Source organism: Lynx rufus, unplaced genomic scaffold, assembly GCF_022079265.1.
Source record: "Lynx rufus isolate CCGP_SWC_20201006 ecotype Redwood Valley unplaced genomic scaffold, mLynRuf1.p SCAF_9, whole genome shotgun sequence".
In the NCBI taxonomy this organism is placed as follows: Eukaryota; Metazoa; Chordata; class Mammalia; order Carnivora; family Felidae; genus Lynx; species Lynx rufus.
The window spans coordinates 69,642,635-69,714,723 of record NW_025814897.1 but is presented as its reverse complement, the minus strand read 5'-3'; positions in this window follow the sequence as shown (position 1 = coordinate 69,714,723).

Below are 72,089 nucleotides of genomic sequence, written 5' to 3'. Positions count from 1 at the left end.
CCCATTTACTAAGAGAAATATAAATATATGGAACAGAGATATCTGCCCCACCACTGTGATGCTTTCTCTTCCTAGAGGCAAGGAGCCGAGTGAGCCAAAGCAGAAGCAGAAGCCGTGATACAGTCTTAAATCACAGGGGGCGTTAAGCCCCAAAGAGACACACAACCCAAATGCCCATCGATGGATGAACGAACACACAAGATGTGGTATAGACATGCAGTGGAGTACTGTCCTGCCTTAAAAAGGAATGGAATTCTGATTCATGCTACAGCAGGGATGAACCTTGAAAACATTATGCAAAGTGAAACAAAGCAGACAAAAGGATAAACAAACATTGTAGTATTCCACTTCGATGAGGTACTTAGAATAGGCAAATTCACGGAAACACAGAGCAGAATAGAGGATACCAGGGGCTGCGGGGGAGAGAACAGGGAGTTACTGTTTCACAGGTACACAGTTTCCATTTGGGATGATGGGAGAGTTCTGGAGATAGAAGGTGGAGACAGTTGCATAACAGTGTGAATGAATTTAATGCCACTGAATTGTACACGGAAACGGGTTAAGATGGTAAATTTTGTGTACATTTAATCACTAAAAACAAACGAAGAAAACCCCCAAATCTAATGAGGGAGGTAATATATATATAGCATAGTGGTTAAGAGCGTGGGCTCTGAAGCTTGGCTGTCTGGGCCCACATTCTGCCTCTGCCTCCTTACTTGCCATGTGTCATTGGGCAAATTACTTACACTCTCTCTTACCCATCTGCAAAATGGGTTATACCTACTCCCTAGAGTTGACATGAAGATTATTAATATGAGTAGGCCTAGATAAACTTCTTAGTCTTGGAACAATGCTGTGCACACAGTGAGTCCTTTGTAATTGCTAGCCAAAAAACAACAACCAAAAAATGGACTTTCTTGGTTTCTTTTGAGAGCTTGTTACCATGAAGATCAGAAATACACTCAAGTCAGTGGGATCGGAACACTATCTTTGTGTGGCTGATCTACAGGGAATCAGTCCTAAGGTTGCTTCAGAAACATGGAACCAGAAGAAAAAATCAGAGAAATTATGTATCGAATAGTATCCAGCTAAGATATCCTGTCTTTATCCTAGAGATTGTTTCACCAGCAGAACTGGGAACACGCAAAACCCATTAACTAAAGGGTGGCCGGGGCTTGCTTTTGCTATTGTCCTCGGTTGGCACTTCCCAGGCTGACCAGCTCCTCCCCAGAGCAGGCGGACACCTTGTGTCCTTTGGGTGACCTGCCTCTCTCTGCCCTTCGTGTGACATGTATCATCTTTATGCCGTAAAGAGAGATGTCTACTGTTCTGGAAGGAAACGTGGAAAAATGACAGCAGCCTGGTTGCAGAATTGTGGGTGAAATCCTTCAGTTCTGTAACTGGAGCTATAATGGCTGTAAAATCTTAAAAACAGATTTTAAATAAGCCCTTGTTGCCCAGTATTTTCCCATTTGTAAGTGATTTTCAGTTGGATGTGTCTGCTTGCCCAGAGCACTGCGTGCAGCGTGAATAATGCATGTGAAAGGGATGCCGGTTTACGCCACTGGGTCCCATATTCATTCCAGCCCGTTACCCATCTCTGGGTTGTCCTCAAACACTAAGTGAGCATAATGAGGGGCTTGATGTGGTGTCTGCATGTATGATGAGCCCCATTCATTTGCTTTTACACTCCGGTAAACAGCTGCTGAACTTCTCCCTTATCTAAGTGGTCTATTCTTCGTCTTCTACGGCTTGAAATAACTTAAAAGCCGGCAATGCTGTGCACGCGTGTGTGACTGTATGTCCGCCCCCTGCCCCCAACCCCGGGCCAGGAGCTCCCGCCGCTGCTCCTAGGGTGTGATTCCCACATGTGGCTCCATCCGAATGAATGGTGCCATTAAATCTTACCTCACCCGGAACAGAGGCTGGATCCCCCGGGCTGTGCTGGAGTCTAAGACCACCTCTACTTCTTGTGCTTGGCTGGTAAGGAGAGGAAGGCATCGGCCAAGGCTGGGCTCCCTTAAAGCTTGGAGTAGCAGACATGGTCAGTCTGCGATTTATATCTACATCCCTCCAAACTGTCTGAGCCACGGTGTGCTGGCCAACCTATCTGTGCCTGTAAATCTCAAGGCTTTTTTTCCAGCAGAGCAGCCCGGTGGAATTAACACTCCTGGAAGCAGCTGTCAAGCAAGGATTCTTGGTAACTGGGGCATAAATATCCCAGCTCCCTCACCCCTTTGGTGGGATAACTATGAGGCCTGTATTTTCTATCGTTTCTCAGATTTTTTCCTGTGGCATTAAGCTCCAGTTGCCCGAGGTGGTCACTGGCTCCAAATGCACCCCCTGTGGGCTGCCCTTGTCCCTGCTGGGCCACTTTCTTTTTTTTTTTTTTTAATTTTTTTTTCAACGTTTTTATTTATTTTTTTGGGACAGAGAGAGACAGAGCATTAACGGGGGAGGGGCAGAGAGAGAGGGAGACACAGAATCGGAAACAGGCTCCAGGCTCTGAGCCATCAGCCCAGAGCCTGACGCGGGGCTCGAACTCCCGGACCACGAGATCGTGACCTGGCTGAAGTCGGACGCTTAACTGACTGCGTCACCCAGGCGCCCCGCTGCTGGGCCACTTTCTCACTCCCCCACTACTGGTCCCCAAACTTCCCCAATACACCCACTGTACTCGAATCCCTGTCTGAACGTCCACTTGGGGAGAGCCCACAGTAAGATACACGAGATTGAAAAAAGAGCACAAGATTTAAAAGTAGAAGCCCTGGGCTTTGCCCTGGCTCTGTCCCATGTCCCCTGTCACGTGACTTTAGGAAACTGACTTCAGTATCTCTCAGTTATAGTTTCCTTAACTATAAAAACTGGAGCATGATAATGCCTACTTCATTCACTGGGCCATTTGTAAAGCCTAAGTGAGAATATATAAGGGGAGGAGTTGAATAGGATAAAGTTCTTTAAAGATGTTCATCCTATTGTTTTATGTGCCTTCTCTACTTCCCCCACTGTCTGCAGAGTGCCCCCCCCAAATATTTCTCTACACTCTTCTTATCCGTATTCTTGGTAATAACTTGTGCAAAAATCAAGATGAATCAGTGTTGTTGTAAGATTCCAGCTTTTTAGTATTTTTGCAGCTCATTATTTATGATTCTTTTTACCCCTATTTCTTTTTTTTTTAAGTTTGTGTATTTTAAGAGAGAGAGAGAATGCACACACGTGCACACACGTGCACACAAGTGGGGGAGCGGCAGAGAGACGGTGGGCGGGGGGCGGGGGGGGGGTGGAGAGAGAATCTCAAGCAGGCTCTGTGCCGTCAGCACAGAGTCTGGTGCGGGACTCGATCTCATGAACCATGAGATCATGACCTGAGCGGAAATCAAGAGTCAGACGCTCAACCAACTGAGCCACCCGAGCGTCCCACCCCTATTTCTTATTAGGAAAATTTTCAAACATAAAGAAAAGTTGAAAGAATAGACCGATAAACCTGGACTTGGATTCAATAACTGTAAACATTATGCCATATTTGCCTCATCTGTTGTTTTATGTCTGCTTGTTTATCTACCTGTATCTGTAACCTATCGCCTATCTATCTTGCTGTAGTTTTTGAAATTAATTTCTAGATTCCATGACACTTTAGCTCTGAGTACTTTAGTCTACATTTCCCAATAAGGCCAATTTCCCACAATACCCTTCGTGCATGTAAGCAGGTTAGCCTTAAATTTTTAATATCATCTAACATCTTACCTATATTCAAATGTTCCAATGGTCAATTGTACCAGGAATGCTTTTTATAGGATCTTTGGGGTTTTTTAAAATTTTTTATATGTTTATTTATTTTTGAGACACACACACACACACACACACACACACACAGTGTGAATGGGGGAGGCACAGAGAGGGAGACGCAGAATCTGAAGCAGGCTCCAGGCTCTGAACTGTCAGCACAGAGCTGGATGCGGGGCTCGAACCCACAAATAGTGAAATCATGACTTGAGCTGAAGTTGGATGCTTGACTGACTGAGCCGCCCTGGCGCCCTTGGGTTTTGTTTTTTTTTTTAAGCCAGCTAGGTTCATTGCAGAATGTCTGTGCTTGGAAAAACCCATGCTGGCTCTCATTGTGTGTGAGCGTGTGTGCATGGGCGTGTGTGGGCGCAAACCTGAAGTGTGCGTATGGTTGTCCCTGAGCATCCTTTGTCAATGAAGCCAGATCAGCACTGTGGCTCTCTGGGCCCTGGGGGACAATGGGACACACCTGACTCTTGTCTGGGCGTTTGATTTTGCCTGGCCTGGTGGCCTCGGCCAGCAATAGAGGGTTCCAAGCAGGTAGTACCTGCCAAGGGGGCCTGGCGGTTCATGTCAGGGCTGTGTTAACCACTTGCTGTGGCCACCTTGGGTGGTCACCTGCTAGCCACTCCCACAGAACCACTGCCAGTGACATTGGCTGTCAGTTGAGGAAGAAGGCATCCTGCCCAATGATTAATGAGAGATTTTTTCTTCCTTTGTGGGGGGAAAATCACAATTATTTGGCAGGTAGAAGGCCGGTTGAGACAAGTCAGTATATACATGCTGTTATTCCAAATTGCCAGTGTTCTTCCGTCCTTTCCTGTCCTCAAGGAGATGTTGAAATAACAGAGACGAACGATGATGGAATTTCGAGAGCAAGCAAGAATACGGACCAGAACACCGGGAGAAAGTAGAAAGTCCTCGATAAATATTTATCAAATGAAAAATGAATGAGTAACAGAAGCAAGCATTTGTGGCAGGCTTCCTCTGTGCTATCCCCTTGCTTAGGCTTCATGTCTTAGCGACATGCTGAGATAAGCGTTACCATTTCTATTTTACCAGCGAGGAACCTGGGATTGCCAGCTGGCTCACAACCATACAGCCAGGAAGTAGCAGATCCATGATTTGAACCTGTATCCATCAGACTGCATCATCTGCGTTCTTTCAGCAGAAAGTACTGTGCTCAGCCTGTCTGTTAAGCATCTCCCGTCACAGATGTCACAGCTGGCACAGCCCCTAGCATGCTGCAGGTGTGCGGGTGACGTTTATTGAATGAATGTCTAACCCAAGACACGCATACAAAATGTGGGTATCCGCTAGATTCTCAGGGCCCCCATTAATTTCAGTGACTCATAAGCCTCCCCATTCCTTTTGGTTTGCCCTCCGTGTCATTGTCTCAATGTACCCTCCTACTTCCCCCGATTCTTCCTCAACTATCCTCCCCAGCCCAAAGCAGCATCTGCTTTGTTGCTATTTTCTACTAAAGATGTAATGAGCACCCAAATGCACTAAGGTACTGGCGTCTTTAGGTCCCCTGTGCCTCTTTTCTCAACAAACCTTTCTTAGTGAAATGCCTCCCTGCAGATATCAGAGAGAGATGTTCTCTGTAGGGTTCAGGAACTGTTCTTGATTTTCTATTTGCCCAGTAGGCACCCTTAGAGACCCACCTGGGAAGAATGAAATGGAAGATGCTGTCATTTCAGATCTGGAAAGGCCACCTTAGGAAACAAATCTCTCCCAAGGACTGAATCAGCACCCAAACACTGCTTTATACTTTAGATCCTACGAATTCTGCTCTACCAGCGGGTAGAAGATTAACCCAATTTATGCAAATAACATCTGAGAGCCCTAACAGCTGCCCCTCCACTCCCATTCCCCTTGGGAGGTGGAGAGGTACCTCTGAGCGTCAGCCCTCTTCCATTGGGTGACTCAGAGGCCATTTGGGACCCTCTCCCACCTCCCCATCCTCATTTTCTTCCACCTTAACCCAGGCTGAGGCATGAGGGACAAAGGATGCCTAGTGGGGAGGCAGGCAGATGGGGACACGCCTGCAGCTACATATGGGGACGTGGCCCTAGGTTTCAAGGTTGGGCTTAGCACTTGCTTAGGAATGTGAGGAAGAAACCACAGGTATGGAGAGGTGACTACTCTGTTAACCAGAAGCATGAGATGCAGGGCCTCTGCCTTCGTGGGCTTACCAGCTATTAGAGGCTATTGGAGGAGACAGACAGATCACCAGGCAACCGCTACGCCACGGGTTGGAGCAGTGCTAAGATGCGAAAGTCAGGAGTGCCATAGGAGGGCATCAGGGAAGGCTTCCCAGAGGAAGCAACATCTAAGTTGGCACTTGAGAGATGAATAAGTGTTAACCAGGCAGAGCTGGAGGAGTGGAGAAAGAATGTTCCAGAATGTTCGGGGTGGGGGGGGGGAGGTGTAATAACATGATGGAGAGGGGCTGGAACATAAACTGAGAGGCAGTAAAGAACACATGAAGAAGCTAGAGAGGAGAGAAGGATCCCAAACAGGAGTGGCCTGCGGGCCAGAGGCTGGAGGCTTGGAGGACTGTTGGGAGGGTGACAAGTATGTGCTCTTGGGCCTCACATTGGAGGACAACAGAGATAAGGAAGGAGATGCGGGGCAGTGGAGTTCGTTATGTGTGCAGGAGGTATTTAGCTCTTTGGACTGCCTACCACCAGGCTGATGGTCTCCATCTAGACCACCACCCCCATCATAGCCACTGGGTCAAATCTAACTGAAGTCTTGCCTGCCAAAGCCTTCTCCTTCCATCCTTTCTATTTCAATTCACAACAGCATCACAGAGTCACTCACACCAGAAATCTGACATAAGGAATGACAGCAAACAGATTTACGCTTGACTATCAACTCCAAACATTTTGCAATGGCCTCTTGGTCCACTGTGTTGAGGAGAATTCTGAGGCCAAGTCGTGTCCTTCCTCCCTTAGGTAAATATTCCAGGTACACCCAGCTACCGAAAGTTTCCAACAGGCCATGCTTTTCCAATGTCCCCCAGGCTTTAGTTCACAGAATGTCCCCTGCCAGATAGGCCCTTCTCCTCAGCTGTGGTGGTAGGGTCTCATCCTTTCACATGCTGGTATTGTGTATCGACTTCTCTGGAAGCTTTTCTTACCTGGCCAGTTTCTCTCCTTCACCTTCCCAAATCGGATTTAGTGGCTGCTTCTTTCATGTGTGTCTGTAGCCTTCTGTAGACGAAGCCACTATATTACTTCACTGAATCTGCACTTTGCACAGTTCATGCATTTATTCATTCAGCCAACGTTTAATGCGCTTCTCTACATGGGGCACTATGCTGGGGGCTGGAGATAGAATGATGAACCTACCAAGGTCTGTCAAGGAGCTCACATTCTGTTGTGTGTGTGTGTGTGTGTGTGTGTGCCCGCGCACGGGCCCAATATACAAATAATCACATTATTTAATGTCAGAGGAAAGAGAAAATAAAGGTTGAGACGAAGCGGGGTCCTGTTTGAGCTACGTTGGTCATGAAAGACATTTTTGATCAAGTGACCTTTGAGCAGAGATTTGAATGAAGGGGAGGAGTAAGCCAGGCTGACATCTGGGGGAGGAGTGTTGTAGGCAGAGGACATGGTATGCAAATGCCCTGTGGCATTTATGAGGGATATATGGGGAACAGCAGGAAGTGAACGAGGCTGACGAGGAGTGAATGTGAAAAGGAATATGTCAGAGTCAAGGTCAGAGAAGGCGCAGAGATAGGGGCATAGCATGTTGGTTTTTCAGGAAGAGAGTAAGGTTTTTGGAGTTAATCTGCATGGTCAGGGAAGCGTCTGATGCATTTTGTGCAGAGGAGTGACATAATCTGCTTTGTTCTTTAAAAGCATCAGGCTGGCTTCCGTGTTAAGAATAGGCGGTAGGGACGAGGGGCAAAGCGATCCTGCAGGCAGACTTGATGTCAGGGACCAGGGTGTTAGCAATGACAGTGGTAAGGAGAGGACAAATTTGTGACATCGTTTCAAGGTAGAGCCAGAAGGATTTCCCACCAGATTGGATGTAGGGAGAGAGAGAATCAGTCAAAGCTCTTCCTAAATTCTGGATACATTTGAGAATCTGGTAAGGCTATATAGATTTGCCCCCTGAAAAATTTACCATGTGCATATACATAAACAATTTTGTCAATAATTTCAGACGGTCACGGACACTATGAACCCCCCCCCTCAATTCCCTGAATCCAGGGGTCTGAGTCCCTGCCTTAACCTTTGAGCTCCTTGGAGCTGGCCCTGCCACATTCATCTTCCTTCCCTGAGCAGAGTCACCTGAAGACACATAGCTCGGTAAACGCGCCAGAACAAACGAGTGAAAAACAAGTTTCTTCTTTATTTGTCCTGGTAGCAAGGGAGCATGTCTCATTCACACCCCTTCTAGTAACTGGGACTATTATTGCACCATAATCATAACCAAACTAAACCAACCAACCAACCAACAAAAAAGCTGGGGAGAGGGGAGAAGGAAAAACAAGGCAAGGGAATTACAGCAGAAGAGCATTGTTTAAAATGTTCCTTTCAAAGAGCGTTGGTGGAGAGACACAAGGGAAGAAAACATGTGAGTAAAAATGTAATCATTCTACTGGTAACGTTGGGTCGCTTCCCACCTCAGCTGCAGGCAGAGGGAGTGGCCTGGTTCAGAATTTCTGCACAAGAAGAGAGAGATTCTGGGGGTCCTAGTTGGAGCTGAGCTCCAGGCCAGGCACTGGGGGAAGGGGAGGGGAGGGGGAAGGGGAGGGGGGAGGGGAGGAGGATTTTCGGAGCCTATCTGGGGTGGGGGTGAAGGGCCGACAGCGAAAGGCCTAAAGGGATCCTTTAACAAAGGAGTGAGAAACCATAAAACGAGGGTGAAATAAACACAGCTCTGAATTGTGCAAATTGGGTTTGTTAATCCTGATTCTGCCCATTGAACATAACTGATGATTCCAATTTAGCGGACCTGTGTGGAGCCTGGCTCTCTTCTGTGCTGTGATTCCTTTAATCCTGATAATGGCTGGTTAAATGGGCATTATTCCCCTTCCCCGTACAGGTGGAAGATGCGAAGCTTGGAGGCGTGAACACTACAAACTGCTAGAGCAAGAATCAAGACGCAGACGTTGCCGACTCCAAGTTCCAATTCTTCCCTTCATGCACAAGGTGGCTTTTTGAGGCGCCTGCATGCTCATCTAGCAGAAAAACAATTAGCCTTCTTTTGTCCTGTGAGTCAGAGGGAGGTTGGAAAGGGCGGTCTGCTGCCCCTTCCTCCGGGGGGGGGGGGGGGGCTGACACATCTCACAGAAGAATGCCATGGGAGCCCCAGCCCTGGGGGAGAGCCTGGCTGGGGTGGGAGGCTCCAGCAGAATTTAGCTCTGGCCGCCTGGGCTCCGCCTGAGAGGTGATGGTCTCTGGGCACCCTGTTTGATAGCTCCTGCTTGGGAAGCCAGCCTAGAACACTGCTGTCCTTCGGGGAGAAAGAATGTTCTCGTCTTGCCCTTTTCTGGGATGAGGTGCCTGGCCCAGTGGAGACATAGCAATCTGAACAGATTAAATTCAGATCTTGTTCAGTTTATCACCTGTGTCCAGGGGCCCAGAATGGTTATAATTTTGGTCTTCATTTTCCAGACATTTTTGGTTTTTCCTCTAAGTGTAAAAAGGCAACATGGACTTTTTAAATGATGTGAGGCAAAGAGCCGGAGAAGGAGGAGAAGGGGAAGGAGGAGGAGGAGGAGGAGGAGGAGGAGGGGACACTCTGGAGAGAAAACTACCGAAGTCTCTAATGTGTCTCTTCTGAGCTTCTTACAGTAAAGAGAGCAGAGCTCCCAGACAGGGAAAAAAATCTTAAGAGGCTCTTGATAGGAAATATGCTGGCACTTGTCATTTACCCAATGGCTCCTAATCCTCTTTAATGAGCTGAAATCCCCTCGAATTGGATTATAAAATTCCTCTTGGTAGAAGGCACTTCACTTAAAAACACCAAGCCCTTGATTGAGAAAGAAAGCAAACACTAATTTGAAATTTTTTTTTGCCTTAGGAAATATGTGAGCAGAAGCATTGAAGGAGACTGGCTCCCTCCCACCTTTTGACCTCTCGGTTCCGGAGGGGTGATGAGCCCCGCAGTCTCAGGACAGAAGGCGTCCCTCCCTCCGCCCTCTGCAACCCAGTGGGAGCTGCTACTCTGACTTGTTTAAAAAAAATTATTCAAAGCATTCAGCATTGGGAGAAGAAAACCTTGTTTCAAAGCCAAAGAGCCCTTTTTTGAATGACCCGTTAATTGGATCAAAGCGACCCTCAATGCAGGGATAATTGCTTGTAACTGGCTGAAGTCTGTGACCTGGGATCAGACTGAACAAATGTCAGATGGCAACTCCGGGAGGAGGCGAGATAAACCAGCAACTGCAAACAGACTGGGGGCAGAGCAGAGTACTGTTGCCAGAGGAACATTTTCTCGCTGGTTGCAGCTCAGATCACTCTCTACGGACCTTATGATCTTTTCCTAGACCTGTGTCCCGCCTCTGACCTGTTTCTGTCCTCTCCATTTAACTCGATCCCGCACTCTCCTTTGCCTCTTGCTTGTAGACTTTGAACACTGCTCCAGGGTGAGAGATGAGCCTGGGGCTTTGCTGTGGCTGAAGGTGGGAAGCTGGGTCTGGGAAGAGCCAGGCCTCAGTTAGGAGCAGAAGGGGGTCCCTTACCTCCTATGCCAGGGTGCTGCCTGGGGGGGTGCCGGTAAGCATCCAGGCACTCTGCTCTCAGCATGGGGATGCACCAGTGTGTACTCCCTGTGAGCTTAGGATCATGCAGGCTTTATAAAGGGCTAGCAATACGTCCCTGCTTTAGTCAGTGTATTACAATCTGCAAAATTGTGGCTGCCTCTTGGGAGCCTTTTGATTATAAAGAAACAGAAACCGTAAATATCAAGGAGCAGATGGCTCAAAGGGCCTCATGCTCTGTTTCTTAGGAAAATCCATGCCAACTACTCCCCAGTCTCACCCATGGCTTCCTACCCTCAGCTTGGACCCCACACCTGACAGGGCTTCCTTGGTCAAGAGCGGGAATCACAAACTCATAGTGACACCGTTTTCTCTTGCCTCATCGGAACCGGGATGGAGAAGTTTCTTCCTATTTTTCAAAAACTTTAAAGTCAAGGGGCGCCTGGGTGGCTCAGTCGGTTAAGCGGCCGACTTCCGCTCAGGTCATGATTTCGCGGTCCGTGAGTTCGAGCCCCGCGTCGGGCTCTGTGCTGACAGCTTGGAGGCTGGAGCCTGTTTCAGATTCTGTGTCTCCCTCTCTCTTACCCTCCCCCGTTCATGCTCTCTCTCTGTCTCAAAAATAAATAAACGTTAAAAAAAAATAAAGTCAAGCAAATGGGAATTCTAAAGAAAGAAGGACTTTCTACAGAGGGTTTGCTGTCATTACTGGCTGTCTTCTTTCAAAACATATCTGTAGTTCTTCTCTGGGGAGAGCATGTAGACCCACTTGAGATGGCTAAGAAGCCGCCTTGCTTGTGCCCTGTAAGACGGAAAACATTATAGGGCAGAGCCAGGAGACTCTGGACCCCAGGTTAGGGGACTCCCAAGAGTTGCCAACTCAACGGGGACAAAAGGGATGAGGAATATAGGTTTAATTTCAATGTATTCATTTGTTTTAAAATTTCTTTCTTTCTTTCTTTCTTTCTTTCTTTCTTTCTTTCTTTTTTTTAATGAATAGATCATCTGTGCTCATGGTGCAACCTTTGAGAGAGCTGAAGAGCCGACAGTGAAAATTAGGGCTTTCCCCCCTTTCCTGGGCCCCCATGAGTCTCCGTAGAGGCGAAAGTGTGCAGGAGAGACTGGGGAGTAGGAGCCAGGAGTCAGGCACTCAGCTCAGAGGCCCATGGAAGAGCTTGGAAGGGTGTGAAGAGGGAGGGCTGGGCTTTGGGGAGGAACAGAGAAGCAGCCCATGTGATGTCACTGGGGAGGAGGAATGGGTGGGACCTGGGGATCGACTGAAACTGAGGAGTAGGACTGGGTGTAACGTGTCAGAAATGGGGATCCCGTGAATAGTCAGTTGTGGAAGGCAGATAAGGAGCCTGGTGAAAAACACAGTGGAGGGATGGGGCAAAGCCAAGGTCGGGGCTCTGAAAAGTGCAAAGCAGGCAGAGGAAGAACACACCAATGTGGAGCTTGGTTTTCAACGCGCAGGTGGAGTTTCGCTGGGTTTTGAAAGTCAAGTAGGGTTTATACATAGGTGGACATGAGAGGGAGGGCATTCTAAAAATGGGAACTTCAGGGTCAAAGGTCAGAAAGTCAGATGGAGGGACGGGGGATGTTCAACTGTAAGGTGGGCTGACATATCAGAGTATGCAAAACAAGAGAGTTGGACCAGATTACAGACAACCTGGAAAACCGTCCAGAGATACTTGGACTTGAGATGAGACCAATGAATAAATTTGAGAAGACGAGGAAAGGAAAGGAAGTGGTTCCTAAAGAGGTTGGACATGGGTCCTCTTAACTTCTGGTTGGGGCACCTCCTCAGCGAAGTTTCTGTATCCTGTCACCAAAAGTTACACCTCAGTCCCATGCTATGTACGAACTTCTGCTTTTTTCCTAACCCCGCCATGTTGTCGTTATTCATTTATTTGCCTGGCTTTTCTGCCAGAGTGTTTTTCTTATTTCTCATTTTCATAGTTCTGGAAGCACCAATAATAGTGGCAACAACAACATTAATTAACATTATATTATTGAGTACACTGTTTTATGTACCTTATAAATATGATCTCAAGAAATCTTTTCACGGGTGCCTGGGTGGCTCAGTCAGTTAAGGGTCTGACTTTTGATTTCGGCTCAGATCATGATTTCACGGTTGGTGAACTGAGCCCCTCATCAGGCTCTGCACTGGTAGCGTGGATCCTGCTTGGGATTCTCTCTGTCTCCCTCTCTGTCTGTCCCACCCCAGCTTGTGCTCTCTCTCTCTCTCTCTCTCTCAAAATAAATAAACATTAAAAAAGAAGTCTTTTCAAAGCCCTATGAAGCAGGCATATCTACTCTTAGCCTCATTTTAGAGATGAGGAGACTAAGGCACAGGGAAGTCAATTGCCCAGCGTCACAGCGCTGGAAGCTAGGGGCCAGGATTCGAGTCTGAGCAGTTGAACTACACAGTCTACATTCTGTATTATTTTACTAATAATGATAATATTTGGGGGACATTTGGGAAGAACCAGGCATGGGGCAAAGTGTTTTACACATAATAGGTCATATAATCCCTTAACAATGAGGTAGGTCTCATTACTGTTACCCTTTGACTGACGAGGAAACTGAGTTTTAAGCCATGTCTAAGTCACGGAGGAAGAAAGCAAAGGGCCTAGACCCACGTCCCCAGACTCGGCGATACAGTTCCCTACTCCCTTCTAGCACATGGTGTGCGCTCATTAGATATTTATGGAATAAATAAATGGCTGAAATAGAGGAAGAAGGGAGGGAGGGATGGAAGAAGAAAGGAGGAGAAAGCAAAGAAGGCGTGAAGGAAACAGAGGAAAATAAATCCAACAAGATATTGTAATCTGCTATCTCTTAAGCTCGGCTGGTGCTGGTGAGGCAAACATGACATCATGTAAATATTTCGAAAGAGGACTCTGAGAGTAAAACCTTTAAATCAAAGGAAGCTTCACGAACGTGAAAACTCCAAAACGGCATGAGCTGATGGGGAAATCCTTGAGAGTGGAAAGGGCTTCCTGGAGCCCAGGTATATAAGCCAGTGACGGCTTCACTCCCCAAAGTCCCGTCCATTTCCTTGGAGTCGCAAATTATCACGAGTGTGGGTTACTAACAATCATCCACACCCAAGAGGTACCTTCCTTTGAAATATTTCCTGGCGTTTGGTTGTTTGTAAGGGACACCATTAATCTCTATTATTCTATGACCCAAATTGCCCCAACAAGATGAACGAAAACTCAGAAGGACTCCTTTTTATTCAGAAGAATGGCATTTGGTTTTATAGGAAGTGTGTGCGTGTGTGTGTGTGTGTGTGTGTGTGTTCTGGGTTTCTCTGGGGCCGTCTGCCTCAGGAAGGGGCAGAATTTCTGGAATTTCTGCAGGGTAGGCAGGCCTGTTGAAGGTACTTTTCTTAGGTTAATCATGCCACGCCTGGTGGATTTTTCTCCCACAGACAGGAAGACCTCAGTTTAGCATACTGATAGTAACCGTATTTTCCAACCCCCAAATAGGGTCACGGTGTCTGACGGAGCACTGGGTTTTGCTTTATGAATGTAGTTACATGAACTTTTCACCACAGCACAAAAATGACATCATCTGTCATTAGCCATTTTATGAACTGTCTTTACGGAAGGCAACATGGCAGGATGTCAGGACCACCCAGGGATTCAGGGACAAGTGGTCCTTGGCCCTCCCCCCCCCCCCACCACAGGGCCAGTGGTCTTTAAGGAGAGCAAGGTGCAGTCTCGGGGATGGGGCCTCCCTGCCCCACAGACACAGTGGGTCTTGGTGCCACGGGATTGCTCACGATTCCTGTGGTTGATGAGCTCACCCCTGGGCCGCCGGCCGGTCTGCTAGCTAGCTGGCAGGCCGGGGGCGTGAGTCAGCCGTGGGCTGTCACTCCATCCAGGATCCAGCAAGGCCACAGACCTGGGGAGCCTCCCCAGACCCAGTGCTGCAGCCGGCTCAGTCCAGGCTTCCCGTCCCTCGGTGCCTGGCGGGGAAGCAGCTCGCAGCGACTAGAATTCAGTGCGTTGTTAAGAAACCCCTGGTCATACCCACAGCCGTTCCGCCCCTGCTTTGGAAGGGGACTCACTGCACACAGTGTTTCTTTGAAGCACTCCAGAGATTGTACTGAATTAATCTCCTTTGTCCTCCACATAATTCCAGGGGAATTAGTCAGCTTTAATGGGTGGATCTCATTCTGCTTCCCTTTCTGCCTAGAAGGACACCCACTGGCGTCTTCCTCCAAGCCCCTTTCAGCTCCTGGTTGGCAGCCGGTCTGCGGTGCCGTTAACCCTTGCACGGCCACACTGGATGAGGAGGGGGCGGGAAGGGATATGACTGAGGCTCTGTGGCAGAAGCCTTCTCATGTTTCATCCCACTGAACCTTCCCCATCGTCCCCCGCTTTCTAGAAGAAGAAACTGACGGTCAAGCAAAGTTTTTGTAACAGGCTCAAAGTCACAAAGCTGGTGAGGGGCAGCGCACAGACTCAAAATGGAATCCATGTGATTCTATTCACCAGCAAAGCAAGAGGCTCATTTGGAGGAATCTCTATTCTTCGCGTTGTTTTTGTTTCTTTTTCCCAAAAGAGAATAATAGTAATTCCTCCCCCAAACCCCTCTCCTTAGGAAAGCTCATGGACCCCGTGACCCTGTTCTCAGTGTGGGGTGATTTTTGGCAATATGATGATACAGTGTTGCAAACTGCGGACAGGGTGTGGTCACCCGCTTGACCAGCCAGGGTGGCGCAGACACCCTACAGAAAGCTGAAGATCAGGCACGGGTCTCCCTTTCAATCCTCTGAGTGCAGAGAGAAGTCACCTGCCGGGTTTGTCTGGCTACCTGACCCTTCACCCCTCGCTGCCCCATCCTCCCCAGCTGGCTCTCCTACCCCGGCCCCCAGCTGCTCCACTCTGTGCTCTTTCCTCCACAACCTTTCTACTGGAATTTTCTAAACCCAGGTGGACTCCTATAGCATCGTCTTCGGTTTCAAAACTGTCACGTGATCCCACAATCTCATTCTGGCCATACATCCAAAGGACGTGAAATCAGTATCTTGAAGGGGTATCTGCACTCTCAGGTCCCTTATTCACAACAGCCAGGACATGGAGACAACCCAAATGCCCATCAGTGGATGGATGGATGAAGGAGGTGTGGTGTGTCCATAAGAGGAATGCCATGAAGCCCTCGGGAAAAAAGGGAATTCTGTCATTTGTCACAATGTGGGTGAACCTGGAGGGCACCGTGCTAAGCGAAATAAGCCAGACACAGAAAGACAAATACTGTATGATGTCACCTGTGGAATCTGAAATAATGGAACTCCCAGAGCAGAACGGTGGTTGCCAGGGGTTTGGCGGGAGAGGGGCAGGGAGCAAGGTGAGGCAGCATGGGGCAATGTTGGTCAAAGGGTACAAACTCTCAGTTACAAGATGAGCAAGTCCTGGAGATCTAATGTACACCACGGTGATGGCAGTTAAGAATTCTATATTGTGCACTTGACATTTCTTAAGAGCGTGGATCTTAAATAAGTATTCTCACCAGGGAAAGAAAAGGTATCTGTGTGAGGAGAGGGGTATGTTAACTAGCTTGATTGCGGGGATCGTTTCATAATGTGCATCAAAACATCACAGTGTACAACTTAAATATATCCAATGTTTGTCAATTATATCTCATTAAGGCTGGTGGGGGGTGAGTGCTTTCTATGGCTCTCAAACCACCTCTAGATGTTTCCCTCCAGGCACCAGATTAAAGCCATTGCAGAATGTGCCCCCGTCCCTAACTGGGCAGCAAGTATTCAGGCCTCTAAGATTTTGTTGGTGTTACTCCTTCTACCTGGAATGGCTTTGCCTCCTGCTCTGATTGGCAACTTCCTTCAAGAGCCAGTTCAAACCTTAGTTCCTCTGGGAAGACATGCGCTCTCCATAACCCACTGTGGGTGCTGACCACACTCCCGTCTCTCTGAATTAGTGTCTGTCTTTCCCAGTAGGCCTGCGGGCCTTGACAACAGTGACAGGATCCCTGGCATGTTGCACTGGAGCCTGAACTGTGCTGCAAGTAATTCGCACTATTAATAGTAAAAGCACTCAAGTTTTCGAAGGAGCTGCTCTTGTTATGAATTGGGAGTGGATTCAAGGTTATTCTTATAACAATGTCAATTTCACTCATGCGCATGTTTTCCAGAGGAGGCGAGAAGGGTGGGGTTGCAGGTAGCTGGCTGATAATTGTTCCAAGCGTTAAAGAAAAAAAATTACGAAAGAGTCAACAGATCCCGAGGTACCTTAGTGGGCTGTGGCTAACCTGTGATGCACGCAGGGGTGCATGTCTGCATGTGGAATTTATTATTTATGTGTGTGTGTGGGGGAGGGGGGTATATGCATGTGTTGGGGGCAGGGTGCTTTACACATTCGTGCTAAAAAAAAAAAAATACCCCTAGGTGAAGGCAACAATTATTTTCACCAGATCAAAGGTTAACTGTGATCAAATGGAACAGTGTAGAAAATATTTGATGTAATGTTCCAAGGAGAAAAACTGAAAGTCCAAAACTATGCACATTGGAGGAACACAAAAAGTCAATGCAAATCGGACAGAAGGCAAGCTAAAGAAACTCACAAGCTCTGATTTGTGAGATGGTGAGGTTTTAGGGGAGTCTTTTTACAATGGTTTGAGCAGTATCTTTATCTTGTCGATCCACCTCCTGACCACAGCGCGTGGTCAGCAAGGCCGTGGCTGTTATTAGCCCATCTAGCTTGATGTTCCTAGAGTTTCAGGGGATTGCAGACCACCCCATCTGCAGTCAGTAGACCTTGTGCCCACCCTCCTCAAAAAGGTTGTTGATACAAAATCTTCCGTGCCGGTCATACTCTCTTGTACTCAGTCAATAACCCAAGTATAAGTAATCTAGCCATCCTTTGGCTAATGGTCCATTTCTCCCACCACATCCTGGACCTCCCTGCCTTTGACCTAGCTCCTGACCTCCCAAACTCTTACAACTGAGCCCTCTGGAATTGCTTGTTCCACGATCACCAAACCACTGGAGGTCTCCAACTTTTTCTCCAAGTGCTATTTCCCACTCCCTCAGAATGCAGGCTGACTTGCCCCGAGGACACCACACACCCTGTGCCCCTCTCCAGTCATGGTTTCTCATCCTCCACACCCAGTCCTAGGGCTGGAAGGTGTTGCTGTTCTTGTTCCCAAACAATAGTCCCACAATATGGTTTCTCTGCCATTCAGCAACACTGTTCTTGGGATTCCCCGCCATGTTGCCATCATCTTCCAGCCGCCATCACTACCCCTCATCCACTGAACATGTGGGCACCTGCCTATCACCTTCCTTTACATTGTCATCCCTGCTTTCAACCTGACTGACTCCAGTATCTGTGGATGGCTCATCCAACACCATGGCCCCATCCATTTCTTTCTTTCCTTTCCAGTTAAGCTCCTCCAAAACGTTGTCTCTACTTACTGCCTCTGTTGTCCTTATTTCCCCCCGCCCTTTCCCCTATGCCATTCCACGTACAATGCTGGCCCTGCATGCCACCAAATCAGCTCCAGTTTGGGTCACCAGAGACCCCCATGTCCTGAAATCCAAGGGACATCTACCCAGTCTCATCTTACTTGCTCTCAAGAAGCAGCTGACCCTGTTGACCATTTGCACCTTCTGGAAACACCCTTCCCTTGGCTTTAAAGACAAAATATTCTCCTGGTTTCTTCACTGGTTTCCCCATATGCTCTTCAGGTCTACCCTTCTCATTCTCACCATCAAGTTCTGATGTCCCTCCCCCCTCTCTCTACAATCTCTTCCTAGGTGATTACATCCTTACCCATAGCTTCAGCTCTCTGCGGAGAACATGGACATTTCTATCTCCACTCTCAACCTCTTCTCTGAATTCCTGGTCCTTAGAACCAACTCTTGACTTGATATTTCCATATAGAAATCTCAAAGACAACTTGAACTCAACAGGCCCCAAGCCAAACCCCCTCTCCCTGATAGCCCGATCCTCTTGGTATTATTCTCTGTCTTAGAAAACAGCACCACTGATCACCTCCTTGCACAAGCCAGAAACCTAACGGTCATGCTTGTCAGCTCCTTATCTCACACATCCTATCTTCAATTAATCACCAAGGTCTTTCATTTCCCTTGTCAAAGTTTTTCAAATCTATCTACTGATCTTGATCTCCAACTCAATGCCCTAGTTCAAGTCAGCATGACCGCTGGCAAAGACTATTGCTATAGTTTGGGCTATCCCATATTTCATCTGAGTGTCTCCAATCATCTTCACAGAGCACCCACAGGCATCTTTGTGAAGTGGTCATCGACACTGCTTAAAACCCATGGTGACTTTTCTTTGTTTTAGGACAATGACAAAAATCATGAACAGGGCCTGCAGGTTTCCTTTCATTTTTCCCTTCATCTCATTCATTCTCTCCCTCTAGCCCCTCTAGCCTTCTTTCCCTTTCCTATTCTCCCTTGTTCCCCGTTGCCCCAGGGCCTTTGCATAGCCCTTCCCTCTGCCTGGAATATTCTCCATACCCTTGGCTTAGTTAACTTCCACTTATGCTTCACATATCAGTGCAGGCATCACTTCCTTGGGGAAATCTTCCCTGACCTTCCAACGAGGGCAAATTTCCCTTTAATAAAGTTTCATAAGCCCATGTATATACTTCTTCATGGCACTAACAGCAGTAGACCATTATATGTGTCATTACTGGAGTAGTGGCTTTCTCTCCCACTGACATTATAGTTTGGGGGGGGGTTGTGGGGGGGTAAGGAATCATGTCTGATTTTGATCGACATTAAAGCTCTAGCCCATAATATAGAACATGAGCACCTAATTTGAAATAACAGCTTTAATCACTATTTTTATAGCCTTATTCTTTTTTTTCAATATATGAAATTTATTGTCAAATTGGTTTCCATACAACACCCAGTTTTATAGCCTTATTCTTTTGCATAGCAGTTATAACCACTTGCCGCATATGTATTTGTTTCTCATTTAAGCTCCACAAGGGCAGAGAGTGTGTTGCGTATCTTATTCCTAGCACCTGACACCGTGCCCGGCAGGTGGTAGTCACTCCACAGGTATTTTTGCATAAACACTAAGTGCTTAATACATGTTCATTGAAAGAATAAATACATTTTGCACGATAACAAAATAACCACCCTCCTCGGCAACAGTATGGCATTCAATTAGCCCATCTAGCTATTACGTTCTTCCATGCCAACATTTTTCCATCAATAAATCCATTACACAAAGTTATGACAATAACTGGCAAGCTTACCCAAATAACTACCTCATCCTAATTCAGATATAAATTAAGCATGATATCAGTAACTTGTTCATTTCCTCATCTACCTTTAAAATAATCGACTTGCCTCCAGAAGAGGAACTTCAAGCAATGATAAATATCCCAACCATGATTGCGGAGAATTCTTTTTAAGTAACTCTTGAGTCATTGCTTGTCTCCTCTAGGCTCAGGGTTCTCCTTTTCATAGGCACTGCCAAAGTGCCCTTCCTAAGGGTTTTACTAATATTCACAGCCACTGGTGAAAATGGAAATGCTCACGTCCGCCAGCAAAGAATGGGTTTTCAAAGAACAAAATAGGGCCACAGTGAGGGTGGACGGAAGAGGGTCGAACACAGAGGTGGGAAAGCCAGACATCTAGGAGCTGAAATCCTAGAGGAGACCAATGATATCTGTCTTTATGTCTTGTGCCCCAGTCGGGCGGGGGAAAGAGAGACTCAGGATAATACTCCCACCTTCCCAGACTTTCCAAAAGCTTTACCTTGCGGCCTCCTTCGGTGGTGGTTGAAGAAATCTTGGTCGCTTGCGCCACCTGCTGTCCGGATTGGGGAGGGGCTTCCCGACGTCAATGCCTCTGGATTTTTGTTTCAAGCAAATCCTACCCAGTTTTCTCCCTTCGCGCGACTTTTTTCTTTCCTCCGACAGCACACCTCCTAAGACATGGAGAGTCACAAAAGCATGGCTTGGGAGGTCGCCTTTGGGGCAACGGGGGCTCAGAGCTTCCGCCGTTGTTCTTCTTTCTGGCGGTGTTTTTAGGTAATGGTTTCAATTCGGCATGCTGTCAGGCTCAGAGCAGGCCCTGCAGAAACAAAGATGAAGGAGATGTGATTTTTCTCCCCAAGGATGGCACAGTCTGTGGGACCGTCAGACAGGAAAACAAATGCCAACGTCATGGTAGAGAAAATACGGACCAGAGGGAAACGTGAAGTGCCCCCGTGGAATCCGTGGATGACCTGCGCTCGGAGGGAGGGGCGGGCTCTCACAGGTGCGAAAGATGACTACTTCAGGCAGACGAAACTGGCAAATAGGAAAAGTAGGGAAGCCAAAGCATCTGCGGCCTCTTCGGGGAGCGGCAAGAAGTTGGTAACTAACCGTTTGTTACAGCTCCTTCCAGGCTTCCCGAGAGGCATTTTGTTGTGTGTATTTGTGGATGGATATCTGTATGTGTCTATGATTTCCTTTCATTTCTATACACATTGTATTCTCGACCTCTCTCCATGTGGGTGAATCAAGACCTACCCCACCCTTTCACCCTCTGCACAGCGTTGCATTGTGTTGACGGATCATATCCCTCTTCAGTGAACGCAGTAGGCTGTTGGCTGGTTTTCACCTTGTAGGTCTATGTTTATGAGCATATGCTGGGATTTCCCAGAAGGGAAGTTCCTGAGTCAAAGGGTAACTACACTTAGACTTTCATCTGATATTACTTAAGGACCTTTTAAAAAGTTTCTAGCAACTGATCCTCCTTTTAGAGTAGCTGAAATAAGTCACGTAAGCTGGTGAGTCCTTCAAATTTGTCCCTGTCTGGCTTGATCCACCTGCCTGTTTTGCTGCCCAAAATAGTGCTCCTGACAATAATCCTCCAGGCATGGAGCGATCTGCTCTTCACGTAGCCATAGCCACAACCTTGTAACACTGCCCTGTCCACATTGCCGCGGGTAGTCAGAAGCAGAACTAGAACTCAGGCCTCCAGAATGCGGAAGCTCTTCCTACTACTCTGTTGCTAGGCAACGTTTCTCCCCGTGGATTCTTGTGCCAGTGCTACTTGTTGCCATGGTACTGCCGGGACAAGGAGTGGTACACTGCAATTAAGCAGTGAGCTAGAATCCCAGCTCCCAGCAGAAAAGGGTCATTATGCACCCATGTATGGGTGGACAGACGGGGTCAGTGGGATGGAACTGGCAGGTTGTCATGTGCGTTTCAAGAAGGGCAGCACCTCTGTCCACTTGAAACCACATATGCCCCAAGATGCATGGGCAGGAGGGCTGTGTTGTCACAAATCGGCATCCAAGTTCAGCGTGTGCCTTCTCTACTCATCCTAGAAGGAATGGGGGTGTCATTTGTCAGCAGTGCCATCGTGGAGTTGGACCTGAGTTCAAATCTTGTCTCTGCCACTTTCCTGTAAGTTACCTACATTTTCTGATTCTCAGTTTCCTCATCTGAATGGAGAGTCATGCCCACCTCATAAGGTTCTATACGTGGATTGAACGAGATAAGGGACACCAATCACTTAGACAAATGTCCAACATTCACTACCATTTATTAAGCGCTCAGTACTTGCAGCTAATATTAGTATTGTTATTTTTATTATCGCCCACCCATTCCTCTTTGGATGCTTTGCAGTAAGCAAAGGAACTCCAAAACATCTCTAGTATTCTATCACTCAACCTTGAGGTGAAGGATTACAAAAGCTCGTCATGTTCTTGTCTTTAAGAACACCAATAAACAGGTTTTCAAAAGATTTGATGTAGTGAAGTTCTGGGCCTCAGAAATGCGTTATCTGCCCCAGGAATGAGTCATCTGTAGTAGGAGGAAACGTGAAACTGTTTTTCAAAGACGACACAATGGAAATTGCACAATTCAAATGACTGCAATTGCCTTTTCAGCTGAATCCAAGGAAATTTTTTCTCTAATTCATTCACTTGACTTTTTGAACGCCTATTATGTCAGGCTCCATGCAAAGGGTGGAAAGATGAATAGAACATGGCCCTTGCCCCAGGGAGCTCGCGGATTAGCAGGGGAGACAGGCATTTAAAATAATTACAGCAATGTGATAGCTGCCGTAATGGGGTCTGTGGCTGGTGTTGTGGGGATACAGAGCAGGAAGTCCTTACTGGGCTGGGCTGGGCTGGGCTGCGGGAGTTTCAGGAAACCCTTCGCAGAGCTGGAACTAGCTGAGCAGGCAGACAAGGGGCAAAGGCACTCCGTCGGGGGAAAGGAAGGGGAAGAAGGAGAGGGAGTGGTGTATTCAGATGGGGGCACAGGGTGCATGCGGAGTGGGCTGGGGACAGATGAAACAGGCGAGTGTCTGCACCCCATGCCTCCGCAACGGCCAGGCCTGGCCCTGCACCACAGGACTCACGCCCCCTACAAGCCCTCCCTGCCCACTCCCCTTCTTGCAGGGCTCACGGCTTCAGGCCTGAGCCTCCTGTTCCAACCCCTGCTGGTGCAAACCCTGGTAAGCACAGACCCTAATTCTGGTTTTGCCCCGGTCACAAAATGAATGTCACCCTGAAGCAGCCAGGAGGCTCGTTTGGGTCATGAATAGCACTGATTGCCTTTCTGAGGCTGTGCCTTGGGGACCCAGCTTAGCTCGCAGACCTTTGATGTAGGAAAGGCCTCACATTTTCAGGTGAGGCGGAGCAAATGCCTCTGCTGGCCTGTCATTGACCCGGGAGGAAGAGACACAGGCCATCCACACATGTGGTTTCCATGGCGTCCCAGCTGTACCTGCGATTTTTTTGTTGTTACACCTCTGGTTAGGAGGTGAGTACCAAGCTGCCTTTCATTTCTCCTGGGACATTGAATCAGCCGGCTACCCCTCCACAGAGTTCTCCCTGCTGGCCCAGGGCTCTTCCTTGGAGTGGCACTGTCTTCTCTGTGGGTGTCGTTCCAGGGAGGATTATGGACACATCCACAATGAACTGTCCCAGACAGCAGAGGAGCACCGATTGCCCGGGTGTGGCTGCTGGTCTGGTTCGCCATCTGGACGCCTCACTAAATGAATCCACCCTGGCAGGGCCGGGCTGGGGACTACACGACTCACGGGGATGCCGTGCCCATGGACTAGGGTGTGCCTGTCACCTGCTGGAGTGGTGTGATATAGTCCCTCCAACCCAAGGTCTGGGCCACGCTCCCATCGAGGCTGAGGAGGGACACATGTGTGTGCCTGTGGGCAGAGTGGGGAGGGGAGCATAGGAATATGGCAGGGCCACATACGCCCTCCCGGTGGCACCTGTGAAGTCAGCGGAAGGCTTTGGGACACCAAGGACTGTGTTGAGCAGACTTCATGCTCTAACATCTGCATTTCCAGCCCACTAGGGATTGCTTTCGAATTCTGTTTGAGTCTGGATGGACTCAGGGCATGACGTTTATCACAGTCATCTTTGTACTTACCCTCAGCTGGATGGAGGCTCGGTTCTTGTCTCCTTCCTGGAGCTCCTGGTCTAGAATAAGATAAAATGAACTTAGGAACCATCCCTCCCTCACGATGTACAGAAATGCATCTTCCGGCCAGTAACCTATTATTTTTTTCCTGGATGTTATTACTGGAAAGTGTTAGTGAACACGAATCTCCCATTGTCTTCTGCGTCAGAAAGCCCCCTGTCAGGCAAATGTACGTGGGGAAGTGAAAAGAGAATCAGAAGTCCTGTTGTACAAACTAGAAGATCAGTGAAATGTCTGAAGCGGCTCTTCTGCTTGCCTGCTGTGGGGTCGTGGGCAAATTGTGAGTCTCCATTTTCTCAAGTGGGTCTGATGGTAGTGCCTATCTTAAGGCTGTTTCCAAAATTAATGAGATGAAACACATGTAAAATACATAGCACTTTATCTTGTATAAGTCAGCTCTCAGGAATATTAGCTATGATGTTATTGTTTTACTTCTATGGACCAAACATCTGGGCATTTCTAAGAAGGGAATCAAAAATAAACCCAATCTTGGGCAGTGGCCATTATGGCTAAGCCCAATCGGGGCTATGCACTGACCAACCGGATATATCCCCATCCCCATCTCTGAGTTTTAGTTTATTTTATTTAATTAATTATTTTTTAAAAATATATGAAATTTATTGTCAAACTGGTTTCCATACAACACCCAGTGCTCATCCCAAAAGATGCCCTCCTCAATACCCATCACCCACCCTCCCCTCCCTCCCACCCCCCATCAACCCTCAGTTTGTTCTCAGTTTTTAAGAGTCTCTTATGCTTTGGCTCTCTCCCACTCTAACCTCTTTTTTTTTTCTTCCCCTCCCCCATGGGTTTCTGTTAAGTTTCTCAGGATCCACCTAAGAGTGAAACCATATGGTATCTGTCTTTCTCTGTATGGCTTATTTCACTTAGCATAACACTCTCCAGTTCCATCCATGTTGCTATAAAGGGCCATATTTCATTCTTTCTCATTGCCACGTAGTATTCCATTGTGTATATAAGCCACAATTTTTTTGTCCATTCATCAGTTGATGGACATTTAGGCTCTTTCCATAATTTGGCTACTGTTGAGAGTGCTGCTATAAACATTGGGGTACAAGTGCCCCTACGGCCATCCCTGATTTTTAAAAGCACAGATTCACATGAATAACCGTTGTTCAAATAAAGCCAGAGTCATTGTGGTTGACCTCTCTCAACCATCTGAGAGACAATGGGTCAGACCAAACCTTGCTCTTCCATTCAAGTCCTGAGCTGTTGTAAGTGACCCTGTGGTGACTGAATGGCTGGGGTGGGTCCACAGAAGACATCTGTCTTTACTCCACTCTTTTCTGCAGGAGACAGCCCAACAGCTGTGGAAGCTCTGACCATAAGTTTACCACTGCCCTCATAGGAGGGAAGGAGGATGGGAAGGTACACCCTATTTCCTGTCTGAGATCTAAGCAAAGGGCTTTTATTTTAAGACCTTGAAGGTCAAGAAAGTTTTCTTTGAACTACTCTTGGGTTGGAGGCGTTGGAGGTGGTTCCTCTTACTTCCAGGACAGTTATGCCAGATCGTCTATTGGCAGCTAACCACCCTTCTCCATTTTAGCTACTCTACCCTGTACTGAGAGGGCTGGAAGTCTAGGTGCTAGAATATTCCAGAATCTCTTGCCAGGGTTCTGTGTCAGATTCCACTCATCAGAGGTACTTGCGCAAGATTTGGAATGTGGAAAGTCGGTGGAAGCCATTGTTCCTCTGGTAGTAACGCAGGCAGGCGTGGCTTTGCAGATATGAGGCATTTCAGAGATCCAGGTTTTCCTCTGGGGATCGCCGACCCTGGGGCTGCAGCCAGCTGGATCATTGCTGGTTTCCTCTGCCTACTGTGATTTCCTGCTTCTGAGACCCAGAAGGAAGTCTCAGAGCCAGCCACGGCTTTCCCTGACTTTTGTTTCTTCAGCCTCTTTCAAGTTTTCAGCAAGCATCAAATTCTCTGGACTGAGAATCCCTTTTGCTGAAAATATCTAGGAAGGTATTTCTATTTCCAGGACCAATAGAAAGTGGCTAGCTTGAGAGGCACCTGGGTGGCTCAGTCGGTTGAGCGTCCAACTTCGGCTTGGGTCATGATCTCACGGTTCGTGAGTTCGAGCCCCGCATCGGGCTCTGTGCTGACAGCTCGGAGCCGGGAGCCCGCTTCAGATTCTGCGTCTCCCTCTCTCTCTGCCCCTCCCCTGCTCGCGCTCTGTCTCTCTCTCAAAAGTAAATAACAAACATTAAAAAAATATATATTAGAAAGTGGCTAGCTTGAAAAGTCTTATTGGCTGGACTGAGAACTTAGAACTTTGTCTTTTTCCTGCATGATTGAGTGTTCGCTGAAATAGTTCAGGCAAATGAGTGATCCTTGAGTTTTTTTTTTCTGCCCCGATGACCTACAACTGGGCTTGATTTCCAGGAAGTAAAACAGGAGACAGTAGGTCTCTCTGCGCAAGGATCTATTCTCATGCTTCCTATCAGTTCGAAACATCTTTTAAATATGTAAATACCTACTGGGAAACTAATGGTCCATGAGTTACTTTGATTTGATAATCACCTCAACCAACGCATCACTAATATCGTTTTGGGAGAGAGCTTAATTTAATTTTATGCGTAAATGCCATTACAAATGCATTAGCAGTTACAGAAATGAAAGAAAAAGCATACCCATATTTCAAGCATCCTGACAAATCAAGTTGTTTTGATTTTCTTGTTCGTGCTTGTCTTATCCACACGCGTATGTAGTTTTACGTATTACTATCGTGCTAACTATTGTGAAAACACAATTTATGATCTGCTTTTTTGCACTTAACAGTGCGTTAATAAAACTTCCATCCTGTTATACAGACTTCCTAATTGTCATGTTTAATTACTTCATAATCTGTAGCCGAGTGAAGTGATCATAATTTACTAACCTTTTCCCCCATGGCTGAATATTTAGGCAGGTTCTAATTAGTTTGTTAGCATGCTGACTGCTTCAGTGAACATCTTTTTGCTTCTGTTGATTAATCTTCTCAGGATAAATTCCCACGAGTGGAGTTTCTAGGCCAGGAAGCCTAATTTACACGTCTGGAATGGATTTCCACTCTCGTGTCACCTCATCGCCCTAGTTTTTATGCCTGATTAGTTACCTGAATGGGCTAGAAGGAAAACAGGAGAAGGAGTTGGAGAGCCTGGAGTTCGAAAGGCAAGCTGAAACTTGGGGAGCGACTCCAGGATCGGGAGAGACACAGACGTCGTAACCGCAGTCTCTGAATTGGTCAGAAGCAGTGACAAATAGCCCCAAACTTTTTACATAAGGAATGGGTTTATTTGGCAGGGGAGGCACCCCCAGAGTTACTCAGGCTGCTCATTCAGAAGGTGGCACCCGGCCAGGGTGGTCAGCGTCTTCTCTGGGCAGCCAGCAGACAGAGCAAGAGAGTGAGTGGCAGGTAGGGAAGTGTTTAGGGGTCAGGCCTGTGAAGCGGTTCTCCTTTCTGCTCACCTTCCCTGGTGCAGGTCCCAAGGCCTCCCTTAACTGCAAGGCAGGCTGGGAAGTGTAGTTTTGGTTGTATGCCCAGGAGGCAAAGGGGAATGTGGATACCAGTTATACAAACCGTCTCCGCGGGAGTCTTTTTCGAAGGTTAGCCAATCAAGCCTGAGGACAGGACACACTTTGCATGCAGAGTAATGCAAATAGAACGTCCTGTCCAGAGGCTGCCAGGTCCTTTTATGAATAAATTGCTTTTATCCTCATTCTTCTTAAATTGTATGTCATTATGTCTTTTAACTCCAGTATAGTTAACATACAGTTGTATTCGTTTCAGGTGTACAATACAGTGATTCAACACTTCCACACATTACCCGTGTTCATCACAACAAGTGCCCTCCTTAATCCCCATCACCTATCTCACCCATCCCCCCCCACCTCTCTTCTGTGACCACTGGTTTGTTCTCTATAGTTAAGAGTCTGTTTCTTGATTTGCTTCCCTCTTTTTTTCTATGCTTGTTTGTTTTGTTTCTTAAATTCTTCACATGAGTGAAATCATATCGTATTTGTCTTTCTCTGACTGACTTATTTCGCTTAACATAACATACTCCACCACCATCCATGTTGTTGCAAATGGCAAGATATCATTCTTTTTCATGGCCGAGTAATATTCCTGTGTGTGTGTGTGTGTGTGTGTGTGTTCCATTGTGTGTGTGTGTATGCGTGTGTGTGTATCACATCTTCTTTATTCATTCAGCTATTGATAGACAGGGGTTGCTTCCATATCTTGGCTCTTGTAAATAATGCTGTAATAAACACAGTTGTGCATAATATATCCTATGTTTTGTATTTTGTGGATAAAATTAGTGTTTTGTATTTTGTGGATAAATACCCAGTAATGCAATTCCTGGATCATAGGCTAGTTCCATTTTTTAAAATTTATTTATTTTTTTGTTTTTTAGTTTAGAGAGAAAGAGCAGGGAAAAGGGGCAGAGGGAGAAAGAGAGAAAAGCCCAAGCAGGTTCCACGCTCAGCTCAGAGCCAGATGCGGGGCTCAATCCCATGACCCTGGGCTCATGACCTGAGCCAAAATCAAGAGTTAGATGCTCAACCGATTGAGCGACCCAGGTGCCCCTATTTTTAACTTTTTGAGGAGCCTCCATATTCTCCACAGTGGCTGCACCAGTTTGCATTCCTACCAATAATGCACAAGGCTTCCTTTTTCTCCACATTCTCACTGACACTTGTTGTTTCTTGAGTTTTTTATTTTAGCCATCCTGACAGGTGATATCTCAGTGAAATTTTGATTTGCATTTCCCTGATGATGAGTGATGTCGAGCATCTTTTCATGTGTCCGTGGTACATCGGGATCCCTTCTTTGGAGAAATGTCTGTTCATGGCTTTTGTCCATTTTTTAATTGGATAATTTGTTTTTCGGCCGTTGAGCTGCATAAGGTTTTTCATATATTTTGGATACTAGCCTTTTATTAGCTATGTCATTTGCAAATTTCTCCTATTTGGTAGTTTGCCTTTTAGTTTTGTTGGTTGTTTCCTTTGCTGGGCAAAAGCTTTTTATTTTGATGTAGTCCCACTAGTTTATTTTTGCTTTTGTTTCCCTTGCCTCAGGAGACATATCCAGAAAAACGTTGCTCTAGCCGATGTCAGAGAAATTACCGCCTGAGCTCTTGTCTAGGATTTTTATGGTTTCAGGTCTCACACTGAGGTCTTCAATCCATTTTGAATTTATTTCTGTGTCTGGCATAAGAAAGTGGTCCAGTTTCATTCTTTTGCGTAGCTGTCCAGTTTTCCCAGCACCATTTGTCGAGGACGTTGCCTTTTCCCCATTGCGTGTTCTTGTCTCCTTTGCCGACAGATGCTGGCTGCAGGATCACACAGTCTCTGGGATTCCCCCCGCCCAGAGTCAACACAGGAAGAGGAACAAAGGAGTCACTTTTTGCTTTTTCCTGGATTTCAGGGGAAGCAGACACTAATAATACTACTCGCTAACGTCCCACTTGGTTTTCTTTTCCTCTCTACAGCCTGGTTCCTTCAGTTCTTAAGCTTCATCGGCTCTTTCTGGCTCCAGGTCTTTGGTCCCATTTTTCCAGTGTCCTGATCTCAGATTTTCCTTCCTTATTTTTTCTTTTTTTAAAAAAAATTTTTTTTAACGTTTATTTATTTTTGAGACAGAGAGAGACAGAGCATGAACGGGGGAGGGGCAGAGAGAGAGGGAGACACAGAATCTGAAACAGGCTCCAGGCTCTGAGCCATCAGCCCAGAGCCCGACGCGGGGCTCGAACTCACGGACCGCGAGATCGTGACCTGAGCCGAAGTTGGACGCTTAACCGACTGAGCCACCCAGGCGCCCCTCTTCCTTCCTTATTTATTGGATGTTTATTATGTGCTGGCCATTGTGTTAGTTTACAAATTTAGTGGGAAGAAAAAAAATATTGGTGTAGTTTGAGTTTGTCAACCTAAAAAGAGGACAGAAACCCACGAAGGGGTGATCACTCTGTTAGGGACACACCTTAGTGGATTTGTTTGGCTATAAATGCAGAAGCTTCTCATAGCAGAATCAAACAGCAAGAGCTTTAACAACAAACAAAAAGTGGGAGGGGAAAGGGGAGGGGGAAGGAGAGAGAAAGAGAGAGAGGATTGCTCTATGAAAAGAGTTTTAGGAGAATTTGGAGCCGTCTTCTGGTAGGTCCTCAAGAAGATACTGGAGATAAATGTTTCAGTCCTGGCTGTGCTTTAATTTTTTTTTTAATGTGTATTTATTTTTGAGAGAGACAGAGACAGAGATAGAGACAGAGCGTGAGTGAGGTGGGTGCAGAGAGAGGGAGACACAGAATCCGAAGCAGGCTCCAGGCTCCGAGCTGTCAGTACAGAGCCCTATCGGGGCCTTGGACCCATGAGCTGTGAGATCATGACCTGTGCTGGAGTTGGATACCCCGTGACTGAGCCACCCAGGTGTCCCTAGTCCTGGCTGTGGTTTAAAATTACATGGGGGACTGTGACTTTTAAGACTTTAAAAAATAAATTAAAAAACTCGAAACCTAGCACACTTATAGAAAACGATACAAATTATATATGTATACAGTCTGATGGATTTTCACAAAGTACGCATACCTGTGTACTCCTCACTCAGATAAAGAAAGTAAATATTCCCAGTATCCAGAAGTCACCTTCATGTCCCTTCTGGAAAAACCCTACTTCTCCAAGGTGGCCACTAGCCCCATTTCCACCACCATAGTTTAGTTTTGCCTGCTTTTTAATTTTATAAAAGTGGAAAAATAGAGCGTACACTTTCTTGTTGGAGTTCTCTTTTTCAACATTATTTTTGTGTGATTCGGCCACGTTGATACAAGTGGCATTTTTATTCACGTAGAGCATGAATATAGCAGGCATGTATAGTATGGATTTTCTTGAATATTTTTGTCCATTATTGATGTTGTGGTGTTTCCAGCGTTGGCTAGTTTTCGTATTGTCGTTTTGAGCATTCTTTTTTCAAATGTTTAATGGCGAAAATTAACAACACAAAAACAGCAGGTGTTGGAGAGGATGTGGAGAAAGGGGAACCCTCTTGAGCTGTTGCTGGGAATGCAAACTGGTGCAGCCACTCTGGAAAACAGCATGGAGGTTTCTCAAAAAAACAAAAATAGGGGTGCCTGGTGGCTCAGTTGGTTGAGCGTCCAACTTCAGCTCAGGTCACGATCTCACAGACCATGGGTTCGAGCCCCGCATCAGACTCTGTGCTGACGGCTCAGAGCCTGGAGCCTGCTTCAGATTCTGTGTCTCCCTCTCTCTCTGCTCCTCCCCCACTCATGCTCTGTCTCTCAAAAATAAACATTAGAAAAAAAATAGAACTACCTTATGATCCAGCAATTGCACTATTAGGTATTTATCCAAAGGATACAAAATACAGATTTGAAAGGCTATGTGCACCCTGATGTTTACAGCAGTATTTTCAACAATAGCCAAAATAGAAGAGGTCCCAAATGTCCATTGACTGATGAATGGATAAAGAAGATGTGGTATATTTTTATGGTGTGATAATACCCAGGCATCAAAAAGAATGAAATATTGCCATTTGCAAAGACACGGATGGAGCTAGAATGTATTATGCTAAGTGGAATAAGTCAGGAAAAGACAAATACTATATGATTTCAGTCATATGTGGAATTTAAGAAACAAAAGAGATGAACATATGGGAAGGCGAGAAAAAAGAGAAGAGAGGGAAACAAACCACAAGAGACTCTTAATGACAGAGAACAAACTGGGGGTTGATAGAGGGAGGTGGGTGGTTAATGGGCTAGGTGGGTGATAGGTACTAAGGAGGGCACTTGTGATGAGCACTGGGTGTTGTATGTAAGTGATGAATCACTGAATTCTACTCCTGAAACCAGTATTGCTCTGTATGTTAACAAAAATTTAAATTAAAAAAATGTTTAAACTGTGGAAAAAATATATATCACAAAAATTGTCATGGTAACCACTTTTAACTGTATAATTTAGTGGCATTAATTACATTCACTATTCACTTCCAGAACAATCTTTATAACAACTTTATTGAGATTAATTCACATACCATACAATGAACCTATTTAAATTGTAAAATTCAGTGGTTTTTTAGTATATTCACAGAGCATCCCTACAATCAATTTTAGAACATTTTCATCACCCCAAAAAGCAGTCACCCTCCATTTATGCCTATCACCCCCTCTCCCCACGCACATATCAGCCCTAGGCAACCACTAACCTACTTTCCTTCTCTCTAGATATATAAATTTTCCTATTCTGGACATTTCATATAAATAGAATCATATATTATTAGGTCTTTTGTGACTGACTTCTTTCACTTGACATAACATTCTTAGGGTTCATCCATTTTATAGCATATAACTTTTTATTGCTAAATCATATTCAGTTGTATGGATATAAACATTTTAACTATTCATTCATCAGTTGATGGACATTTTACAGATGCAAATGATAAGATCCTGAAAGTCAATTTGTTTCATAACAATAGATTTAAAAAAGAATAATCCCAGGGCACGTGGGTGGCTCAGTGGGTTAAGCATCTGACTCACAGTTTGTGAGTTCAAGCCCCATGCTGGGCTCTCTGCTGTCAGCACAGAGCCTGCTTCAGATCCTCTGTCCCCCTCTCTTCTGCTCTTCCCCTGCTCGTGATCTCTCTCTCTCTCTCTCTCAATAAATAAATAAATAAACATTTAAAAAATAAAAAGAATAATCCCTCCCCCAACACAGTCATACCTATCCCCAGGGACCTGAAGAGACAGAGCACATTTGGAAGAAGTAGGGTTTGGGGTGCTTTGAAGACTAGACTTGGAGCCATGCAAAGAGCTGTGGTTTCTTCAGTGAAAAATGGCCAATCCTGGATCTGTGGCCACCATCAGGGAGTTGGGTGGAAGCCCAGCCAGTGTCTCCAGGTGCCCCCCTTATCCTTTGCTATTGACATAAGCTTGTTCCATCAACCATGCTATGGAGCCTCAGCAAATATTCTCCATGCAAGCAAGGAGCTTCTTGAATGTCACCCAAGAAAGGATGTCTTCCCGTGACACAACCCTGCTGACCACCATCCTAATGGTCCCACATGGATACAACCCTGGTGCCTGTAGGTCTTTTAAAATAGAGGATGGTTTTCTTCCTTCCTTCTTCCCTTCCCTCTGTTTCTTTCTTTCTTCCTTTTTCTTTCTCTTTCTTTCTTTCTTTCTTTCCCTTTCTTTCTTTCTTTCTTCTTCCTCTTTCTTTCTTTCTTTCTTTCTTTCTTTCTTTCTTTCTTTCTTCTTCCTTTCCCTTTCTTTCTTTCTTTTTCAGAGAGAGAGAGAGCACACACACATAAGCAGGGCAAAGGGGCAGAGGGAGAGAGAGAATCTTAAGCAGGCTCTATGCTCAGCACAGAGCCCTGCTCGGGGCTTGATCCCATGACCCTGGGATCATGACCTGAGTCAAAATCAAGAGTTGGATGCGCAACCCATTGAGGCACCCAGGCACCCCTGGAGGATGGTTTTCTTAGCAGGCTGAAGGGCAGTTGTAGCTTTAAAAAAAAACAACACCAACAAAGCAGCACACATACCTAGGTGAGATGGGGTGGTAAGGAACCCCATTCACATTATATAGAAAAGAAAACTGAAGTTCGGAGTGGTTAAGTGATTGATTAGTTCAAAATCATAAGGATAGAAGGTGATGGAGCCAGCTTTTGGATCAGTCGCTTTGAGTACAAGCCCTGTGTCTTTAGGCAATCCACCATATCACCTGACCAGTTACTGCTACAGGTAGGGGAAGACCCCTATACTATACATTTGTCACAGAGCCAGGTACAGATCCACTCTAAGTGCGTCTCCACACTGCTGTGTGTTCTTTGAGGCTGACCTTTGTGGATTGCATCAAAGGGCTCCTTTGCGTTCTGGCTTCTAGTTGGATTTGGCCAATGAGAGGCACAGGCCAGAGGCCAGAGGGCAGGAAGGGAGTGAGGTTAGGTTACTAATTCCCCTGAGTCTCCGGCTGGGCCATGGCTTGATTGTGTCTCTAGACTGACAGCTATAGCTCCATCCAGTGTCCCTTTCCTGCAGTTATTCTCTTTGGGTTCTGGAACTTTCTCCCATCCCTTGTCCCTTCAGCCCACAGGTGGTAATGGCTCCCTTCTCTTCATACTCCAGGGTGCTTCACCGTGTTGGTGGTTTCCTTTAACTCTCCTAAATAGTCCCTTCCCTAAACTCTCTGTATTTAAGCTGTCCGGTGGAGGGTAACATCAGCTCTTTCCTGGCACTTGAATGACCCAACCCACAGCCTCCATACTCACTGGATTTGGCCAGGCCCGGGGATTGGGCCAGACTGAAAACCAGAGGAAGATAAGAAAGGGAGGGACTAGATTTCCACCCAGGACACAGAATTCGCTCTACTGGGAGCAACGCTGTCCCAAGGCCTGATCCGCAGCTCCTCAGTGTGTCTCCAGCTTCACCTCCCTGGTCCTCACTCGGCGCCCTCCGGCTCTCACACGGCTGCAGCCCCTGCCCGCCTCATTCTAGCGCTGGCCGAGAGCTGGGGAGACCCTACTGTTCCTGCCCAGCAGATATGGCAGGGGGACAGATGACACAGGAGAATCCAAGGTCTGGGGCTGGAATCCCGAAAGGGTTTTTTTTTCCAGAAACGTTTTGCATATACTTCGGTCACAACAGTGGGATAGTTTAGATCCCTTCAATCAAGAGTCACATTCAATGGTGGGACTCCTGGGTGGCTAGTCAATTGAGGGCCCGACTCTTGATTTCGGCTCCAGTCATGACATCACGGTTCGTGGGATCGAGCCCCGGGTTGGGCTAAGTGCAGAGCATGGGACCTGCTTGGAATTCTCTCTCCCTCTCTCTGCCCCTCCATCACTCATTCTCTCAAAAATAAATGGATAAACTTAAAAAAAAAAAAAAAGAAAAGGATAGCATTCAATGGTAAATGATTTTACCATTTGTGGATGGCTAGGACCCAGCGTTGTTTCTACGGTGACATGTTTTGAATATATGCCAACCAAGTACCAAAGACAATGAAATGTCTTATTTAGCAGGTGAAGACGGGACACGTGCAATGGCGCCCCCGTCATTTACACCGACACAGAGCAGGATTCTCCAGTTTCCTCACTCACAAAAAAGCTGTCCCTGCCCTTCTCTCTCTCCCTTTTGAGGAGACCTCCCAGCTGCTCTTTGACAACCATTTAGGGACCCCACTGTGTTTCCGGTGGCATGGGCGCCTCAGATGATGACCGGTGTGCGCTGGTGGCCGTCAGACTTGGCAGGTTCTCCTCTGACCACCCAGCCGTGGCTGGAAGCACGTTTCCGGAGGTGAGATTGCTTGGTTTCTGTCTTCCGTGGCTCCGCCCAACCCCTCCGGCCACACCAGCTCCCTCCACGCCCTGCCCCGCGGAGCTAGATGCGGCAGGGAAACGGCCCCAGCCCCGTAAGCAACTCACCGGGAGCACTTTGATGCTGTGGCCTGACCACCTGCTGGACCAGGGAGGATCATACAGGACTAGAAAGCACGTTTGCAAAGTCCCAACGCTTCCGAGTTAGCGTTTGAATGGTTGTCTTGTCTTCAGTATGCGTTGTGATCAATTTCGTGTTTGAATGTGTGTCTGCAATGGCTCTCTGAAACGATAACAGGTATTAAGAAATATATGGAGGGGCGCCTGGGTGGCGCAGTCGGTTAAGCGTCCGACTTCAGCCAGGTCACGATCTCGCGGTCCGTGAGTTCGAGCCCCGCGTCGGGCTCTGGGCTGATGGCTCGGAGCCTGGAGCCTGTTTCCGATTCTGTGTCTCCCTCTCTCTCTGCCCCTCCCTCGTTTGTGCTCTGTCTCTCTCTGTCCCAAAAATAAAATAAAAAAACGTTGAAAAAAAATTTTTAAAAAAAATTAAAAAAAATAAATATATGGATATATCTGCTTAATAAATTGTCAGATTGTAAGCAAGCTGGAGGCAATGTGACAGAGGAAAAGTCTGTTTTAACATTGGACAGCCAGAGGAAAAGTTAGTGCTAGCATTAGACAACCAGGGATACAATCTAGGAACCTTAACTTGTCTGCTGTGCGTCCTCGGCAAGGTTACTTAACCCCTCTGAGCATGTTTCCTCAAATGCGGAGTAGAAATAATAGCCCTTTCCTTACCTCATGAGGCTAGAGTAAGTACTGACCGGGTCCAGCATGTAAAACACCTACTCATTGCCTGGCGTATTTGAAGCTGCTTGTAAATGCTAGATAGAATAGGCTTTCATCTAAAACATAAAGTGAATCCACGGATGTTGGCTGCATTGCCTACGAAGAACAGTAGAGGGCAGACTTTACAAAATTATTCATGAAATACTGTCTTTTAAATCCTCTTCCGAGAGGAAAGCCAGAATTCCAGAAATGACTTTCTTAAATGCTTTGGCTGAAAGATGCCTCTATCACTACTTTTAATTTCTTCACAGAAACTGGGGATTTCTTGTTTTGCAAGGATTCCAAAGAAGGATATTGGGCAATATTTAACCAACAACTTTCATCACCATGACGTGTATGCCGTGTCCCCAGATTATTATTTGACAGGTTTCTCTGACCACTTTTCTGCCTATCATAGATTTAATGATAAGTTGAGGAAATAAAAAATGCCAAACTCTCTTGACCTCATTTCAAATTGCATCATGTCAAAAGAGCATGGAGCTACAGGGTGCCTGGGTGGCTCAGTCGGTTGGGCATCTAACTTTGGCTCTGTCAGGTCATGATCTCGCAGGTTTGTGGGTTCAAGCCCCGCATCGGGCTCTGCGCTGACAGCTCAGAGCCTGGAGCCTGTTTTGGATCCTGTGTCTCCCTCTCTCTCTGCCCCACCCCTGCTCGCGCTCGGTCTGTCTCTCCTTCAAAACTAAATAAACATTACAAAAACTTTTTTTTTTTTTTTTTAAATAGCATGGAGTTCGTGACTAGATGCATTATGGGTTACAGAGAGCCAGCTTGCATCTGACTGGAGATCAGATTATATTTAGTCAACGACGGGGATCGCAGCGGGCGCGGATTCCATTTCATGACGAAAGAGTAAATAGGCACCTCGTAAATATTTGTGGAAATCTGAAGAGGTTCTGGAGTGTGAACGTATGCTACCCTCAGTGTCTGGGGGAAGTAGCCTTACTCACTCTTCACAGCATGAAGTAATACCGCTGTTTGACATTTTTACTAATGTAGAGATGAAAAAATGGCACCTCGAGTTGCTTACAGCTGGTATTTCTTTGGTTACCGAAGAGGCACAGTTCCCCGCCCCCCCCCCCCCCCCCCCGTGAACTTGAACATTTTTGAACGCTAACCACGTGCTATGTGTTATGCCAGGAAAATGACAGGCTGATAGAATTGGGTCACTTATGTTTTCCAAGGATGATGTCAGTGATTTACAATCGACGCCTTGCAGAAGTTAAGGAAAAAAATAAATTGGTACTCAAATGGGAGACAGAGCCGCAGACATGATCAGGACATTCAGAAAAGAAGAAATAAAAATAGTTCTGTTTCTGTTCTGTGATAAACACTGTTGTTATAAGGACAGAGAGAGGCCAAATTTAAGTATTTGTAAGTTCTAGCCCCCCAAGTCACGTAATCCAATCCCCACACCCCAAATCTCTCTCCTTCCCTCTCCCGCCGCCCCCACCCCACTAGCAGCAGGTGCAGAGGAAGGCCTTTTCGCTTTGCTGAGCTGGGAGGAAGCAGGAGGCCTATGAACGTGAAGTTGACCGGGGTACTTTACTAAGAAGGTGGCTGAAGTTGCCCTGAGGGAACAAATATCAGAGAAGTTGGCTGTGAGAGAAGAAAACAAGAGAGTGGTTGAGCTCTGGAAAGATAGAGAGAGGGAGGATTAGAGAGGATTTTAAGAGAGTTCTGAGTTCTAAACCAGGGTTACACATGCCGGTTGTGAGCTACGTGCTATCTGTCTGGCTAATGGCAAAAATCGACAGCAAGCATTTAGAGACTTTGATGGACTAGCCAATGTCTTGCTGAGCAGAGAGCGTGGCAAGTTGCACACGGGTCTTGTGCAAAAGGACCGCATTACAGCTTACGGTATTTGGAGGTTCTTTTACAGCTGTAACTCCAAAGTTTATAAAAACTGGAGAAAATGTAAGATTGTAAAAATGAACTCTTTGTGTTTCTGCAATATTAGAAGCCATCTGGGCCAACTGTTAAGAGATGTGAATTGGGCAACCAGACTTGCTTATTCGTCCGATATTTTGATAATTTTAATCGTCATAATACTCCCATGCAAGGAGGTAAGGCAGCAGATTTTTTTTCAACGGCAGATAAGATCTAAAGATCTAAAAAAAAGTTAGAAGCTTGCAAGAACCGAGTTTCTACAGACTGCTAGGGCATGTTCCATAATGTAATAACAATTATCCGCGAAGTGTTGATCTGTTACTGTGCATCTGTGAAAAGTTATCACTGAATACCTGTCAGACTCAAAAGTATATTTTGTTTTGTTTTGTTTTTGAGAGAGAGAGAGATGGAGAGACCATGCACGCACACAAGTAGGGGAGGGGCAGGGAGAGAGGGAGAGAGAATCCCAAGCAGGCTCTGCATTGTCAGTGCAGAGCTCAACTCGGGACTTGAATTCACAAACCATGAGATGGTGACCTGAGCCAAAATCGAGAGTCTGATGCTTAACCAACTGATCCACTCAGCCACCCCACAAAAATATGTCTTCAAATGTTACTTTCTGTCTAGTGAAGATCTGTGCAAAGGCAATTCATAGATTTAACATCTACTTCTTTTATTAAAAGGTAATTTCAATTTAGCCTCAATTCTAAGGGCTATTTTATTGGAACTGGCAACTGTTGCAGGATTGAAGATGAAGTTTTCAGGTACATCTTGGCTTGCCTAATTTTGTGTGAAGTTAAAAACAAATATCATGTGCTCTCTGAAATTGCTTTAAATCTCTTCTACACTATCAACAGACTTCTGGCAGAATGATTTCTCTACTACGAGTGCTAGTAAAACAACATATAGAAAGAGTTTAGGTATACATTGTCCCCTGTGAGAAATGTGTTGTCAATCTAAGCTAGATTAAATAAATTAATAAGGAAAAAGCAAGCTCATTTGTTACATTAGAAATGCAAGTATTTACACTGCTATATTGTACTTTTTAAAATTTTTTACACGTTTATTCATTTTTTACAGAGACAGAGCATGAGCAGGGGAGGGAGAGGGAGACACAGAATCCGAAGCAGGCTCCAGGCTCCGAGCTGTCAGCACAGAGCCCGATGCAGGGCTTGAACTAATGAACCATGAGATCATGAGCTGAGCCGAAGTTGGATGCTTAACCAACTGAGCCACCCAGTTGCTTAAGTGTCCAGCTCTTGGTTTTGACTCAGGTTGTGATCTCACAGTTCTTCATGAGTTCGAGCCCCGAATCGGGGCTCCTTGTGATTCTCTCTCTCCCTCTCTCTCTGCCACTCCCCTACTTGCACTCTCTCTCTCTCAAAATAAATAAATAAACCTAAAAAAGTAATAAAGTGTGAGTATAGAAGTTTAATATGAGTAAAAAATATGGATAATATTGCTATTTTACTTATCACTGTTTGTTACAGTTGTGGAGAGACTAAACTTGCAAGTGTAATAATGGTTTTCTTTGCTAATCACATATACGAACAATTTCAATGTGTATAATTCTTCTGGTTTTTCCCTGTTTCCTGTGTCCAGTTCTGATGACATTTCTTGAAATTTAGCTTTGAGTTTGTCAAAGCTAATAATGAAAACTCGACTTGTATTATACAGATTTTTAAATTGCACTTTCTAATTACTCATTTTTATTGCATTTTATCAAAGTATCAGTCCATGACGTATTAGAGACCTCAAAATCCTAGGCTTTGGTACAAATGGTGTGGGAAATGCATGAAACCATTCCTCAGGGTTCTTACAAAGAAAGCTTGGTAGAGAGTTTCAGGGAGAGCCTACATTAGCAATCAAGGCTTCTGGAGGGCAGTTCTATTTTATTTCTTTGTAATTCCCTTGCTGAAGGAGGCAGAAGGAAGCAGGTCCAAGCTGAGTGGGATCACACGTACTGCTCTTCTAAATAGAGTGCAGTTAGTATTTCCTTAGAATGCATCCAAGGAGGGCAAGGCTAATACATTAATTTCAAAGCTGGAAATAATAAATTTTACAAAATTTGTGTGAAATATTGGAAGAAAGTGACGTAGCCCCGAACCCAAGAAGAATCTGGCCCTGAAAGAGAGAAAGATCTGAAGTATGGTCTTAGCTCAGGTCTCACCTGGTCTGTAACCAGTGAGGACGAACAAACATCTCTCTCCCTCTTGCTTATTCTACAGGCCACCATCCTGATCCCATTCCAAATTTTTTTTTTTTTTTTCTAGAGAGAGAGTGCAAGAGAGCATGAGCAGCAGAGGGAGAGAGAGAGAATCTTAATCAGGATCCAGGATCCAGGCCCAGCACAATGCTGGGCTCGATCTCACGAACCTGGGATCATGATCTGAGCTGAAATCAAGAGTCGGACGCTCAACCAACTGAGCCACCTAGGTGCCCTACAGTTCCCCTTTTGACATGACAGCCAAATGTCTGGACATTTCCCCAGAACGGCCTCCCACACTTACTGCCTGCCTTTCTGGTTCCCTTTGGGTCTCTGCTGACCACTAGCTTCCCCCTCCCACTGAATTGTGGGGCACCCAAGGCTTCTGCACAGACGGGCACCACTTGCTGTCTCTGTGGCCTTGGCATTACTGATTTCCTCTCTTGCCTTCCGTGACCTTCCTTTTGTTCTCCTCCCACTTCTGACTCCTCATCTGTAATCTCCTTCCCTTTCTGCCTCTTTTCTCTCTAACTTCTGTGAAGGTATTTTCTCAGTCCTCTCCTTTCCCATCTCCTTGGGGATCTCATTCACGTCCCAGTACTCATCTCCCACATTTATGGAAGTCACATAGCTGCAGACACAAGTTTTCCATAATTCTAATGTTCATTTCACGGCTCAAATTTTTAAAAAAACTTTTTTAACGTGTATTTATTTTGAGAGACAGACACAGAGTGCGAGAGGGAGAGGGGTGGAGAGAGAGGGAGACACAGAATGCAAAGCAGGCTCCAGGCTCCTAGCTGTCAGCACAGAGCCTGATGCGGGGCTGGAACTCACGAATCGCGAGATCATGACCTGAGCTGAAGTTGGCTATGTAACCGACTGAGCCACCCAGGCGCCCCTCACAGCTCCAATTTGGATAATGGTTTTTTTTTTGTTTTTTTTTTCACTAGTCGTTTGTCTTGAAACGATAGGCTTATTTCATTCATGAATTTTCAAGAAAGTGCCAAATACACAACTCCTAATGACGATAGTTGATCAATCCTTCAAGTGGTTTTCCATGAAATATGAGGCTAGTTTAGCTCTGATGTCAAGCCTTTGTGCATGTCCTCTTCCTCGTCCTACATGCTTTTACTGGCAGTGTCATGGCGGAACAATAATTTCCTTTCTCTTTACATTTAGCCTCAACGATTCCTAGTCTTTGGGCTTTAAACTACGGTGACTTTATTTTCTCAATCTCAAATCAGAACACATGGCTGGAAAAAGGATTTTTATGCCAATCTGAGGTAAAAGAGGCAGGCCAAAAGGTAGATATTTTTTATGACTTCGATAGTTTGCGTGATCGACCGCAAAACACTTGAAATTGGAACTCTTAAAAATCCCTGACGTAAGCCGCCAATGACACTGGCCACTGCCACGTGCCTCCAGGAAGGTAATAGCAAATGATGGGACCATGTTGGTGTGCCACTTGGGAAGTGGTTATGCAAATCTTTGAATGTCAGATCTAGCATGGCCTAATTTAAGTTGACATTCCATAATGGGCCTTCTCAGAACTGCCTCATCAACTCTGTCAACAGGTATGGAAACACCAAGTAAAAAAAAAAAAAAACCAAAAAACCAGTCTGATAAAGACCATGCCTGCCCTACCCCCTTGCATACACAGGTGATGTACATTTACACAAGAAATGCCGGATAGACTATTTATCTGCCTTCTTCTGGAGGCAGAGCTGACATGGTCATGGGATCACAGGTACCACCTGCTGGGGGGACAAGGCTCATAATTAATCCATGATTGGCGGACAGGTGAAAAAATTGGGGCATTGTTGAGGGAGGGAACTGATTACAGTCTTTCTGCCTCACCCATCTGGCTGTATTAAAACACATGCACACCCTGACATATGGTCACTAGCTGGAGAGAAGGGAGAGGATTACGAGATACCAATGATAAATGGACTCCACAGCTTCCCTTTGCGGCCAATGTGGGAGAAGCCTAATTTTTAAGTTTTCTTAAAAATATTCATGAAGAGGGGCGCCTGGGTGGCTCAGTCGGTTGAGCGTCTGACTTCAGCTCAGGTCATGATCTCACGGTTCATGAGTTCGAGCCCCGCGTTGGGCTCTGTGCTGATGGCTCAGAGCCTGGAGCCTGCTTCAGATTCTGTGTCTCCCTCTCTCTCTGCCCCTCCCCCACTTGTGCTCTGTCTCTCAAAAATAAATAAATGTAAAAAAAAATTAAAAAAAATATTCACGAAGAAAAGGGCCTTTTGGACATCCAGGTGGCTCAGTCGGTTAAGCATCTGACTTTGGCTCGGGTTCTGATCTCGCAGTTTGTGGGTTCGAGCCCCGCGTCAGGCTCTGCGCTGACAGCTCAGGGCCTGGAGCCTGCTTCGGATTCTGTGTCTCCCTCTCTTTCTCTCTGCCCCTCCCCTGCTTGTGCTCTCTCTCTCTCAAAAATAAATAAATAAATATTAAAAAAAAAAAAGAAAAGAAAAGAAAGAAAAGGGTCTTTTACTTTTAGTCCCAACAAATCATTGGGACATTTTGAGGCTCTAGCCAAACATGCCACTTCTTTATTCTCTCAAACAGCAATCATACATATTTCTACCCATTTGCCTCTTTTCTTTTTACTTTTAAGTCATCTCTATACCCAGCATTGGGCTTGAATTTACAATCCCAAGGTCAAGAGTCCAACTTCCACCAACTGAGCCAGCCAGGCGCCCTTGCCTTTTTCAATATATGTATATTAAGTGATATTTGATGATGGTTTGAAGATTTAAGATGATTTGAAGAAATATCATATACTTGGATGAGCTATTATGACTGTGTTACCATATTATAATTTCTATTGTGTTACTTATTTGGTATAAGGGCAGCATTCTAACGTCAAGTCACACTAAGTGGGCTACTTAATGTGTTAGCCATTCTAAGTGCACTGCACGTGTTAACTCATTGAAGTTTTACAAAATCCTATAAAATAGGAACCATTACAGAGGAAAAACGAAAGCATAGAGTGATGAAGGGACGTATCCAAGGGCACAAAGTAATAAATGGGGTTGCTGAGTCCACCAGACTGTCTGAGTCCAAAGCCTGTGTTCTTCACCGTTTGGCTTTACTGTAGGTAAAATGGAAACACAAGACCCGTGTCTACGGCCAGCTCCATGGTGAGCCAATGGATGACTTGGGATGACAAGGCACACAATTCTTTGGTTGTACGTTTCCTCATTTCTGAAACAGGAATGATATTAACTGCCCTGCTTAACTCATGTGGTTGGTGAGAATAAAAAGACCATGACCTCCTTGAGAAAAGGAATTGTAGGCTTTATAACTATAATTTGAGCCCAAGCACAATGCTTAATAGAGAATATTTTTAATGATTACATACCTACATGAATGACTGAATAAGCCAGGGATTGCATGAAATGATAGATGTGAAGGCACCTTGAAAAACTGTAGACCATATTATAAGGGTTTGTTCTTAACTTGACTATGAATTCCTGAATGAAAATTTTTCATGAAATTTTTTGAACTTTTTATTTGGAGGTGACTTAGATTCACATGCAATAGTAAGAAAAAAAAAAAAAACCCAAAAATGGAGCGATCCCGTTTGCCCTTTACCTGGTTTCCCTCAATGGTAACATCTTGCAAAATTACTTACTATGGAGTAATATCACAGCCAGGATGCTAACACTGATACAGTCAAGATACAGAACATTCCATCACGAAAGAGCCTAAATGTCCATCAACTGATGAATGGATAAAGAAATTGTGGTTGATATACACAATGGAGTACTACGTGGCAATGAGAAAGAATGAAATATGGCCCTTTGTAGCAACGTGGATGGAACTGGAGAGTGTGATGCTAAGTGAAATAAGCCATACAGAGAAAGACAGATACCATATGTTTTCACTCTTATGTGGATCCTGAGAAACTTAACAGAAACCCATGGGGGAGAGGAAGGAAAAAAAAGAGGTTAGAGTGGGAGAGATTCAAAGCATAAGAGACTCTTAAAAACAGAACAAACTGAGGGTTGATGGGGGGTGAGAGGGAGGGGAGGGTGGGTGATGGGTATTGAGGAGGGCATCTTTTGGGATGAGCACTGGCTGTTGTATGGAAACCAATTTGACAATAAATTTCATATATTGAAAAAAAAAAAAAGAACATTCCATCACAAGGATCCCTTAAGTTGCCCTTTTATAGCCACATCCACTTTTCTTTTGCTCCCACATCCTTTTTGGCAACTACTAATCTGTTCTCCATTTCTATAATTTTGTCACTTCAAGAATTTTACATAAATGGAATCATACAATATGTAGCCTTTTGAGATTGCCACCTTCGCTCAGCATGATTCTCTAGAATATCTCTTGTGACTTTAATATGGATTTCCTAATGGCTAATAATGTTGAATGTCTTTTCATGTGTTTTTATTTCCCATCTATCCTTCATCTTCAGTGAAATGTTTCTTCGTGTCTTTTGCTCATTTTCTGGGTAGATTTTCTTTAACTGTTGAGTTTTGAGAGTTCTTTATGTATTCTAGACAAGCCCTTTATCAGATATGTGGTTTGCAAATATTTTCTCCCAGTCTGTAACTTGTCTTTTCATTCTCTTCATGGGGCTTTCATAGCACAGAAATTCTTAATTTAAATGAAGTTGAATTTTTTAAGATAATAAATTTGCGTGGTTTGAAGCCACTCAACTTGGAATAATTTGTTGGAATGGCAATAAAATAGAAAATAAACACAACCTTTTCTCATCTTTTTACTTTCAACCTGTTTATATCACTGTCTTTGAAGTGAGTTATTTTTAGGCAGCATATAGTTGAGTCATGTTTTTAAATCTACTCAGCTAATCTTTATCTCTTAATTATTGTAGACTTTTTATATTTAGTGTTGTTAATATATTAGGAATTAAGTCTGCCTTTTTATTTTTTATTTTCTGTTTGTTCTGTTTTCTATTTTCTGTTTTCTTTTCCCTGTCTTCTTGTGGATTACTTCAACATTTCTTTAAATTCCATTTTATCTATACTATTTTTGGATGTGCCTATTTGATAACTTTTTTCGTGGCTGTTCTCCATATTTTATTATATATATAACCTATAAGAGTCTATTGTGTCATTATTTTACCAGTCTGAGTGAAATGTAGAAACCTTACTTTCTTTTACATCCCTTTACCTTCCCCTGTTTATAATATTATTGCTTTAATGATTTCCTCTGGTATCATGTATAACTGTATCAGACAGTGTTAGGATTTTGCTTCAACAACCAAAGATAATTTGGCAGACTAAAGAGGAAATAGAAAGCTTATTGTATTTACCTATATTTTGCTTACATAGCCCAAATCCAGAGAAAGTCATATTCTTTCTTCCTTCTTGATGTTCTAAGATTCCTTCTCTGTTTCCTTTCTGTTTAGAGAATTTCTTTTAGCCATTCTTTAGGGTAAGTGTGCTGCTGACATACTTGCTAATTTTTCTTCACCTGATAATGTCTTGATTTTCCTTTCATTTCTAATGGGTACTTTTGCTGGGTATAGGATTATGAATTGACAGTTCTTGTCTTTTAGCAACTGAAAAATATTGTGCTATTTATTTTAGCCTTCATAGTTTCTGATGAGAAAGTCACTGTTACTTGAATTCTTTTTCTCCTACAGATAAGATTTTGTTTTTCCCTCCTGTTTTCAAAGTGGTTTTTTGTTTGTTTGTTTGTTTGGTCTTTAGCTTTCGGCAGTTTGACTATTATGTCTCTTGGTGTGGTTTGTTTGTTTGTTTGTTTTTGCCAGAAGTTTATCCTAATGGGGGTCACTGAGTTTCTTGCATCTGTGGGTTTATGTCTTTTGCTAAATCTTGGACGTTTTCAGCCATTATTTCTTTGAGTAATTTTCATTCCTAACCCCTTTCATCTCTTCTTCTTATCCAATATAAATGCTAGTTTTGTTTGTTCGTTTGTTTGTTTTATAGTGCCACAGATCTCTATGGGTATTCTAGAAAGGACATGCAGTAATTGGTTTTATCCTTTCAAAGTCTTTCACAAGTTTTCCTGACCGTGTATTGTAACAAACCTCTTTTTCTAGTCCCACTGTATGGTAGCCCCTGTGCCAGGTGTTCAAGTGCAAAGGTGCATAAGGCACACTCTCTGCATGTTAAAATCGTAGAGCCTTATGGGAGAGTCACACACACAAACAAATATCCTTATTGTATATATGCTAAATAGAGGTATGCATTTAAACCAGGGATGGGCACAATTTTTCTACAAAGGGACAGACAGTAAATATTTTAGGTTTTATAAGCCAAGTGGTCTCTGTCACAACTATTCATTTCTGCCATTGTAGCATAGAGCAGCCATAGCCCACAGATAAATGAATGGGTGTGGATGTGTTCCAATAAAACTTTATTCTCAGAAACTTGGCGGTGAACCTTTTTAGTCCACTGATGGCAGCTTGGTGACCTGTGATCTAGCCTTTATTTTATTCCCTTTCTGCCTTTCTACGTAAAAGAAGGTGGTTATAAGAATTAAATTAGTCGACATTTGTAAAGTGCTCAGAACAAGGCCTGGCAAATATTCTGGTTTATATGATGTTAATCTTTAGCTCTCATTTCCCCTCCAGCCCTCTATTCCATGCATACGGTATACCTGAGGGTTAGGGGTAGGTCACGGTGAGTATATGCTCACAGACTGAAAGGGAACCATCATCAGTGTATGTCCTCATTACTTAGCTGGTCACTTCAACAGTAACCTAAAGAAAGACCTTACCAAGTTCATTTCCACCTGCAGTGTCCGTGATTCTGTGAGCGTCCGTCTGCTTTCATCTTTCCCAGAGAGGAGTGAGGTAAGGGAAAGAGAATTTGTCTTGGAGTTAGGAGATCCAGATCTTCTAACTCCACCCATCTAGCTTCACCTCATTGACCTATATTCCTTGTGTTTAAAATGAGAATGATGACCCACCCCTCACGGGATGATTGTAGGAATTAAATAAGGTGATAGGTACGAATAGTACTTTGCAAACTATAAAGTACTTTGCAACTGTTGGTAATTATTAGCATTATTAGGCTCTAAGGACTCTACCTCATTCATTCATGAGTTCCTTTCCCACAAAGTTTTCAGCCTCTGTGGTGGGAAGGGTGGCACTTACAGAGGCACTAAAGATCTGATACCAAAGGAGACAAGGGAATTGTTATTCAGCAAGCCTTTCTTCCACTAAATGGTACCTCCGTGGCTTTCCAAACTTTACATGCTTCCGTGTAGTCAAGGGAAAACAAGGTACCTTTTTCTTGTCCTTTTTCTTGTGCAATATAATTGCCTGCTAAGTGACAGCAATGGAAAGAAAGCTGAGTCTGCAATAAGACTAAAAGGTTGCCACTTTCGCAGTGATGCTGATTCTTGAAGGCTGGGTGGGACCTGAAAAAAGAAATCCAATTCAGTTCAGTTCAGCAAGTTCAATTCAACTCAATTCAACTCAACCCAACCCAATCCAATCCAAACCAATCCAGTCCAATCCAATCCAATCCAATTTGATTTAATAAACTGAGTTTTGCTATTTGCCCGACACTGCCAGGTGCAAGTGTCTACAAAAATGAATATGACCCTGGGACTGTCCTCCTGGCACTAATAAACTCCAAGTTACAGTGTGGGAGGGGCTAGGCTAGAGGAAACCTTAGAGTTAGAAAAAAGACAAGGCTTCCTGTTCTCACCTCAGGAGCATGAGAGCAGAAGAGATCTACAAAGGTGATGACAAATAAGGCTGTCTTTTGTGGTTTTTCAGAGTCACATTCCTAGGGGAGGGTGACTACCAGTAGGTTCTCTGACATTAGCAGGTATCTAGAGACATTTTTTCCCCCAATATGTCCCCACCTTTTTAACGACTATTTCTATTTCTTCAAATTGAGATGCTGGCCTGATTTTCAAAACATTTACTTTTAACAGCTTCATAAATGGGAGCTTGATGAGTTTAGATTTGCTGACCATTTCCTTGTTTGAAAGGTAAAAGAAAGCAAGAAGGTTTACTTGTTCAAGATCTACGTCTGTCAAGAAAAATTGTCAAAATGCTTTCGAATGAGGAGAAGACAGATGAGTGATTGTCCTGTCTAGTGCATCCTTTGCGTATCTCCTCTTTTCATTATATTTATGCCAATTTAAAAATCGTTAAATGGGGTGACTGGGTGGCTCAGTCAGTGAAGCGGCCAACTTCGGCTCAGGTCATGATCTCAGTCTGTGAGTTCGAGCCCCGCGTGGGGCTTCTTGCTGACAATTCAGAGCCTGGAGCCTGCTTCGGATTCTGCGTCTCCCTCTCTCTCTGCCCCTCCCCCCACTCGCGCTCTGTCTCTGTCTCTCAAAAATAAACAAACATTAAAAAAATTAATAAACAAAATGCAAATGAACTGTGTGGACGGAGTAGCAGTATTCCCTTTTGCCTACATACATGCGATTGTTTGAATTCTCCTTTGAGCCACTCGTCACATCTTACCCATTCCCTAATTAATTAGTGAGTTAAATGAAACCTTTAATATGTGCTCATCTTACATTTGTAGAGTCATGAATTTATCTTTTCGGAAAAATTATCTTTGGGGGCACCTGCGTGGCTCACCGGGATAGTGTCCGACTCTTGATTTCGGCTCAAGTCATGATCCCAGGGGGATCGAGCCCCGAGAGTGGCTCCATGCTGGACATGGAGCTTGCTTAAGATTCTCCCTCCCTCTCTCTCTGCCCCTCCCCTGCTCCCCCTCCCCCCTCACTTACACATGCACGTTCTCTCTCTCTCTCTTTAAAAAAAAATCATCTTTTAACCCTTCTCATCTGGGAAAGTACTGGCTGGTGATGTGGAGGGACAGGGATGGAGGGAAGTTATGATGAGCTGAGCACCTACTAAACACCGAACCCGGGGTGCCTGGGTGGCTCAGTCGGTTGAGCGGCCGACTTCGGCTCAGGTCATGATCTCGCGGTCTGTGAGTTCAAGCCCCGCGTCGGGCTCTGTGCTGACAGCTCGGAGCCTGGAGCCTGTTTCGGATTCTGTGTCTCCCTCTCTCTCTGCCCCTCCCCCGTTCATGCTCTGTCTCTCTCTCTGTCTCAAAAACAAATAAACGTTAAAAAAAAAAATTCTAAATACCAAACCTTTCTGTACATTATTTGGTGCAATCCACACAGCAGTCTTGTGCTTTTGGGTACTGCTTTTTTTTTTTTTTTTTTTTTTTTTAACCGTGGTCTCATATTTGTGATGTTAACAAGGATGGTGCTGGTGTGCTGATTGGCCATGTTATGGGGTGAACTGGGTTCCCTCAAAATTCATATGTTGAAGTTCCAACCCCCCTGTACTTCAGGGTGTGGCCTTATTTGGGGATGGAGTCTTATGGAGGGGATGCAGTTAAAACCAGATCATGAGGGTGGGCCCTCACCCAATATGACTGGGGTCCTTACAAAAGGGGGCTATTTGGACACAGGCATGCACACGGAGCGAACCCCATGTGGAGAGGAGGCAGAGCCCTGAGCAATGCAGCTTGAGGCCAAGGAACGCCACAGATTGCCAGCAAGCACGGGGCGCCAGGAGGGCGGCCCGGGGCCGATTCCCACTCCAGACCCTCGGAGGGAACCAACCTGCCCAACACCGTGAGCCTGGACTTTCAGCCTCCAGAACAGAGACCTTCAATTTCTGTTGCTCGAAGCCACCCAGTCTGTGGTACTTTGTCACCACAGCCCTAGGAAACCAATACAGGCCATCCAAACACCCTTTATACTTCTCTATTTTAAAGAACGACTGATACTGAGTTATATACGGCAGGACCCCCCAGGGCAGGGGGGGCCGTTCCCCACTGTCAGTTCACAAGCTTACAGTGAGATCTCGGTCATCGCCAGCCTGAGCCTCTGAACGACACCCGGCCTCAGACACGGGGAGTTGCAGGCCGGGGATTGCTGCGTGTGCCACTCCGATGAGGGACCAAGGAGCAGGGGTGTATCACCTTCTTCTCTTCAGATTCAGGTGACAAGGAAGCGGCCCCATCTCCTGGTGATCACCGGCCTTCCTGGAACACGTGATCTTCCGCCTCCCTTAAGTTCAGTGGCATTAAATGAAACATTGTTACCGTTTCCTCCTGGAATGACCCCAAAGAAAAGACACCTTTGAAAGGGGTTGTTTTATTTTAAGCGTTACAGGAGAGCAACGGAGGGTCAAGCAGCACAGTGTCCCGAGCTACAGTGATGTGTCTGAGGGGACAGTCTGGCTGCTGGAGGGAGACTGGAGCGTGGGGGTATGGGAGGAGGGAGTGGAAGGGGGGACACCCCATTGGAGGCTCAGAGAAAAAGGATGCTGGCCTGCAATCCGAGGCAGCTGCGGACACAGTAAGAAATGATTAGGGTCGGGATACTTAAAGGGTAGGACTTGCTGGAGAATTCCACGTGGCGGGTAAGGGAAAGAGAAAAATCCAGGATGGCTCCACGTTGTTTTTCTTTCCCTGATAAGCTGGACGGATAGCCAATCAGCCAGGAAGGGGCTGCTTTCAGAGAGGCTTTTGTTTTTGTGCCTCCCATGAAGGTAAATGCTGGGAAGGGAACAATTTGTGCTGGTCTTCGGGAAAGCAGGTTTCAAGCCATTCATAGAAGACGAAGTGCTCTTTCTGCCTTCAGATAGACAACGCTAATCATATGCTAATTGTGACAAAGTGCCCTGCCGGCTGCCAAGGGAGCTGCCAGTCTCCTAGACACGATGGCAGGATGGGGGCCTAGAGATGTGGCACCTGAGCAGAAAGGAGAGCCCTCCAGCACGCCTGTCTGGAAGAAGCGTTGCAGATCCAGAAGGACTGGCAGGCAGGCAGGTTGGCAGGAAGCCTTTCGGCCAGTGAGAGCCTCTGGAACAGACATGGCTCCCTTTGGTGAGGGAGCTCCAGGCTTAGAATCCCAAGGGCTGGGATCTCATCCTGGCTGCCTTCGCTCTTGGGAATCCAGTTCCCAACTAGATTTCTTGCTGACACCCTGCTCCGCTCTGCGTCGGGACTACCAGAGTCACCCTTCCATCCCCAGGACCTACACAGCGCCTCACATAAAGAGACACTCAATAAACTTGGTTGAATACATAAAGAACATATGCTATGGGTATAATTCCTTCTTTTTCTATTCAGGCTAAAATGTTGGCTACTGCAGAGATGGTGTACCTTGATTTTAACAACCCATTTGAGAGAATGCTTCTTCTATTTTGAGATTATTACCGAAAGATCTGGAAATGAATATGGATTGGATGATCAGATAGTCTACTTGGAAGACTTAATTACTGCTGACTTATTATACAAAAGGGAGACGGATATTTGAGTTACTACCACACATGGGACGGTATCAGGTGACCTCCATGTGCCTCTGAGTTAACCCTTGTCCTGCACAACATTGTTCACGATGACTTGGATACGTAGGTAGAAAATTAGGAATCAATAAATTTGCCGCTATTTTCAAGTTGAGAAGCCAGGTAAATGCCACGGAGGGAGATAAGAATCGAGACTCAAAACGTATCTAAATGGATTTCGATTCTGTACAACTAATAAGAGTACATGGAATGAGAATAAAACTCTTTTTAATATAATCAATAAATGAATTGAGCAAGAAGGGACGGAAGGGGTGTGGGCGCCTGGGTGGCTCAGCTGGTCGAGGTCTGACTTGACTTTGGCTCAGGTCACGATCTCATGGTTCGTGAGTTTGAGCCCCTCATCAGGCTCTGTACTGACAGAGTGGAGCCTGCTTGGGATCCTGTCTCTCTTCTCTCTGCCCCTCACTCTTTCTCTCTCTCTCTCAAAATAAATAAACTTTAAAAGAAAAAAAAAGAAGAAAATTCTTAAAAAACAAATAAGGGAATGAAGGACTCTTGGTTTTTCAGCAGTTCATGTAGAAACAGCAGTTCGTTTTGGAAGATTGGATACCCCCTGCTTCCGAGAATGACAGGGTGGATGTTCAGGTCACCCATTTTTTTTTGCAGAAGCATCTCAAGACTCAAGTCCATGGCAGCCTCCTTGCTCTGGCAACATTCGAGATGCCCACAGCTGGTGTTCTGTCAACCACCGGATGTGGTGGGCCACGGGTGACCCCCCAAACCAGGTAGAATCCCTTGGCACTGAGGTCCAGAGCCCTGGTGTCTGGGCACACCTTCTCTGCTCTGCTCACTCCCTGCCTTGACTGACCTCTAAGAAAGACTCTCAGGGGCAGACCGCCTTCCTGCAGTGGTAAGCAGAACCTCTTCCCTTTCCATCAGACCCTTCCAAGCGCAGGTCAAAACTCAGCTCCCTCCAGGAGCCTAGGAAAAGTCATCGAAAGTGATAGCCCCGTGAAAAGCTTCCGCCTTAGTCACTCTGAGCTTGTAAAAAAGCAAGCAGGCCTGGCCTGGGACAAGGAAACGGAAAGACTTGCTGCTCCTCTCCCCTGAGGTTAATGTCTGTGAGATGTTGCAACAGACCCAAACCCCTTCTGGGAAAGAGCGCGCTCCTTATCCTCGGAGCCCTCTGGCCCGCGAGGAGGCGAGTGCTAACAGAGGGCTCCACGCCCTTCCCTTCCGCTCCCCTGCAGCCCGACGTGCAGCCCGCCCCAGCGTCAGGTCCCAGCCTGCAGAATCAGAGTGGGCTGCCGGATAGAGACAAGTGCTACTTTTCATGTGGTCAGCGCGGGCTTCTGTCCAGCAGGGTAGCACTGGACGTCCTTGGAGGCCTGGTTCTTTAGTCTCCGGCTGAGCTAGAGGGCGAGCTAGAGGGCAATGCTGGGATGGGGTTGGGGGGGGGGGGGGAGGCCCTGTGGCCCGGTGTATGGATGCTCTTGTCAGTCAAGGCCAAAGAGACTCCGGGGCGGCCGGGCCGGAGTTTCTGCTGAAAGGCGCTTTTCAGCCCTGGGGCATTCGCATTCTGAGCGCGGTTCCAGTCAGACAGGAAGGGCTTCGCTTTGCAGTTGGAGCAACTGTCGCTGGGAAGCAAACTTACTGGTCGGGGTGGAGATGAGGGTCAGAAGAGAAGAAAGTCGCGGTTGTGTGCTTACTCTCCCCACTCACAAGTGGCTGACTCATCGACAGGACCCCTTCCGGGAATCCCCTCTTCTCACTCACAAAGATTTGAACACCCATGAACAAAAAAGAAAAAACGAAGGAAGGGGGTGGGGGGGGCAAACAAAAAAAAAAGGAAAATGAAAGAAATCCAGTACTTTGGTCCATTCTCCTCTTCCGGAAGTAAGCTCTAGTTACACACGCTAGAAAGTTCTGTCCACACTGTGCCAACACCGTGGGCAGAAAGTAAATCAGACAACTCTCCCTCCCTCCCTCCATCCCTTCTCTCTTTCTGTGTGTGTGTGTGTGTGTGTGTGAATGAATTCCAGTGGGCCAATAGCCAGTTTTGTTTTGTTGTTTTGGTAAAAAGAAAGTGCCTCATGCACCAAGCTGAATTAATTCTAAATGCCTCTCTATTCCTGAATGCAGATTTCAGAACCAGGCAGGCATAGAAATTGCACTTAAGAGGCTTGGCAGCTCCATGAGTTTGGCTAATTCCCATAATCTCTTGGAGGATCAGGTGAGAATTCCTCACCTGTAAAATTGGACTAACAAGCCTGGTTCTTAGCTAATGGTGAAGATTAGATGAGATAACATGTGTGTAAAATATTCTAGTGAGGGGCGCGTGGAGGGGAGTCTGGAGAGGGAGGCAGGGTCTGGCAGCCTTGGAAGCTGTAGGAAGTATCTTGCCCGTATCCTAAAAGCAATAGGAAATCAAAGAAGGTTTTAAACAAGGTGGTGACTCATGGCTGTGGCCTGGAGAAGGCACTGTCAGGGGTGGGAAAGGTCAAGATCAGAGGCAGGGAGACCAACTGGCTGTTGCAGCAGTTAAATGACCCCAGACATTTTCCCGGCTTGTGATTTCCTGGCTTTGGGCACTGCGCTCCTCTCAAATCCCATGGAAGCTCTTTGACCTTCAGTTACCTAAAATTGGACGCACCATTGTTAAGTCTACTCCCTGGATCAAATTTCAGCTTTGGTTTTGTTTTGTTAAATCAATATTTACCGAGCGCTCATGTTGTGCTAAGAACTCTGCTGCCTGAGTGTAGAGTTTGAGGCAGAGATGGCAGGTAAGTTTCAAGTACTCACTGGTAGACCCTGTGTTGCAAGGATTCTAGGGCCCCACGGTCAAGAGGGCCAGGACTGGGGTCGCCTGGGCGACTCAGCAGGCTAAGTGTCTGACTTCAGCTCAGGTCATGATCTCACCGTTTGTGGATTCGAGCCCTGCGGCTGGCTCTGTGCTGACAGCTCAGAGCCTGGAGATTGCTTCGGATTCTTTATCTCCTGCTCCCTCTGCCCCTCCCCCCCCACCTCTCTCTCACACACACACACACACACACACACACACAATCTCTCTCTCAGAAATGAATTAACATTAAAAAAAATTTTTTTTTAACACGAGGACTAGGACTAATTAGCATGTCTGCTATGGGTGAGGGGAGTGAGCGCGTTTGTCACCTATTTGCCATCTCTGGTCCAGTGGCTCCCACCCCCTATATTCCACCCTAGCTCGATCCCGTCCCGGCTCAAACTGTATTACCTTTGGACAGTTCCCACTAGTCTGGGCTCAGTAGCAGACACCTACAGTTGTTTCCTGCCCAGAAACTGTTGGAAAAGAGGCTTTCTTTTACCACCAGGACTGCTGTGCTCAAGCAGTGTGTTAGCTGACAGGGACGTCCGTTTGGACAGAGCATGTCTGATAATGAACGTGAAGGAAAGCGGAGTTGAACGGGAGTAATAGTTTGACGCCCTGGATCTAGCCGGGCTGGAAGCTTTCATCCAGGGGAGAGGCAGGGATGTGTGCCCACCATTGGGGTGAACTACTACATCCTGGAGGGACCTGAAACTCAACCCAAGCAGTAGCCACATACAGAGACTATGCCAATGGTTGGAGGAGCAAGGTGGCTGAGTTAACCACTGACAACTCAAATGGGCTGATAGGCATGTGAGTGTTTCTCGGCGATTTGCAGAAATGGCTGGGAAAGAGAAGCCATCATACCAGATGGGCGCTTGAATTAGTGTTTTGGGGGGTATGAAAGAGAAGGGTGGTGCATAGCTCCGGTCTGGGGCAGCTAAAAGTGGGTGTGCTTTCCCACACCCTTTCTTTCTTATCCAGAGGGCTGGAAGCAAAGGGCTTACGGGAAGGGAAAGTTATAAGACGGAAGCTTTCTGGCTTCCTGAGTCATCCTTTGGAGGGGGGCTCCTCAGGCGTCATCCAACTCACATCAAATTGTGGGGAGAAACAAACCTTTAATGCCACCCCACGGCAAGTTTGAGGTTTATTTGCTACGTTAGCTTACCCTATGTTGATCAATACATTTACGAAGAATGTCAAGAAGTGGCTACACATTCCATGGCTCTAGGGTTTAGAAAAGATTATCTCTGTACTGCCCATTAGAAACATCGCCAGTTATTTCCCACACACTATTTATTTTGTTGACGCTATTGCAAGGTTAAGCAAGGCCATGAGTTTGGTGAGATGAACACTTTCACACACTGCCTACACTAAGTTTCTGGAAGGTTTTGGAAAGCATGTTGGCAATATTTATCAATTGTCTTAAAATATTCATACCGTTTGAGATAATAATTCTACTTCTAGGACTCTAGATTTAATAGGAAAAGCATAGAAGAAAACACACCAAATTTAACAGGGATAGTGGTTTCTGTCTTACCCATAAGATTCTATGGAATTTCTATGGTCTTCGGTATACCTTCCTATGTTTTCCAGTGTTATTTTTTTTTAACTTTTTAAATGTTTATTTATATTTGAGAGAGACTGAAACAGAGCATGAGCAGGAAAGGGGCAGAGAGAGAGGGAGACACAGAATCAGAAGCAGGCCCCAGGCTCTGAGCTGTCAGCACAGAGCCCGACATGGGGCTCGAAGTCACCAACTGTGAGATCATGACCGGAGCCAAAGTTGGTGCTTAACCGACTGAGCCACCCCGGCTGCCCTGTTTCCCAGTTTTAAAGAATGTTGATCTATTATTTTTTATAATGAAGGGAAACAATCACAAAAAGCTTTATTCTAAAATGTTACGCCAAGGAGCTCCCCAATGGGAGAGGCTGCCATTAAGCTTCTCAAAGGTGAGATTGCACATCCCGAGACATATTCAGGAGATGGTCTTTACCCAGGTGTCTATGTGGAGGCTTACCCGATGGTTACTAAACGTTCATCAGGAACACCTCAGGGCTGCCACTGAGTGTCTGGACGTGTACTAAAGGCAGGAATCAGGGTAAATGATTTCTGCAAGTTGGGGAGAATCTTGCCAGGGATGCTTACCCCCACCTAACCTCTGACCTGTGCTATGGAAAGAGAGACAGAGGGAGAGAAAAGGAAAAAGGTAGGGTGAAGAGCAGGAGCGAGAAGGAGAAAGCATAGAATGAAAGAGCACGAAGACAGCAGATTTTGGAGGAGACAAATATACCCAGCTTCTGGCGTTGCAGAGAGATGCCAGTAGGGAACCTACAACAGAGTAACCAGTTACTGGATGACAGGTAGAAGGTGCTTAGATAATTGCAAGTAGCGAGACTGGGAGTTCCCTGTAATTATTACAAAAGCCCTGATAGACCTCAAGATAGAGGTATGCATTCTGCTGCAATGAATCCAGGCTAGGATTACCAAATAATAATAATTTAAAAAGAGATGAGCATCTGACCATGCAACTATGACCGAAATGAAGATACGTCCCTTACTGTAGAAAGGAGAAATTGGATATTACTATCACATCAGTGTTGTGTGCTTTTCATTACGTGTTTTAATGTTCCCATGTGGCTCCAGAGATGTGAAAGGAAATACTTGATAGAGAAAAAATTGGGTGTAGGCTTTTTCCATAATTAACATACTTAGTACAACATGGTGAATTGGGGGAGAGGGTGAAACACGTGGGGTCGGTCAACAGCTTCATCCATGCCTCATTCATTCATTCATTCATCTAGGGACTCATTCTGCCCATGTATGCTGAGAATCAGCTGAAATATACTAGGCACTGGAGACACAGAGATGAATCAGTTCTCTGTATTCAGTGAGCCCAGGGTCTAATGGGTCAAGTGACCATACAAATAACCCGGTTATTACACAGTGTGAAAATTGCTGTCATGATAGAATGTGCAGAGTGTGTAGGGCACATACTTGATGGGATAGTATACTCATGGTCCTGTAGGAATTTCCAGGTCAAGGGAGTAGGAGGGGATTTTCAGGCAGTGGCAGGAACAGACCAGGCAAAGTTGGAGAGGTGAGAGGCAGGGCATATTTGGGGGACCAAGAGATATTGTGGCTGAAGCTTGGGTGTGGGAGTCACAGCCTCTGACTCTGGAGCCAGACTGGGGATGATCTCCTGCATACTATAGAAGTTCTCGACCTTGGTTGAGCATTGATTGGGGAGTTTAAGAAATGTTGATGTCAGAGCCCTGCCCAGAAATTCTGATTTCACTGATCGTGTGAATGGCTGGGCATTGGGACCTTAAAAGTTCCTCAGGTGACTCTAATGTGCAGCTAGGATTGAGGACCATTACTCAAGGAGATGGAAAGTCCTAGAATAACTTAATCAGCGTATTTTCTTTTATTATATTACTTTTGCATCAATACAGAGGCCAGAGACTGGTGGCAAAAAGGCATATTAGAGACTGAGTAATGTCAGGTAAGGGAGGAAGAAATCTTTGATAAGACATTGACCATGAGGAAGGAGGGAAAGGAATGGATCTCTGAAAGCTACCAGGGAGTGAGAATTGGGCTGGGCTGAAATGAGGACGAAAAAACAAAATGGGGTGTTCTGATTTCTTGGGTGACTGCTGGGTACCCGTTACTGAGATAAGAGTCCCAAGAGAGAAAAGAAGATTGGAGTGTGCTTAGGTGTTTGGGAAGCAGGAGTGGATGTGGGAAGTTCAATTTGTCTCTTGTCGAGTTTAAGGTGTTTGTCTAAGTTTTCTCTCACTTTATAGGCTCTTCCAGTTGTATGGATACTAAGGATCAGATCGCTCAGTATCCATTCCTATCTTCTTCTAGATGCTTTCTGATAAAGAATCCTATCTTTGCCAGACCCCCCAAACAACTGAGGTTCTATAAGAGATTTAGGCTCTGACAATCTGAAGTAGCCACATGAGACTCAACAGGTGGGAGGGAAACATGATGAGGGTAGAAGCTAGGGGTCTGTTAGCAGCCACACTTATGCAGGCATTTGGGTGTGGGGGTTTTCGCTGGCCTTTGAACAGAGGTCACAACGGCTTGCCCCTTATCTATAAAAGAAAGGGGCACCTATCACCCCCTCTCCTCCAAATCTTCCTATAGGGCTTTGCCCTGGAGTGAGAAATCCTCCTGGGCTCCAAACAAAGACAATTTAAATATTGGTATTTATGAAGCTTCCTTTAATCGAGACACTCTTGATTCGTTGTTGGACTCTTTCCCTGCCTAACACGTGTTTCCACGAAGAGAAAAGCATGGCCTTAGAAAAACAGATTTTGGTACACATGAGGACGTTATAGCTTCAGATTATATTGTCGACTGCGGTGGAGGGGTGGTCGCTTTCATTTAATCACATCTCTCAAATATTGTCAAGGAGTAGCTTACTTCTTTTTTTTTTTTAATTTTTTTAACGTTTTATTTATTTTTGAGACAGAGAGAGACAGAGCATGAACGGGGGAGGGGCAGAGAGAGAGGGAGACACAGAATCGGAAGCAGGCTCCAGGCTCTGAGCCACCAGCCCAGAGCCCGACGCTGGGCTCAAACTCACGGACCACGAGATCGTGACCTGAGCCAAAGCCGGACGCTTAACCGACTGAGCCACCCAGGCGCCCCAGGAGTAGCTTACTTCTGACAGTAACACTGTTTTAGTGCAGCGGAGTGGGGGGGGGGGGGTGGTGTGAGAGGTAGTGAAGCAGCTGTGCCTCATTTCCTTGCACTGATAAACTCCAGGCAGAGCTCTACTCTCTCTCTCTCTCTCTCTCTCTCTCTCTCTCTCTCTCTGTGTGTGTCTGTCTCTGTTTCTCTCTCTGTCCTGTAGCAGTGGAATACTCGGGGCACCTGGTTGGCTCTGTCAGTGGGGCGTGCAACTCTTGATCTCGGGGTTGTGAGTTCGAGCCTCGTGCTGAGGTTGCAGAGATTACTTGAAAACAAAATCTTGAAAAAAGAGAAAAAAATTAGAATACTCAACATTCTTTTTTTTTTTTTTAATGTTTATTTATTTTTGAGAGAGAGAGCACGAGCAGGGGAGGTGCAGAGAGAGGGCGAGACCCAGGATCCGAAGCAGGTTCCAGGCCCTGAGCTGTCAGCCACAGAGCTCAACTCGGGGCTCAAACCCGTGAACCACAAGATCATGACCTGAGCCAAAGTCAGATGCTTAACCGACTGAGCCGCCCAGGCACTCCTGTTCAACATGCTTAAAAAGCATGCTGGGAGATACTAACCTCCTAGGAGGTAAATACTAATCTCCTAGAAGGAGTGCCTCTCTGCATTTTCTCCATTTGCAGTGAGGGGACAGAGTTCAGGGAGCACTCTCCTTCACTGGGTCTTGACACTTGTTTATTTGCATATTTTGCATTTCAAGGAAAAGGAAATGGTAAGCTTCCCATTTGTCTCCCCCCAAAGGAGCATTACTTTTCTTTAAAAGTAAAAACTGACAGGTGAGGGGCGTCTGGGTGGCTCAGTTGGTTAAGCATATGATTCTTGATCTCAGCTCAGGTGTCCGAGTAAGTCTCCCAGGGTCTATGGCTCCACACTGACAGACCCTCCCCGGCTCGTGCTCTCACAGGTGCGTGTCAAAATAAATAAACACTTTTTTAAAAATTGAAAAATAAAAATGACATGTGAAAGGTAAGAAGTATTTCTGAACACTTAGACCCCTTTTTATTTGCTTTTACAAGAAAAAAAAAGAATACTGGATAATAAATTTAACACTGTGGTCACAGGAAATAAATACAGACAGATACCGATAAAGTTTAGTTTTGTTGCAGAATAAGTATTGAGTAATCAGTAAAAATTGTAGATGGAAACGATGTACGAGGCTAAAATACAGTATGTGAAATGGGGTGGAGGTCAAATTCAAAAAGAGAAAGCCACAATCTTAAATATTAGACAAGTAAAAAGATTTGCATATGTGTTTTTTTTTTTAATTTTTTTTTCAACGTTTTTATTTTATTTTTGGGACAGAGAGAGACAGAGCATGAACGGGGGAGGGGCAGAGAGAGAGGGAGACACAGAATCGGAAACAGGCTCCAGGCTCTGAGCCATCAGCCCAGAGCCCGATGCGGGGCTCGAACTCCCGGACCGCGAGATCGTGACCTGGCTGAAGTCGGATGCTTAACCGACTGCGCCACCCAGGCGCCCCTGCATATGTGTTTTTTAAAAGGAATGGCGGTGGGGGCACCTGGGTGGCTCCACTGTTTGGGCAGCCGACTCTTGGTTTCAGCTCAGGTCATGATCTGATGGTTTGTGATTTCCAGGTCCCTCATCAGGCTCCCTAGCCGGCAGCAAGGAGCCTGCTTGGGATTCTCTTTCTCTCCCTGGCTCTCTGCCCCTTCCCCATTTTTGCCGTCTCTGTCTCTCTCAAAATAAATAGATAAAAAAAAAAAAACAAAAAACAAAGGAATGACGGTGGGAATTAAGGTTTACGACATTCACGTTCCACTGACTACATTAAAAAGAATGACGTCAGCTTGCTTTTTTAAATGAATATTTTCAGGGTATCAGAAGTTACATTATTTGCAGCTCTTTAAGTGTGAACTATTTCAGATGTCAACTTAAAAATGTGCCAACAGGTGCATAGTTTTGTCAAAATTCTTTTAGAAGCTGTGACAGTAAAAGAAATGTGTGAGGGGCCCCTTATCTAGGGAGAAGTCTATGGAGCTTCGTGGAACCTTCCACCCTCGCCTCTTTCCACTGGGGCTCCCTGCCCGCCCCCGCGGACAGCTGAGCCCAGGCGTGGGGGTGGGGGGTGGCGGGGGTGGATCACAGAAGGCCAGTTAACCTTCACATTGGCTGGAGAATACTGCCAGGGGAAGCTTCAGCCTGCTGCGGGGATCAGTGCTCAGATACATCCCAAACTAAACCAGAAGGAGAGCTGCAGGTCCTTGGCTGTTTGCATTATTCATGCCTACGGTCCCCTCTGGCAGGCTAATCCAGACTTGACAAAAATTAAAAGTGTGGGCACGTCTCGCAGGATGCGTCACACGCACATGTCACTCCACCATTTACACACAACTGACTTTACAGCCATTTACAACTTTCAGTGACAAGCAGGAACATGCTAGGTTGTGTGTTAATTGCTGTTTGGATAAGTGTGAAGGGCTTAGGAACGGTTGCGTGTCACGGGGAAAGTGAAAAATGGGTCACCCACATGCTTTCCTTCACCTTCCCTCTCGCCTTGGTCCCCATCTCGAAGTTTCCCGGCTCCACCTGCATGCTTCCGGCCACATCAGGCTCTTGTGCATGACGATTTAAAAACCCTGCAGGTTTCACTCGCTGAGGGTTTTGGGGTGGTCTCCGGGCAACCTCCAGGCCCAGAGTGTCTGTCTGTCCGTGATGTAGAAACCCCGCTCAGATCCTGCCATCTTCAAGTCTTTGTTGGGGAGCCCACGCCCTCCGGGCACCTTCCCCAGATGTCGGCGCCTTGGCAACGCCCAGGTTTGAACACGATTTTAATAGCGACTAATTCCCTCGGCTGTGGCACTGCAGCACATGGCTCATCATTTACGGACAAGTTTCAACAGTCGTGGAACCAGATGAGAATATTTTCCCAAGCAATGGCGTCGCAGCAGAAAGAAGCCAGGGCATGTCAGGGGACAGCTGTGAGGCAGCAAGCAAACAGAAGGTGGGATGAGTTAGACGATTACTTATTTAAATCGTTAATACTTTCTGAAGGGAACGGGGGCTGCTTGCAACCCTCAGAGAGGATTCCGGCAGCTTTGTAATGTACTCAGGGACATTGGCTGCAGTAAAGTGGGTGTAGATTGTTAGTGGAGTCATTTCTCCGTTCCAACCTAAGCCTAAGCCTGGAGGAGTGGGGGAAGCCAGCATCCAGAAGCGTTGCTGGACACATCCAAGCCCGAAGCAGCAAATTCATCCTTTGTTTTTGACTTGCCGTCACTCCATCCTCCCCACCCCCTACCACCCACCCACTGGCTCGTCAGAAGTCCTGCTGCCCCCTTGAGCCATTCCTTCGGGATTCTGCTCCGTGATGGGGGGGGGGGAGGGTGGGTGGGTGGTGGAAGGTGACCAGGGACCATGCGCCCACGGCGGGAATGTTCAGTCTCTGTGATGTCAATGTCTAAAACATATGACATTGCTCAGCTACCTGTCATTTGCCTTATAGCCTATTATAAACCAATTCACTGAAACCCATGTTGACTCTAGTTGGAAGTTCAGCTTAGGTTCCTTTAAACAACACGAAAGCACAGATAATGTGAACACAGTGGCACTCATACAAAGGCCACCTTTTCTTGCTTTCATTGCCAATGATAAATATCGCTTCTGGAAAAGTCTGCTTCGTGGCAGGTTCTTGAAACAGATCAATGTGAATTCTCATCTTTGGGCTACCAAACAGTCTTATTTCCTTTCCTCCGGAAGAAGCAGCTGAGACTCAGAGAGATTATTTAATTTTCCCCAAGTGAGTGGCTTCTATGGAGCAGGACCCAGCCTGTCTGACCCTGGGGTCTGGGTCCCCTCCATTGCATGTGCTGCCATTAACATTGCTTTCCCTCACTTGGATAATAGATCCACAGTCCTGATCATGCGCCTTTTGCTTTTGTAGATTGGCATCTCTGAGTGTTTCCAGTAGTAGGGTTCTGTTTGTCTTAGAACCCGGTGGCTCTAGGCTGCAATTTCTCTCCGTTGCCCTCCTCTGGAATTTCTCCAGCTTTACCAAGTTTTCCTTGAATGTCACTGGCTGGGCCTGAAACCAGGGCTCTGGTGGCCAATGTCCTTTTGTTTGGTGTAGGGGGAAGGAGACATTTCTTGCTTGGTTTTTAATTCCCAACATTGGCCACAAAATTCCAACATTTTTGAGCTGGCAAGAAGCTTTGGAAGTACCTACCCTGGGGCACTCAGACTTAAGCGTGCAGTGGAATCATGTGCAGGGCTTGCGCGACAGTTGTCTATTTGCTATGTAACAAATTACCCCCAAATCTAGCAGCTTCAAACAGCAAAAATTTATTCTCTTACACAGTTTATGAAGGTCAGGAATCCAGGAGTGGCTTATCAGTATACTTCTGGCTCAAGGTCCCTGATGAGACTACCATCAAGGTTTTTTTTGGAGGGACTACAGTCATCGGAAGGCTTGACTAGGACTTACTCACTTGGCTGGCAGTGAGGTCTCTTTTCTCTACCATGTGAGCCTCTCATGGAGCTGCTTGAATGTCCTGAAAACCTGGCATCTGGCTATCCTGAAGTCACTGATCCAAGAAAGATCAAGGGAATAACTAAGAGGGAAGCCACAGTGTATTGTGTAATATAATCTTGGAAGAGATGTACCGCCACTTCTGATGTATTTTAGTCATCAGACATACTGATTCTAGTTCAAGGTAGGGCAGGACTACACAAGAGTGTGAATTCCAGGAAGTGGGGAGCATTTGGGGACCATCTTGGAGTTTTATGTCTGAACCACAGATTTCTGGGCCCCATCCCTAAAGTTTCTGATTCAGTAGGTTTGGAGTGGGGCCCAAGACTTTCCTAATAAGTTCCTAGGTAATGCTGATGCTATACATCTAGGACATTTACTTTGAGAACCACTGCTCTGTTACTGATTCTGAATTTGTAGACAATGAAGGTGAGTCTCACAAAGGTGAAGGAAAGTGAGGAGCAGGGAAGTATGCCAATAATTAAGTACTGAATACCTACTATGCATCAGGCACTAGGCAGGAGCCTTTACAGGCATTTTCTTGTTTAATAGAACCAACCCTGTGCATTGCTCACCATTTCACAGTGATGAAGCCAAAACTAAGAGAAGTTAAGTAATGTGCCCAAATTCACACATATAGTGCACTGACAGGGACAGGATTGGAACCCAGATCCCCTGACTCTCAAGTCAAAGTGTTTTGTACAACCAAAGAGCCCCAAATCTACTATTCTATTATAAGTAGAATCGTTTTCCCTGAAAATGTATTGACTGCGTTATTACCACCCTATCACACAGGACTAGGGAATCACCCCATAAACTGTACCCACTGCATTTGCATCTCATAGACTAAAAATTAACCTTAGTTTAACTTGAAGACTTAGAGATTCAACATTTATGGTGCTTCCTAAGTCTCGTAGAACAAGTCTAGGAAACACTGGCTCCAGTGTTCCCTGGCTTCCAGGGATCCCCAGGAGACTCTAACAATTATACCAATTACCCACAGGACATAACTTTAGTCTCTTCAAGCACTGAGCTGTGCCGAAGTCACAGTTCCAACATAACCTTGGGCAGGTCTCTTAAAAGCCCTGTGCCTTTGGTTCATCATTCATAAAATGGAAAGAATCATAATTGTGTTTTTTGCACACCTTATAAGGTTTTTTTGTGAGGTTCAAATGAAATAATATATCTAAAGTCCTTTACAAATTGCCAAATGCCTTGCGCAGAAAAGATCCTATTGCTGTTACCACATTCATCCATCCGGTATCTGCTGAGTTCTGTCTTTGGTTCTTATCTCCTATTTTTAAGAATAGGATGCTAGAGGGGCGCCTGGGTGGCTCAGTCGGTTAAGCATCCAATTTTGGCTCAGGTCATGATCTCGCGGTTCTTGAGTTCAAACTCTGCATCAGGCTCTGTGCTGATGGCTCAAGCCTGGAGCCTGCTTCGGATTCTGTGTCTCCCTCTCTCTCTGACCTCCTCCTGCTCTCTCTCTCTCTCTCTTAGAAATAAATAAACATTAGACATTTTTTAAAGAATAGGATGCTGGACTTCATTAAAAGCTCCTGAGGCATGTATTGAAATGGTTATCTGATTGTTCTTATATAACAGATATTTCTCTGGGCAGAATCAGGTGTTGGATAAGAATTTTATAAAATATAAAAGAGGGAAAAAGCCAACTCTCACCGCTTGCAGGGCTCTGTGCTGGATGCTTGTAACAAGTCTGTAAGGGAGATATCAATATCTCTGTTTTAGGTGTAGTAATTGAGGAAAAGAAACATAAGGTCATTGCTGTAAGTAGGAGAGGCAGGATTTTACTCTGTTAAATTACTCAGCACAGGGCTTGGATCATAGAAAATGTTCCATGAATGGAAACTTTCTTAGTATTGCACTGATGCATCTATTGGTGATGATTGGGCCCATCCATCATATTGGATGGGCTTGCTGGAGTCAGATGGAAAGCAGCCATCTGAGAAGGGCTTACAAATCCTTTCTTCTCAGCACGGGGCACAGTAGGAATGACTTTCTCTAGCAGAGGGTCATATTTCTATTAAATCTGTTATTGTTGACTTGTTCCTTTCTTATGGACCATATTGGGAGCAGAATTTCCCAATACCGACCACTTGGTAACATTTTAAAACATCTAGAAAGTGCAATGGTCACTAGGAGGCAGCATGGGTTAACTAAGAACTAAAGTGTCTGGGGGAAGGATTATTAGTTGTGTAAATTAGAAAAATGCCATAAATGTAGTACATCCCTTCATGATTTCCACAAGAAATTTGAGGCAGATGGAGAAAAAGTCACTGGACACAGGGAGCTTCAGACAGCTGGTTGAAAATTATACCCAGGAAAATACAAACCCAGTAACATGTTTTAAGGTTCCACTCTTGATCCTGTCCTTCGTAACAATTTCATTAGTACCTTTGTCAGAGGTTAATGACCTGCTTATTAAACATGGATCAACAAGCAATATCTACATGAGGTCTCATAAAGACAAAATGGAGAACTGGCTTGTCTATAGCTCATTTAATGAACTTGGGCATTTTATTGAATCATAACTACAGTCAGTATTTTTGAACAAATTCCTTTTAGTGAGCTAAGAAGGTATGTAGTTAAAGGACTCGAGACAATATACCTCATCATATGGTTCCCATAAGTAATCTCGTGCTGTGCTGATGGGTGAGCGGGAGAAATGTAGTTGAGGATTTTCAACACAGCCCTACGCTATCTGGAGGTTTTGACTGCTAGAGGGATAGTAACACACCATAATATGTAGAAAATGGAAATTGGAAGTTTTAGAGATATGCACGCTGAGAACTTCTGTAGGACCTGGGTCTGGTCAGTCTGGAGAAGAAAAAGATTCAGGGGAGTGCGTGGCGGTTATGCTAGATGGCTGCTGGAAGGGTTAGAGCCCATCACAGACTACTCACCAAGTGCATAGGCCACGATGGCCTTCATTATTGCTTTTATTTCTGGATCTACTTTCTCAGCCTTGTCTTTTTTTCTTTTTTGTATCCTCATTTTAACTTAAACACTTTTACTGAGGTGTAACATACCTGCGGTAGAGTGCACACGTTATGTGCACAGCTCGATGGATTTTTACATCTGTATACACCTATGTAGCCTCCCTCCCCTGCCAGATCAAGTTCTAGAACAAATTCCCTTGTGCCCCAGCCGTAACCACTATCCTGATATCTGACTGTAGATTAGTTTTATCCCTAATACAATCATATAGGATATATTCTTTTTGTCTAGGCTTTTATGACCCACATTATTCTGAAATCTTCATCCATATTGTTGGGGACAGTGGTAGTTTATGATTTATCATTTCTGCATAGTATTCTGCCTGTATAGATGTACTATAATTTATTTATTCAGTCCACAGTTGATTCACATTTGGGTTGTTTACAGTTTGGGGCTATTTTGGTGTGCCCTCTTTTAAGCTATATTAATTTGTTGTAAATACTTATAATTTATTTAACAACTTATAACTACTTATAAATATTTATAATTAAGTATATTTGATATTTATATCAAAATACTTATGTGCTGTGCTAAAGAATTAGACCTATTCTGTGTTCCTCCACAGGCAGAAACCAGCACTTAGCATATTTCCTGGCACATAATAGTTGCTCAACAAATATCTGATGAGTTTGATAGGTTGTTGGTTAATTGTTTAAAATTTATTTATTTATTTTGAGAGAGAGAGAGAGAGAGCAAGCGTGAGTGGGGAAGGGCCAGAGGAAGAGGGAGAGAGAATCCTACGTTGACAGCATGGAGCCACAGCGTGGAGCTCATGAATGGTGAAATCATGAGCTGAAATCAAGAGTCAGATGCTTAACCGGCTGAGCCACCCAGGCACCCCAAGTTGTTGGTTAGTTGTTGAGAACCAATGAACAGAAGTTACAGAGGTACACATTTTATTCCCTATAAAGAGTTTTCTTCATATTAGCCCTGTTGAACACTGGAAAGTGATGAGTCATAAAATAGTAAGTTCCCCTTTTTTTTAAAGGTGTGAAAACAGGAAATAGGATCCTCCATCCAGGAACCTGGAGCAGTGGACACTGGAGGGGCTCTGCCCAGATCTCCCTGGACCCCCTTTGTTATTTCTTGTGCTCTGCTCCCAGCCTCTGTGTTCCTTTGTTTCTAAGGGCCAGTGGTCCTGTGGTTGGGAGCCTGGATCTCTTGGCTTGCATTCAGATAAGCTCTGAGCTGTCATTTATCTCCCAGAACCCCAATGGCATCCGGCTGAGGCTGTGACTTGGTCTCAAGTCTTGCCCTGGGTTGTCCTCTTTCCCGTTCCTTTCCTGCTCCTCCTGAATCCATTCTCCTATTGATTTCTCTTGGGAATGCTTCCTTAATAGATCACATGGACTTGAATCCTTGTCTCAGGGTCTGTTTCTAAAGAATCTAACCTAAGACATTTGGTGAAGAATGAATTGATCTGATCAATTCTGATGGATGGCAATTGAGTCCAAATAGTATAGACACGGACTGATAAAGAAATCCCACGGTAGCTGTCTTTCAAAAACCTACATGATGCACAGTCCTGACTGTGCCAATTCAGGGTTCACTGTTAAAACCTGGAGGTGTTGAGTCCCTAGGCAATGCTGGGACCTCAGAGGTGGATGAGCCTATGGAGACGGAAAAGAATCTGGAGCAAGATAGGCTAAGAAAGATAGGCTACATGGCAATGTAGGGATGAACCTCCAAGAGGAGATAACGCAGTCCAAACGCAGACTCTGTCATTTATCTCAGAGTCCATTGGAAATAGCATCAAGTTTCGCTGAGTTTAGATCAGGATCCCAGCTGGTTGCCATTATCCAAGACAAAGACCTATCCGTGCTGGCTGGACATAAAGGACAGGACCAGGGGGATCTTGTGACTTTAGGGACACAGAGGTACCCAACTCTCAACAGAGGTACCCCGCGCTGGACTAGTGAGCAAAGCAAAATTCAGGCTTTTCATGTTACTGGAGCAGCATTTCAATTAGACTCTGCTCTTATAAGGGTTGGACACCAGGAGAAGAAAAGAGGCAGGGAAATATTGACTAGTATGTGCCAGGCACACCACGAGGCACTTTTCACACATAATCTTTAATCTTCACAACAACTCTGTGAAGAAAGCATTATTAACCTCATTTTTCAAACTCGGAGAATGAGGCTCAGAGAGGTTAAGTCAAGTGCCCTAGGTCACGGGTTAGGGCGGAATTCACACACATCAAACAATAGCTAATTGAACAATGCCCTCTGCGGTCTGTGCCAGGGGAGTGGTAAAAATGATAATTGCCACAGGGATGTAAACAGAAGAGGAAGAGGTGCCAAACCAGCTTTGTAAGAAATGAAAAAATACCAATCATCCTCATGTGTTGCCCCTTAATGCCAGCTTATTGGGAAATAGGGCATCGCTTCCCTCAAAGCATTTTTCTAGACCTATATATTTCAGAAACTTTCCTTAATTATTCATATAAACTCCTCAACTGGCTTGAGGCAGGGGAGGAGGAAACAAATTCTTTTAGTCCTTTTATCTATGTTACATTATTCAACCCTCTCAATACCAGTGAGGAAGGTATTAATCTTTTAATTTAAGAGATGGGACTGATGAACATCAAAGAACTTAAGTTTTCCCCAAATTTCAGTCTATAAATAATTCTATTTTCTCTGATCTAGAGTCTCTGTGTGTTTTCCTTTACCTGTGTCTCCCTCTCTGCAACTTTCTTGAAACTATCATGGAAGCCAATGCGTGGCTGGTTGGTTGGTTGAGCTCTGTAACTGCTTGTCTGCAAATTGAGGGATTTATTCTCTGCTCTGGACTTAGGAATGACCGTCCTTGCTGTACGTTTCCTCCACAGGCCACAGCACAGTGGCTCCTTGGTAATCATTTGGGTCCTTGGTCAGTGTAGGCAACCAAACAAGAAAACTTAGGGGGCAAATCTGCTTTCAAATTGAGAATATCCAGCTAGATGGTTTATACTTATGAAATACAGGTATTTTCAAAGTGCCCTGTCATGAATGTGTGTTACTTTGCCCACTCAACAGTCCCTCCTTCTTCTAGAAATAGCCCTCCTTCATTTGGAGAATCTCAACCCTGGCAGCCAACAGGGTTTTAGAGGAGACCGACACCCTCCCCTTGGCTGTAGAAGTTGGTCCAGGGAATGGTCACATGACCCAAACCAGACCAATCAGAACAGTCCCCTGCAATTTTTTTTTTTTTTTAAATGGGACCAGGAAAAGCTTTCCTCAGATGGTGAGGCAGAGAAGATGTGAACCTGTAACTTTGGGGACCATAGGTCCATCTTTGGAGAGAAAGCACCTTTGAGAGGATAAGGCTGACACACGGAGAGAAGCTGAGATCGGGAGAGACAGCACACACGTGAGCAATGGAGGGCTGACGGAGCCCACATCCCAGTTCTCTAATTTGGGTCATCCCATGCTTACATGACCCCAAAGAGTCCCCTTGTTGCCCAAGCTAGTCTGAGTGCTGTTTCTGTTACTTGCAACCAAGTTTGGTGTGACACATCCCGTCTTTTTTTCCTATTGCTTACTCTCAGCCAAAGGCCAAGACAGCACCCGACCCTGAAATTAGTAATTTTGGTCTTAGCTGGGACCATGAGATTGCTGCATCCTCTAAGGCTAGAATGTACCTGGTTTGCTCAGGACAGCCCTGGTTGGTGCTTGCTGCCCAGGAGTAATAATTAACCGGGCTCCCTTTTTAGCTCATAAGGACCTGACTTGGATGACAAACCACATAGTTGCTAATTTTAGGCTCATCTCAACCATTCGCTGTTTTGGAATCCTTTCTGACACCGCCCCCCACCACACACACACCTTGAGCCATCCTCCTGTAAGTGGAAGCCCCTGGAAGACAGAGACAAAGCACGCCTCACCCACCTGTGTACCCCGGTGGAGTTTCGTGCTGCACCGTGCACACTGTATTGGCTGCACTGAATGTTTCCGCCTGAAAATAACGATCAAAACAGACTTACCTAAAATAAATCAGGTTGACTGGTTTGCATGAACCAGGAACTGGATTTCTAGTTTTTCAAGTTTAAAGGGAATCCAACATTTGTGGGTTTGAGGATGATGATAGTGACGTGATGACGATGGTGATGATGATGCTCGTGGAAACCTTGAATATGGGCTTATATCGATGGTGAGAGAAGTGAAGTCCGTGCCCCTGAAACTGAACTCCGGGTCACACCACTGAAGCCTGCACCGTGTGGAGGGCTCACTGCTTCTTCGTGCCATTCTGCACTACAGAGATTGAAAGCTGATATCCCAAAGGGACATCACAGTTGAGTCCAGGGGAACAAGATGGGTTGATTTCACTTCTTCCTAGACATGCTTTCATTCCCTTCTTCCCTTTAGTAGTGGAAACAGAGCCTGCGGACCATCATCTAAGCTTCTGGCCCCTCCTTTTATAAGTTGGAGTTTACTACCTGCTCACTTCCCCTACTGCTATTTGCCCAAGGAGACCGTGGTCACTGCCCAGGGTGATTCAGATGGAGTCATATGGAGGAAGAATCAGCATGGTCGTGACCCACTGTTGCCTTCATGTAACTGTGAGAAAATCATTTGGAGTTTCCTTTCATGGATGTGTACGTTAGGGTAGAACTTTTCTTCCCCCTCCTTTATATCAAGGCCAAGTAAAGGCATATGTCTTCTATTTATTTCCTTGAAATGATTCTTAGATGATAATTTTCCTTAGCCTCATCACAGCTTGGTTCCATATTCTTACAATCGAGCACTTCTCTTTTCTGTTTGGAGGGAGGTGACTTGGAATCATAGAGAAATATTAATCACTTGGTGCGGTTTTCTTGATTAAAGGAATTGTAAATGGCTATTTGAAAAACTCAAGGAAGGCTCATCCTTGGATTAGTATCAGATGAAACTTGTGTCTATAATTCATCTTACAGAGCAATTGTAACAAAGTCCAAACACAGTAAAATAGGGAAAATGAGAATAATCATCCGTGAAGCCTCAATTAGCAAAATGTCTCCGGGAATGGGGCTTTTCAAACATTAGGGTAAGAAGAAGGACTTTTCTTTCTAATTTCTTTTTTTTTTTTTTTAAATTATTTTTGGGACAGAGAGAGACAGAGCATGAACAGGGGAGGGGCAGAGAGAGAGGGAGACACAGAATCGGAAACAGGCTCCAGGCTCCGAGCCATCAGCCCAGAGCCCGACGCGGGGCTCGAACTCACGGACCGCGAGATCGTGACCTGGCTGAAGTCGGACGCTTAACCAACTGCGCCACCCAGGCGCCCCTCTTTCTAATTTCTATGTTGTGTAATTCTGGCAGTCTCGAGAGAGACCCACACATCCAAAGAAATTCCACTCTTCTGGCTGACAAATTGCTCGAATTTCTTTAGGAAGGTGTGATGGTTAATTTTATGTGTTTTGCCTGGGCCATGGGGTACCCAGATACTTGGTCAAACATTATGCTGGCTGTTTCTGCGGGAGTGTTTTTGGATGACAGTCACATTTGGATTGGTAGACTGAGTAAAACAGATTGCCCCCACCCCACACCCCAATGTAGGTGGGCCTCATGCAACGAGTTAAAG